Below are 72,089 nucleotides of genomic sequence, written 5' to 3' on the forward strand. Positions count from 1 at the left end.
AGAGGGCAAATGCAACTTAAATACATGTCAATTAGGGTTAATTAAAACTGATTTTCGTCATAGGTTGACATCGGGGAAGTTTTCTCGCTCATTGTACAACCTACAATGCATGCTTAGGAAAGGTCCTGCCCCAAAATAAGGCAGGGACAGGGGCACCATGCCCCTGTCCTGCCCCTTTCTCCAGGATAGAGTGCAGAGGCCAAGGGAGAAGCTGATTCTGAGGGTTGAGTAGTCTTTGGTCTCCGATCAGGCTAGGGGATTTGATTTCATGTGCGTGAGGACCCTAATGCGGTAAAACATTGCTAGGGTCACAAATTTATGACACTACAATGTGAATGCATTATTTATTTTTGTATGCACTATTTAGCTTTGTATTTGCATTGTTTCAGTTAGTGAAAGCGCTGAACAACTTAACAAAAGCGCTGCAGGAAATAGTATATGCATTATTCTATGCCACAAAAGCGTTGTTTTGCCTGTTTTGATGTTTTGAATAATTTTGCTCATTCTGTCTTTATTTTTCTGATTTGATCTTTGTACTAGAGGCTTGATTTTGGTCTGTTTATGATTTCCTGATTCATATCTGATTTGATTTGATGTATTTTGTAACTTGTTGGTTTTATGCATATTTATCTTCCTTGTTGTTGTGGATGATTTGGTGAGCCATGGTTGATGAGATGATTATGTTGTTGTTTTTGGACCAGCAAGTGAGTTGGCCTTGTTGTGGTTCCACTTTCATATTTGATCGCATATTTGATGGCTTTTCTATGCCTTGTATTTATTGTCCAAGATGTTCATTTTGTTATACTTGCTGTTGTAGCCATGCGTATATTGTAAGGTGAATGTATGGATGTATTTGGCTGCATATGGATATTGTATGCGGGAAAAGCGGGTCGATAGAATTCAATATGTGAAAAAAATGTTCCAAAATACCTATCCACACACACACATAGGACTTCTTGGTGCAAGCTATGGAGTAATGAAGTATCACTCAGCTTCCCAAGGTGGGTCCCATGGTTCTCTATCCTACAATGTCCCTCAAACCAATGTTTTTGCTCTCAGATCACTAAGCAAAATGGTTTAGGGATGGCAAATGCAAGAACGAGGGATGCTTTGATAGATTTTAGAATGAAATGCATCCTAAGCTATGCATGATTCTAGAAATGCAATAAACTAACTATAAGATGACAAGGTTAGTATGAATACTATCCTAACATGATATATTAGTCTATGATTGAGCTAAATGATAAAGAAAGTATTCTAAACATGCATATTTAGACTAATTCCTATTGAAAAGAGAGGCTAAATGATGAGCATAAAATGAGATATGAAAGCTTGAATGTATTTGAGCATAAGTGTGATACTACAAATTTGGAGGATGTTTAAAATGGAGGAATGAGAGCTCTATTTATAGCAAAAACAGGGCAATGGATGGCCATGATTGAAAGGTTTAATCAAGGGCCAAGCTTGAAAGTTGGGAATCCATGTTTGCAACTTGTACCAATGAAATGGTGACAAGTGTCAACATAGGGTTGGGTTGAGAGAAGGGGTTGGAGGCATTAAATGCCTGAGAAGACCTTATGGTTATCTAGAAGGTAAGGGTCAAGCCTAAATTAAGATTACCCAATGGATTAAGAGTTAATCCAAGGATAAACCCTTGTGCAAATGATTAAGAGATAATCATGGTCAAAGCATTAAATGCTTGATGAGACCCTTGGGTTGGATGAAGGTTGAGTTAAAAGAAATTCTTTAACCATGTAAGAGGGTTTGAGTTAACCATTAATGGTTATGAAGACTTTGGGGAATTAAGTGGTTGAAGGCTTGAAGCCTTTAATGGTTATCAAAGACTTTGAGGAATTAAGTGGTTGAAGGCTTGAAGCCTTTAATGGTTATCAAAGACTTTGAGGATTTGAGAAGTGACCTCCCCTTGCTTAGGGATGTGACAAAGTTTAGAAGATGGGTTAGGCTAATTAGAATCAATTAGAAGAGTCTAGAAGGGATTAGAAAGGGGTTTAGGAAGGCAAGGGGGAGATGTAGGATTTTGCAAGTGGATGGAGAGATAATAGGATTTAATTGAATTTAATGAATTTCATTCAATTTGGTTGTAATTAAATAAATTAGATTTATTTAATTTAGGATAACTATTTAATTAAATTTGAATTTAATTAAAAGTGGATAGGGGGAATTTAATTGAATAAAATGATCTTTTCATTAAATGGGTATAGTGAATTTAATTTAAATAAATTGAGTAATTTACTTAATTAAATAGAGGAATGTGGATAATTTAATTAAATTGGATTTAATTAAATAGAGAAATGAACATAAAATATTCATTTAGGAATATGGTCATTTTTATGCGTCTACAGATATTATGTTTTAGATTTTCATGTTGGATTAGAGCCTCTTGTGATTTATTTTGTTGGGCCATGTTAGGGGGAGTGGGCTTCCTTGTGATGACCAGGGTCACGAGAGATAGGCTTGCATGAGGTTCCTTGTAAGGATACATGAAGTCTAGACTGCCAGGGCACAATGGAAGTTTACCATGATGTAAACAAGTGATAACATAATAATAAATTAATGGGATGGGTAAATAATTCACTAATCAAGATAATGAATAGTTGTGAGCCCCATGACTTGATCCTAGGGAGGATGTTTTAGGATAGGCATGGGAAGGCCATTGCGATGGCAATTCAATCTCCCTTGATCTCTCATAGGTTGAGATGGATCCACATGTCCATCAGGCTTGTGCCTTATGTTATAGTATTTGTTATGTTGAGGATAGCATGTGATGACACTCCACTCCTACATGTGTCCCCTTGTTGATTTGTAATTAAGCCATGTTGGATTACATGTATATCTTGTTGATTTGTAAGCCTATGGGAGTTTCTTGCTTTTGATCGGTTCATGCTTGAGGGTCCTTGTATGTGCATTGTCTCTTTGGTTGTTGAGTGTCAGCCTAGATGTAGGGTATGTGTTGGGACCTTGTATCATCTCCTAGCATGGGGGGTGGTCCCTATGGTTCCACATGGTTAGGTGGTTGGTTCTTTTCAACCACTGGGATGTTCTCTTGGATTCTTCATGCGTGGATGTGGATTCTACTTATTGTAGCAGCTTTTGGATGATTTTGTAGCAGATTTATGTAATGGATATCTTGGAATCATGTAATGTATTACCTTGTTAAAGTAGATGAAATCATTATTAGGAATAAGTTGTACTCATGATGTAATATTCATATGTTTGTAATTGTAATGTAGATAGTAGTTAGATTTATGACTTAAAATATAATATTGGAACCATGGGATGCATGGTGATGTTCTTTCATAATGAATGTAAATGAATTTCATGTACTCAATTGTTTTAATGGATTTACATTGTAATAGAATGGATTCATGTTATAGTTGTGTTAGTTTGGATTCCATGATTATTTTATAGAAGAAGATCCATATGTGATAGAACCTTGAATTAATGAAATGATTTGGATGTAGGAAATTGTGATTGATAAATGAATATCATGTAGTTAAGATGTCATTCATGTGATTGTATTAGAACTCATGTTAAAGACATAAGATAATTGCATTGATGCATCTAGAATTTAAGATTAAGGAAATGATCATATTAGGAATTTAGATGCATGTGTAGCATGGTTAAATAGATAAGGAAAGGATTGGGAATGTTATGCATTAGTAGAGATCATCATGAAAATGGAAAAGAGCATTTATATAGGAAATGATGGGATAAAACACATTTGGATTTGGTGTATAAAATGAATGTAGGATTAAGGGGTTGCCTTGCATTTAAAAGGAAACACTTATGATGCATTAGGTTAAAGATTAATTGTGATAAGTAAGTGAGTAGGATGTCATTATGGTGGTAGAATAAGTAATGACGTTAAAGTACCCTAGGGAAAGGATAATGATGATTAGTTATTTTCGCTTGTGTAATTAATGAAATGAGAATGTGTTTAATGTTCCTTATGTTTAAATATTAATGAATGAAATTAGATAGTAGTATTATATGTTTCATTAGTTAATTATAGATGTTAAATAATTTTTTTTTTATCTCCATTAGCGTGTCAGTAGCTTAATTTTCTCTAGGGTATTTTGGTGGGCATTACAAAATCAATGCATACTTCCAATAGAAGTAACTTTGTTGGTTAATAAAGATCATTGTTTTATAGAAGTTGTAGAAAGTATAACTTGTTGGTTATCCGAGTTTCCATATGAAGTGTTTGCACAAGATGTATAGAATAATATTGATTTGCTACTATAGATGCATGTAGATCCTAATGAAGAAATGTTTGGAACAACTATTGAATTGAGAAACAAGATAATTAAGAAGAAAGTTGTGTAGAACACAAGATGCCATTGGGAGGGGGGTGAATTGATGGTTTTCAATATTTTCAACCTTTTATACCTGACTATGTGTACCGGTTAGCAGGTCAAACACTAAGTGAATATATCAATGAGATAAGGGAAGAGATCAATATGCAAACTCACAAAGATACATCATATAACAACGGATATACGAGGAAAACCCAATGTGGAAAAAACCTTGGTGAAAAAAGTTGCTGGAGTCTACTGCTCCAATCCAGCCTCACAATAAATAACTATATTACGTTTAGGGCACCGACCCAAGGAGCACCAACTCAATGATTACAATGATTGTAAATAATACAATAGTAATACCCCGGTTACAAATGAGTTATGTAACCTCTGCAATTAATTCTCTCTTCGGTTCAACTCTTCTCTTTCGGTTCAACCCTGCTCTATTCTCTGTCGGTTCTTTGCTCACCCTCTCTTTTTAATTCTCCTCATGCTCTTCTTCTGCCTTGCCAGATCTTCTCTTACTCGTACTTTGTCTTACCGGTTGAATCCTCTTTCTCTCACTATTCCTCTATTCTACCGGTTCTCTGATCACCACTCTGCACTCACTCACTTTTTGTTGCCTTCTTATTGGTTCAACCATTGCCAGTTCACTTGACTATCAGCTATGAGATAGTTCACTAGTTACTTTATTCCTTACCTGTTAAACCCCTCTTACCGGTTCACCTTCCAACACTCAGTCACTATGATCTTTTGCAGATTACACTTTGATTGATTTGTCATGCCCAAAATTTTGGGCACAAACAGGATAATTTTTTTTTTTTTTAAATTTCACATTTTAAAACATTAAATTAGCAAATATAAAATGCACTAACAAGTTTTGTCTTAACTACGTGGGAGTTAACTTTAACCACTAACACAAGTAGACAACAATAAATTTAATTAATGCGGAATATTAATTCTCCAAAGAAATTATTATTGTCTCAATGATTTTAATTACTAAATTAACTTAATTAAAAATCTCTAAAACATTTGGTGAAGGTATTATTAATCTTCAATAATCAATAAATGTTTTTAGGAACTAATGAAATTAGTCCTAGCAGTTGGATTCATTAATGTCTATTTTCATTTTTAATCATTTATTAAAAAACGTGCTTAAATTAAATCGACTAAGGGATCTTTTAAATTTTCATACTAATTTTTTTTTTTCCTATAAAGTTTCATCTCGTAAACCTATATCTAGGTGGCTAAAATTAACCCCTCTAGTTAAATGAATTACAACAGAAAATAAATTTCCTAAGAGATTAACTTCATGAGTATTTTAATTTAAAACATCCTTTTTAATTATACTCATAAGTTTATTAAAACATTATAATCACCTAATTAAATATCTTTACTCCAATTTGACCTATCCTTTCATAATTTAAATCCATGTATAAAAATATACATATATTATATGTTTACACACACACACACACACACACACACACACACACACACACACACACACACACACACACACACACACACACACACACACACATATAAACATAAATATGCTATCACATATTGAAAACCCTAAATTTATTAATATAAAACGAAACCCTTTTATATTAACTTTTTTCATTCTTTATTACTTGTACATGTTACCCTAGCCCTAGCTGGCTACGGTTTTTTTTTTTTTTGACTTTGGATTTTGCAGAGCCGAAGGACTTTTTGGGCGGTGGCCATGGCAGGGCACACGAAGGAGGGGAGGGAGAGGCGGCGGCACTAGGCGGTGTTTCCGGGGGAGCTTCCACAGTGGTGGCGACCATTGTGGTCGCCCACAGTGGCGGCCCTCGAGCCGTCCACTGTGGACGCCCATAGTGGCGCCAGCCAACGCCGAGCCACTGTGCTAATCCACAGTGTTCGGCCCTACTGACCACTATGTTTAGCACAGTGGTTCGGCCCGAACCCTAGCAAAAAGTTTTAATTAATATTTTTTTTTTTTTAATTTTTTTTTTATAAAATATAATATATATATATATATAAGTATTTATATATATGTATTTATATAAGTATTTATATATATAAATATATATATATATATATTATATATAAGTATATATATATATATTCATATATATTCTTATATATAAATATATTGAATAAACAAATGTATTTTAAATATAAGCATATATTTATATACATCTGATGCATAAGGAAAAAAATAACATTACTATGCATTTAATTTTTTTTTTTTTTTGAACTTTTAAAACAGACTGTTAACAAAATTCTGATTTAAACCCATGTATATATATATTTTTTTAAACCAAAATACCTTGTTGCTAAATCATAGATGGACTATGTTAACCTTAGATTTATTTTTTGTATAAGGTAAATAACAGAATTAAATAATTCTATACTACAACTATAAAAATATATTTTTATTTAAACTAGTTAGACTATCTAACTTAGATTTAATTTCTGCAAATAAATGAAAGGAACAATGTCAGAGTTTTAATATACTATATTTGCATTTCCATAAACAGGACTAAATAATTTATTTCCAGCTTTCTATCATTCATGCCTTTCTAATACTTTCTTTTCCAATGTTTCAAATGCACAAGGAAATAAATGAACCCTTTATTTACAAAACAACATGCATGCAACAAATAGTATTTTAGTAACTATAGGAACTTAATCCAAGATAATCCTTTCATTTTGTAACACAATAGTAGTTAATAACAAAACAATATATCTCCTCAAAGTATATTTAAAGTACATTGCAAGCAACCTTACAAATGGATCTCTTATTTCTAATAAAGAGGACTTTAAATAACAATGGATACATTTTCTTTTCAAAGAAATTACAATATATAGTTTCCCTTTTTCATTGCTGCAACTTAAAAATAAACTATTCCATTTCCCAATTTTTTTCTACAAACACACAAATCTTGCAACTTCTACTGGTTCTTTTCTTTTCTTCCAACAACCTGCAAATAAATCAAAAGCTATGACCATGGAGTGCTCACCTCCCAGCCTACGCTAACTAGTAGCCACCCTCGAGCTTGGAGAACCAAGCCCTAGACAGGATTACACACATACAAACATAGTAAAACTAAGGAAAACAATCACAAACATATTCCCATCCCAGGGCTACACTGCACCACAAAATGTGATGTCCATATATGGGTGGTAGTGGACCAAATGCCCTGAGGAGACTGCAAGTATGGTAACACTCAAGGCCACCTCATGGCAATCAATGATAAATCATAAGTATAACAACCCCACAACCTTATGCCCCCCAAGGCATTCATGCCTTATTTCCCTCCTTATGACCCCCAAATGCATAAAAAAGCCATGCAGCAAGGGTTACATAGGAATCCCTTGAGATCACTCTCTTCACAAGAGCCTCTCACTCGAGGGCTATCAAACTTCTACCACCCACAAGACAATCCTCTCTCCCAAGAGTAGGAGGCTTGGTTACTCCCAAACACAGAAAATACACAAGAGTAAAATGTAGAATAGAAAATAAATTTTCATAAAGGAAAAATACAAGCAACAAGCCTTCTCACACATGCAAGTCTTTTCAACATAACATGAAATATAAAAACATAACAAGAGAATTTAACCAACCTTCAACTGCCCAAAGGTATGCTAGTTTTGTTGAGGATGAGCAGCCCAATTCCACAATTCCTTTGTTCTCTATCCTTTGCCAAATTCCTAAAAACCAAATCTATCTATTCTTTCAAAATTTATTGTCTCCAAAGATGGAGAGTGGGTGATTACCCGCAAAATCTCTCATTCTTGCCTAAAAAGGCCTCAGTGAGAGTTCTCATAGGTTTCTAAAATTGAAAAAGGAAAAGTCAGAAAAAGATCCAAAAGGATCTCTCATCAAAAAGGAAAGTTAACAACTTAGGTGAAGCCTTCTAATTTTCAATTTTCGCTCAACTTAGGAAATCCACTTTTTAGGGTGTCTAAATGGTCACATGGGAGTTGAAACATGCCTAAAATTACTCCTAACCCTTAGGTATACCTTATGGGCTTTAGGAAACACTCTTAAACTACCCCTAGGTGTCCATTTAACCCCTTTTAAACCCCTCTGAAGTTAATTTTCGGGTCAAACTTAAGTTGACCACCCCAAAGATTCTCTTCCCAAGGCAATTATGGAATCACATAAAATTAATTGAAAAAACTATGGTTAAACAACTCCCTCCAAGAGATAATTTAAAAAAAAACCAAAACATAAATCAACACGTGTCAAGTGACACAATAAAAATACTTTTACAAAATTATACATAAAATCTTGTCTCTTGTTGGATTTACACAAATAAATAAATTCAATCTAACACACATGCAACATCCACTTTTACAAATAAAATACTATACAAACGGGGTGTTGTCTCTCCAAATAGACAAACCCTGGTTTTACGAACGTACATAGGTCTAGGTTTGGTTCTCCATAATATTTCCATGGTCACATGGATAATTTTCCTGCGCATCTCAATTACACATCAAACACTCTACAAACAATATACATTTAAACAAATCAATACACCTTATATCCAAACAAATCCACATAAGCAATTATCATAATTCTCATAATTTTGATCCACACATAAAACATGCATCCTATTTGTATCATCATAGTAAAGTCTTGCAAATCCAATAATAACATATATCATGTCAAATTCAACCTATTCTAAAATCATGTAGAGTTCTATATCATACAACATATAAATGAAGCATCAACATATAGCAATGTTATCCAAATCATGGAATCATATAAGTTCTAAATCCATAATGCATAAAAATAAAACATCCATAATAGTCTCAACATAAAAATCACTAAAATGTTAGACTGAGTCGGGGTAGGGCCTCACATGATTCTTCTTGCACACTAATAATCTGTCCTCCTACATCCAACATCATCAATCTTGATCTTTGAACTACATATATACTTGTGCTTTCCTGCCAAAATAGTCAATCAAACCTTGGTGTGCTAGGGTTTCCTTCACCAACTCCATCTGTATCAGATCTGATCTAATTTTTCTTAAGGGATGGACAACTTTCCACAAATCATGCAACAAATCAGATAACAAGACTATCTTTTCTTCTAATACACGTATACTAAACATGGCAACTTGCAAACTGATCACCGAATCGCATCTATCAATCACATTAAATGATCTCATCATTTCCTACTCCAAATCAAATCTGCAATTGGACTTCCTTCATCGATCATTGCATCACTTAGATCTTTAGTCTGCATCGAGCCACAAACCTCTTCAATCGACCTGTGATATCCCTAGATTGCATTAAACACAGACTTAGTCAGCAACTACTTCACTGACGTACCCTTCATCTACCACTATAGATTTGCCACCTGGAGACAACATGTCAACTCTGTCGATATCCACCTCAGTTGACTGAGTCAGTTTAGGATGAGTCACCGACCAAAAAAACTCTACTGGTATTCACCCTATACTACCGATTCATTTTGCCCTACTGGTTACATTAACCGGTTAACCTTCATTCCATGCACTTCACCATTTTGTTAGTTAGGTCATGATGACCTAGACTGCTTCTGGTTTAGAGTTTATCACTTCACTTTGTCTCTTTTTTAGCTTACCTGTTGCCTTACCTACTTGCATGCTGGACTGATATTCATTCTTCTTCATAGAGCACATATCAGTCCATTATAAATCTTCTCTCTCGTTCACCAAGATTGATGCGGTTTAATCACAAACACATGCCAATGTTATGAGCATATATTCTGAATCGCAACATCTGAGTCCTCTCCAGTCAGCCATACTGGTTACTTGATCATGAATTTGTTCCTGTTACTGGTTGACAATACTCATGCCTGTATATTGGTAATAGCCTTGATGACTCCATGCCATCCATCTCCAACTATTACCAAATATGGTAACACCAATCTCCATATATATCCTGGTATAACTCCATGTCTGCAAGGCTAAACCTTTCCTTTTTTTCTTCATTATCCCAGACATCATCTCAACTGGTTTGCGAAAGTGGCAAACACATCAATTCTTATCCTTCCTTTTCTATCCCAGTAGCTTATCGTGCCTTCTCTTGTTGATCTGGTGGATATCTCTCTTATCATATACTTTGAGGCATCCTTATGTTTCACTTTGGTCATCTAGTATGAGCCTTCAATCACCTGCCTTCAACTCCTTTGACTATCATATCTCAGAGGGTTATGATGCATTCCATGCATGTTGTGAGTTAAGATAAGCATTACCACTAACCGGTGGGAGTAGATGGACTGATGCATTTAACCTGCCAATACCCGGTGGGAATGGATCTTTGTTGCACATTCTGCTTCCTGTATTGCACTAATATGTATTTTCTAAAATTGAGTAGATACATCATCAACTAGACATATGACCTTGTAGACATCCCATATGTCTTCCTTGCTATCTTGAGGCAGTATAATTTCTGTCAGTTTTCTCTTCAATCGATGACAACATCTTCATCCGGTGGGAGTCCTACTAAATGTCATTAATCAAACTGCATACTGATTTCCTGCACATTCTTTATTAGTTCAGCCATGTCTTCTTACTGGTTACATGCTTATGGTTGGCAAAAACACATTGCCAAACCATCACTCACTAGTTGACATTGCCATAATGCCAACTATCTCCAATGCCAACACACCGGTTAACACTCCATACCGATCTCCAAACTTACTCACCAATTAACGCCAACTTATGACATATCTGTTAAAATCAATGACAACAATACTAGTTGACATCAATGACAACACAATGCCAACAAGTTGAAGTAGGACATGCAAAAAGGGTGGACAAATTATTTAAAAATATTAATCTTTCCCATGTGACAGAAGCCTTTGGTGATGTTCCATAATCTGTTCACTCATCTAAAGGTATTGCAAGGTGTGCCCCTTATCTCCTTGTGTTGTGCAGTGCAACACTCAAGTTTGCGACATGGCTTAACCGCCTCCCATGATTCATTGTCTTGTATTTGTATTAGGAATTAATAAGTTGATCTTTTGGTGTAATGACAACTGTGTTTTGAACAAGTGAGTGGTATTAGAAATTGGGTCACAAGTTCAAAATCCTTACTTTCATTGGGGGGGATTATTGCAAGGTGTGCACCCTTGGTCTCCTTGTGTTGTGTAGTGCCATGCTCGGGTTTGCAACATAGATTAAACACCTCCCGTGGATTCATTGAGTCTTGCGGTTGTATCGGGCATTGATAGGTCGATATTTTGGTGAACCGACAACTGTGTTTCCAACATAAGGGACCTAGAGAATACCTAGTAAATCTACTTCTTCTGCCCCTATTGTGCCTTTAAAGATGTCTGTATCCCCTGACACAATCAAGAGATCTTCTAGAACCTCTACCAAAATTAAAATTATTAAAAATAAGGCTTTTAGGCATAAGTAGAAGGCCAAAAGAATGAAACCTATTCCAATAAATATTGAGGATAATGATGAGAAGAAGAAGAAAAGGAAAAAGAAAAATATATTTTTAGAAGAAGAACAAAAATATCTAGGGAAGCTAAGGAGAAAAAAGAAAAATGAAATGACAACAAAGAAAAGGAGAAGAAAGTTAAGAAGGATACTTTGCATGAAAAAAAATGCGAGCCTTTAGACTTAGAGTCCATTGCAAACACAATGATTCATGGCAGTGCATTGAAGTAAATTGCAAAGCTATATGATAAATTACGTGATGTTGATAAGAGGAAAATTGTTAAGAAAATTATTATTTATAAGAGTCTGAATGAAATTCTTGATGAACTTCCAAAGAGCCTTGCAAATACCTTGAGCATAGAAAGACATGAAGCTATCTTGTAAGAGGCTAGAATGAGGCAACATGCTTTGAAACAATATGGTAGATCTTTAACTCATAAAGAGAGAGCAAGGGAATCAAAGGTGATATCTACTAGTATGAGGACTGAATGAAGAATTAATATTATTATGGGAAAAGATAGAGAATAAATAAAGAGAATGGTTAAGAAAACTGAGGATATGATTGTTGATATTTTGAGTGGCATTTTGATAGGAGAGGCAACTTTGGCTTAAAAGAATGATGAAATGAATGCATATATGAAATATATTGATAATTATGAAGGTGAGCCAAAGGATACATCCTTTCCAAAGATACATGAACATAAACAAGTTGATACCAATCATCCTTTAGAAAATATACAAAAAGATGAAGCTAAAGAAGAAATGAAGGTAGAAGAGACTATTCAGGAGCACACTGTAGCTAAGAAATATGATCTTTCTCTTTCGATAAATATTTCAGGTGTCTATAAAGAGACTAGTGACATTAATCTAGATGTATCTATAGGTGCAAAGTTGGATAAGGGAAATAATCATGTTAAGAGCAACTCAAAGATTGGTAAGGGACCACCATCTTCATCTAGAGATTCCTTTTAATATTTTCAAGTACAATTTGAATCTATCTTGACTCCATGATGATTAATATACCTACTCATGAGGGACAGATTGATTCGTCTACCATTTCCCCTTCAAAATTTTAATTAAGTGATATATTGAGTACATCCACCATAAGGGAATATATGAAAGAACAAGTAAAGAAATCCAGCCTTGTTGAAGATGCAGTCAAAGCCTTGTAGGAAGGTCTTCTAGATGTAAATGTTGACTCAAATCTACCAAGTACATAGCAAATAAAGTTGTTCATATATTCTTTTAAAGAGTATATATCTGATATGAGGATGAATACAAAGAAACATGTGAAGAGGAGGTTGACTGATGTTGGCAAGAGACACTACATTATTGTTTAGAATTTGTCATTGATGACAACTAGAGTTAGATATTCAATTCACATTTCATGATTTGTTCATACCAAAAGAGAGATTTAGGTCAGATGAGGTCCAGTGAGATAGAACAAAACATCCGGTAACGTACAATAATTTGGTTTGTGGTTCAGTTGTGTTGGGTATTTTATGTTGCAAATCTTGGAGAAGCATTGTGGACATGTAACTATTAGGTCCCGAAGACAACTGAGAGGGGGGAGGGGGGGTGAATTAGTTGTCCAATAAATTCAAACCACAATTAAATTAACCAAAACTTAATGCTTAATGCCGGTAAACCAAACTTTATGCTGGTAGATAGTTTTATCAGTTAATTGTAGTATCAGTAAAGATTAATGCATGAAACAGAAAGACAATAACATCCACAACACATAACACATATATTTGTACGTGGAAACCCTATAAGGGGAAAACCATGGTGGGAAGCCTTACCCACAATCAAATGATACTACTGCAGATAGTATGCGTATACAATATGGAGTCTGCACATGCAGAAAGGCCAGCTACCTAGAGCTCACTGCTCTATCACAAAATGGGAGTCACACTGACTACAATTGGATGGTTAAATCCAATGATAATGTACTACACAAAATAACATCTTCATATGCTGGATTCAGTACCGGTTAAGCTCTGATTATCTTCTCAAAACCTTCCTTCAATCTTCAAATGATGTTTGCATGTATAGCTCTACTTATTTTTGCATATACCTTATTACAATCCTTTTTCCTTTTTTCACATTCCAATCTCACAAATGAGATCTTACATATATACCAAAACTTAAGACCAAATGTGTAGGTTGGCTTACAAATAATATTACAATAAAATCAATTACAAATAAATTGATATCCGATGCATCATGTCGGCTCAATGCATTTACAATAATAATAAATCATCTCCATAACACATTGTGCTGATCTAGAATAGATATGTTTGCTAGTGCATAACATGGACCTATTTTCCGATAACAACAAATATGGAAACCCGAATAAACTAATAATTGTAGACACCTAAAAATGGTCAACACTTGCGGAGTCATACTTTAACATTTGTGCATTGCCTCATTTTAGGTTGTGCATCGCATTAACATTTCTCCTATGATTCGTACTTGGTTTTTATCATTTGCGAACAGCGAGTCATTCTTCTACATTCTTCATTTATCTCGCTCTCGAATTTGGTCTTGTCGACAGCACTATCCAGTCATGATTTTAATCGATCTTATCCTATTGCATCAATGTGCATGCTTATTTGTCATCATTTTGGACATCGTAAATCCTAATTAGGGTTTTGTCCTCCTGTCAATCTTGCGATCAATTTGTCATCGATCGTTGTCCTCTTATCAATCTTGTCATCTGGCGATCAATTTATCATCAATCCTTCAATCTTGTCATTTAACGATCGATTTGTCATCGGTTGTTGTCATGTTCGATCTTGTCATTTTGCGATCGATTCGTCATTGATCGTGGTCATTTTCAATATTGTCATTTTGCAATCTATTTTGTCATCGATTCTTGTCCTCTTGTCAATCTTGTCATTTGGTGATCGATTTGTCAATGATCGTTGTTTGTCTCAAATATGTCAATTTGGATCAATTAGTCATTGTTCCTTGTCAATTGGCGCCTTTTTCTCAATCAAATCATTTATCACATTGGTCATTTATCAATCCAAAATCAAATCATGATCGAGTCAATTATCTTTCATCAAGACCTAATTGTCATTCTTGCATTGCTAATTCATCTTCTAGGGTTTTATGATTTAATCATTTAACCTGTTTTGTCATTTCTCCCTTTCGGATTAATAAATTATTTATTTATCCTAAGTCTTCTCATTGCAATTAAATGTTCATTTAATTGGCTAATTATTCCTCTTTGTGAATTAATTAATAAATGACAAATTATTAATTAATTTACCTAATTCCTAATTTCCTCATTCTCTAATTTCCTAATTTTCTAATTTCCTAATTTCAATTCTCTCCTATTTCTCTCCTAAATTCATGGAAATGACATGTCAATTTGTCATAAATTTGTCATAATTGACAATCAATCAATTTTGACATAGAAGTTGTCATAATTTATCATAAATTATCAATCAACAAATTTTGCATAGAAAGTGCATAATTTGTCATAATTTGTCATAATTGACATAATTGATTTGCAATTTCCATTTGAATTGAATCATGCTAATCTTGTCATCTCTCCAATTCTTCTATAAATTGGATGATCTTCATCAATCAAAGGTAATTGGTAATCAGACTATCAAATTTACGCTTCTAGTACTCTTGATCAAAAATCTCGTCTACTTGCTTTCAGTTGTGTGTGTGCACTTGTAGGTGAGGTCCACAACCAAACCATTTGAAGAGGAAAGAAGAACAATGGAGCCACGTGAAGGAGCATTCAAATCACATCTTTGGTTTGCATAATCTTTGCTTTTGAATGTTTCTGTTTCATGTCTCTATTGAGTGTTGTTTAGGATAGATCATTGCAATGAATGCTTTTGTGATTGAATGATTAGTATATTTATATTGCTTGTGATGATTTCCTATTTCCTAACATACATTAATTGGTGAAACCGACATGAACACTAACCTTCTAACCTCTTTATGGTGTTTTGAGTGCTTTCAAGTTGATTTGCAGGCCAAAAAACCCAAAAACAGGGTTGTGCAGGGTTTTCTGGAGACTTCTGCGCCTGTGTCCTGCATCCTGCGCCTGTGTTGAGCATTCTGTACCTATGTAGAAGACATTCTGTGCTTGTGTCCTGCATTCTGCACCTGTGTCCTGAGTTCTGCGCCTGTGTAAAGTCCAGAATAGGGGTAAAAATGCAGTGTTTTATTTGAAATTTGTTTAGTTTTTGCATTCTGTTTTCTGTGCTTTGGATTTTTGTACTAATTATCTGTGCAGAATCTTGGCATACGCATGGCAAAGACAATAAATCAAACTACTAACATGTGTTATGTAGAATCGATAGTCAAAGACAACAAATCAAACTCCTAACTTGGGTTTTGCAGGTTGCCTTGGAGAAACAACTAAACTTGGTGTTTGTCTTTAAATGTTTTTAGGCACCTAGTGATTTTTAAGTAGGATGGAATGAATCTTTTCTTGATTTGATTGTTGAGTGTGACATTGGAGTAGGAGAGTATGCTCTCATCCTTTTAGGGTGATCAGAAATCTAGATCTTTGATACCATGCTTTTGTCTTTGATTGTGTGTCTCCTTTAGAGGGCCTGCCTTCCCGACCACTTTGCTTTTGCAAGCAAGTGATAATCATGAGAAGGGAATGACCTAAAGTGAGTACGGATAGAATTCCTTGGCATTCTAACTCACTATAAAAAATACCCGATGAGCGAAAGCTTTGAAGGAAGTGTTACGTGGGAATTACAGTTACTTGGGAAGTGATGACCCTTGAACTCTTTCTCATATCAACATCTAAGTAGGGCCTCTTGGTCTAAATCATGCTTGCATGACTACATTTGTTTGATATCTTGATGGGCTTAATGTCTCAATCATGCTTGTGTGACATCAAGGAGTAACGCTTAACAGAAATCCTTACTACACACCTTGTTTTTAGAGGCCAAAAACCCTTCTAGTTGCTTGAGAAGGACAAGTTCGGATACTTGGAAGAGATACTAAGTTCGCCATGGGGAGATTTCCATGGGGACTGATGCTTGGCTTCCCTGAGAAGTGAGTGCTGTGGAGGGGAGCCCATGGGGTCAAGCATCTATGTATTCTCCTTGAATCCCATAATGAGTCTACCTCTCAAGTACCTAATGTCTTTGCCTACCATAAGAAATGTGGAAATGAGCATGATTGTCTTGAGTCTAAGTTGTAATATCTTGTATTCTTTGCTTGTCAAAAGTTGAATTGCATCCCATTTCAAAAAGCAAAACAAATTGATCCAACATAAGTTTAAACACAAGAGACATTCATCCAACAAAAGTTTATCAAGATTCAAAATTCATCTTCAAACATGGTTGTCAAATATTGTTCAAAATCTTGTTTCAACATTCATGTCACTTACATTTAAGTTCATCCTAGGTTGCATTTTGCAAAAGTCATTGTCAAGTATCAAGGTTAGGTTTCACCTAAGTCATATTCCTTTGCATATCAATAAGAGTCATCCATTTGCATATGTCCTCTTGCATCAAAGTCATATCATTGTTATTCATTCATATTTGCATACCCTAGGTCTCTTCATTAAGCTTAGGTCATTATCATATCATATTAAGGTCACTTGCATAGTAATGTCCCTTTGCATATAGTGCCAAAATTAGGTTTTGTCATACTTGAGTAATCCTAATATTTGATGCAACCCTAAGTCATTGTTAAGAAGTCTAGACCTTATCAAATCTTTTGTCCTTTTGTCATCAATATCATTTGGTCAAACCTAGCTTAGTATCCAAGCATATAGGGGAGACTTTGTCATTTGTCCTTTTGTCACTTACGTCCTTTTGTCCTTTAAGGTCTAGATATCATTCCAATTTCCTAAGGGTCCCTCTCTTAGACTTGCATGTCAAAAGTTTGTCAAAATCTTCAAAAACAACCAAAAACATAGATTGCATGCTCGTCTATATAGTTTGCATTTAGTTGCATATCATACATTATCTTTGAAAATTCCAAAAACATTGCATTTGCACAAGTGACATGCCTGTTGAGACAAGATCAAAATCTAAAAAGATGGGCGAACCAATGTATCAACCCATGGACAACATAGCAAATTCGCAGTTTCAAACCAGTCAAACAGTACAAATTGAAGGTTCATCAAACACATCTCTACCACCATATGGAACGGTTCAACTTGGGCCACCTCCATTATATGAACCAGTGTTTGTACCTATGAAACCAGGACATGGGAGTGTTCCACCAACTCCAAGAGGAAGTGCACCTTTCAATTTGAATCAACCACACCTGCAACATGACATTCAAAATCAAACACTATATGAAGAACAAACCCTCTCACAAGGATTTGGTTTAGATCAAGGCTTTCACGAAGAAACGAATCCAAATGTCCAACTAGATTCTTCATCCGATTCGGATACTTCTGACGATGTTGACATGTTCCTTCAAGATCTGAAGATAACAAAAAAGATGGATAAGTTCTTGAACAAAGTCTTTAAGATGTTTCCACAAAAGTATCTTAACATGATGAGTAATGTGACATCTTCAAGTGACCAAATCAATGTGCAAGAACAACAAGGTGGTGAGTTGTTAAGTTTTTCCCTGCATCCAAATGAAGAAAATGCACAACAAGCAACTCAACCTACCTTGATGAGTAAACGTGCTTCAAAGGAATTGACAGTGACTATTCCTCAAAAGTCACCATTTGAAACGATAAATAATCCACTATTCAACACAACACCTATAACGCAAGATCAAATGAAGAACACACAAGTATTCACAGCTGTCCCTCAATAAGAAGTGGTTCCTTACACGCATAAAGTGGGATCAAAATCTAAGATGCAGGAAAGCTTCACAACTGGAATGCCTAATGTCACCAATGTCCAAAATAATTCCACGATGCAACAAAGTTCTTATGTCCCGTTAAGTTCAATATCTTTGCCGAATACTATTGTGACAAATCCTTCAATAATGACAACACAAAGAGCTACAGATAGTGGTTTGCACCAACAACAATTGTTGCAACAATTGAGTAATATACAAAAGGTACAATCAAATGTGCAAACAAGTAATGTGCAACAACAACAATTTCACATTCGACAACAAATTGCAGCGCCTTCGGCACCATTACAAGTTAATGCAAACTTGCAACCATCACAATGGATTGGACAAACAACACAGCAAGTTAATGCAAGTGCTATACCCCATCCTAAGGAGAAGCAACGCAAAGTGCCTAAACAAAGTTTTTTACAAATGATGGGATATACACCACGACGACAATTGGCACAAAGTCAACAAGTTCTGATCCGTCAGCCTCAACACCAACATGTGCCACAATATGTGCCAAGGCAAGCAAGCTATCCTACTTTACAACCGCAATTGGCGCCTGTGCAATATCAACAACCTACTCAATTGCAATATCAACCTAGGCTCCAAGAAGCACAACAACAAGGTCAATATCAAGGCATAGCACAACCGCAACAACAAGCAATGTACCAAGAACTTTATATGCCAGGAACACCAAAAACGGCCATTTCAGAGTATCAACAACCGATCGGAAATGCGATGTATCCACAAAGGATACCAACTGGGATTATTGATGGACCTCTAAATTCTGATACAATTGCGCAACAACTTGAGAAGTTGCAATGAAAAGTTGACGCATTAGAAACTAAAGGAACAAAGAAGTTGTATACAGATCAAGATTTATGTCCTAATCCATTTGACAAGAGTGTACACATGCCTCCATTCCCTAAGCATTTTGAGGCACCTAATTTTGAGAAATATAAAGGGAATGGCAATCCAAAAGATCACATTCGAGCATTTTTCATGGCATGTACTGAGGTAAGCTACGAAGAGACGTATTTAATGCGCTTATTTGCACAAAGTCTCATGGGACAAGCTATGGATTGGTATTCACATTTGCAAGGAAATATAAAGACTTGGTCTGAATTGGCCCAAAAGTTTTTATCTCATTTTGCGTTCAACATCGATAGTGATGTGACCATGTCAGATTTATGCAACACCAAGCAAAAGCAAGGTGAATCATTAGTGACTTTCTTGCAACGATGGCGAAGCTTGTATAGTCGTTCTTCTCTTGATATACCCGAAGAACAACAAGTGAATCTGTTTATCTAGAATTTGGTCCTAGAAATGATGTATGAGCTAAAGTTGAAAAGTCCCAGTACTATAGAGAAACTCATTAAGAAGGGAATGAGCATTGAAACAGCTCTGGTAGCTAAAGGAATTATCAAGCTCAATAAAGACAATGACAACACCAATTATTCGGGGGATAGAAACAGATTTTGGTATAAGAACAAGAATGTCACTAATGATGGTTGATGCAAGAGTGGTGAATGCAAATCAACCCCCATTCACAATCAAGAAATTGAGTGTTCCTAATATGTCAACTATGGAACAAAATCAAGCACCAATGAGCAATGTTACTCAACAACCGCAATATCAACAACATGCTCAACAACAGCATACTCAACAACAAGGCCAACAACAAAACCAACAGCGCAAACCCTTCCGATCTTGGGATGGGCCTCCTCGACAATTTACGCCATTGGGAGAGCCTATTGAATCAGTAATGAGACAATTGATACAAGAAAAATTTATTAAGCTACCAGATATCAAGGTAGAACCAGCGGTAAAACCGCATTGGTGGAATGATAATGCATACTGTGAATATCATTGGTCTAAAGGACACAAAACTGCATCCTGTTTCCAATTGAAACACATGATTCAAGATTTATTAGAGCAAGGAGTAATTGAGGTAGATCCACCCCATCCGACCTCTAACACTGATCATACTATTTTCAAAACTCCTTTGCTTGATCATGACAAGGGTAAAGCGTCTTCTTCCAACTCTGCCCAAACAGCCAATTATGCAAGTTTTGGTTATAATAATGTCATTAATTATTTTCGCGCATCAACTGAGTATGTTTCTACCCTGAGAATAAAGGGACAAGATCCTTCTTGTGCAGTCACCACTCGTCGATCCAAGATAGTCCTGAAAGGAGCTCCTGCAGCTCCTCCCAAGCCAACTCCTTCAAGTCAGTATAATCTTTTGGATCACCTAGGAAAGACACCTGCACAAATATCAATCCTTGAGTTATTGAAAATATCTCCCATGCATCGTGCAGTCCTGGATAAAGCTTTAATTGAGTCCACTATTCTGACAGATATTGATGTTGACCAGTTTCAAGCCCGGATTGGACATTTAGCCATTTCCCAAAATGTCGCATTTTCTGACAATGATATCTCACCTGCTAAGCTCCCTCACAATGATCCTTTACACCTTGAAGTCTTTGTTCATAACTGCAAAATCCGACGAGTCTTGATAGATGGCGGAGCAGGTCTTAATATTTGTACTTTGAGAGTGGTTATTGGCCTTGGATATACAGAAAATGACATTGATGCTTCTAAAAGAATAACAATCAAAGCATATGATGATGCTGAGCGCCCATCCAAAGGGATAATTACATTGCCTATCAGAGTTGGTCCAGTGACAGAAAACACTTTCCTGCAAGTCCTCGACCTTGATCTCCCTTATAATATGATCCTTGGCCATCCATGGATTCATGCAATGAAAGCAGTTCCATCCACCTATCATCAATGTTTGAAATATCCTTACAATGGAACTGAGATAACAATTCCTGGAGATCCTAATCCATTTCAATTTTGTGCTACTCTAAAGGATACCCCTCAGCAGCAAGTCCCAGTCAACAGAGAGGCCAAATCACATAGCTATGTGGATCCTAATCAATTATTAGATTCTGTCAAAGGAAAATTGAAGATACAAGACCAAGGATGTGGAGAATATTCAATGGATTAGACATTCCTCATCGGGAATTTGCCAATATCTCCAAAATCATATGGCAAACCGCATTTATTGCAAAAGGAACCTAAGGTCGTTAATCAATATCAACCTCCTACTACATTTACAAGATGTGGTGACCTTGACAAAGAAACTGTAGATGATGATGTCATAGATTGGCTTTATAAAGATCCAACTGAGACCCCACCTGTCAGGTTGCCAGTGGAATGATATGGCAAAGGATTTACTATGCTGCAAAAGAAAGGATATGATGGTTCCAGTGGCTTAGGCCTGAACAACAATGGAAGGCTAGAACCTGTCATACCCAAGAGATGACCTCCAACTTTAGGGTTAGGTTTTGTACCGTTGCGAATCGGATCCACATCTACCAAAATGCCCACGTGTAGAAAAGGGCGTGATTCTGACGATGAAATAACACCTGAGGATACTCGACCCGAAACTGATTCTAATGATTGGGAGTGGAGTTCTTTTTCTTCTAGTTCCTATGCCCTCGATAATATTTTCATTGACCCTGATAATTTGCCTATGGAAGACAAACATGAAATAACTCCTCTTCCTAAAACCTGTCCTCATGCTTGGATAGAGACATTTTGGGATCCAAGCTCTGAATCCGATACAAGCAGTTCAGATAGTGACACTACAGATGTTCATATCTTTACCATATCAGCCCTTTCTCTCCTTACAACTGATGATGACATGCCCCTCATCTATCCCCAGCTTATCCAACATGACCAACAAGAACCGCTCACATTGGACTATTTTCAAAATGACGAAGCAATTGTAGAATTCCTTGGACTACGGGAAGGCATACCACAAGGTGATCACAAGGCAAGATTTGCTATTGACCTGGATTCCACGACATATTTTGGGGAGTCAACTCCCTCTTCCAGTCATCAAAATGAAAAAAGAAAAGAAATAGTAAAAAATCAAAAGAATAGATCTTTGGGTGAAAACCATAAGGCACTCTCTGATCATACAAAAGTAAAAAGAAAAGACGTACCTGCAGGTGAAAACCTCTCTGAGGTGCCCAAAGGTGGAAGAGTGGACATACCCCTATCAAGTCAGGACAAATCAACATTACTTGTGGAAATGACCGAGGAAATCAATTTGGGTACACCTGACAACCCTAAGATCATTCATTTTGCTGCTTCCTTATCACAACAGGAAAAAATAGATTTTGTCAATTTCTTTCTTGAGAAGAAAATCAGCTTTGCATGGTCCTATGCAGATATGCGTGGCCTTGATCCAGAATTGGTTCTTCATCATTTGCCACTAAAAGGTGATGCCAAGCCTGTCAAACAAAAACTTAGAAAGATGCATCCTCAGGTGGCTCTTTTGGTCAAAGTGGAACTAAAAAAATTGCTAGATGTGGGCTTCATCAGACCCATTGATTATGCAGACTGGATTTCAAATTTACTACGAGTTAGCAAAGTAACTGGGGGCATCATAATCTACATAGATTTTAGGGATCTCAATAAAGCATGCCCTAAAGATGATTTTCCATTGCCAAACATAGACATCATAGTGGACATGACGACTGGATATGAGATGCTTTCATTAATGGATGGTTTCTCCGGCTATAACCAAATTCGCATTGCTCCTGAAGATCAGCATAAGACAGCATTCACCTGTGCTTGGGGTACCTACTGTTGGAATGTGATGCCCTTCGGTCTTAAAAATGTAGGCGCAACATATCAAAGAGCAATGACGACCATTTTTCATGATTTCATGCACACTTTGATGGAGGACTATGTTGATGACTTGTTATGCAAATCTGTCACCCACGATAGTCATCTAGCCATCCTGGGCCCAATCTTTGACCGAATGGAGACCTACAAACTCAGGCTCAATCCAAAGAAGTGTGTATTTGGTGTCACAGCTGGAAAGTTACTAGGATACATTGTTTCTCACTGAGGCATTGAGGTCGACCCTGCCAAAGTCAAAGCAATAATGGATATGCCTCCACCTTCAAATCTCTGGCAATTAAGAAGTCTGCAAGGAAAGCTCCAGTCAATCCACCGCTTCATAGCTCAGTTGGCCGACAAATGTCATCCATTCTAGCATCTATTGCATAAAGGTGTCACTTTCAAATGGACTGAGCAATGTCAATCAGCCTTTCAAGCTCTTAAAGAATATTTGCTGTCGCCACCTATTCTAATGCCTCCAATAGATGGAAAGCCATTTTTATTGTATATTTCTGCAACTGAAACGACATTAGGAGTTCTCTTGGCCCAACAAGATGAGAACGGCAAAGAGCGAGCTATTTACTATATCAGTCGGACACTGGTAGGCTATGAGCTAAATTATTCAACTATTGAAAGGGCATGCTTAGCAATGGTATTTGCAACGCAGAAACTCTGACATTATATGCTGAGCCACCAAACATTGTTGGTTGCAAAAATTGACCCCTTAAAATATTTGCTTAGCCGAGCAGCTTTGACGGGTCGCCTAGCAAAATGGGTCATGATTCTCAATGAATTTGACATTGAGTATATGGAGTGAAAGGCGATAAAAGGACAAGTCATAGCAGATCAACTTGCAGAGGCTCCTATTTTTGATGATCATCCCATGTTGACTGATTTTCCAGATGAATCAGTCTTTGCTTTCACATCCTCTAATGAATGGAAGTTATACTTTGATGGGTCCCATACCAAGTTCGGGTCCGGAGCCGACATCTTGTTTGTCACCCCTCAAGGTGACGCTATTCCAAAGTCCTACAGAATAACTTTCCATTGTACCAATAACATTGCAAAGTATGAAGCACTGGTTACAGGACTCTAAGTAGCAGTCCACTAGAACATCAAGCATTTGCAAGTCTATGGAGATTCTCAATTAGTCATCTGACAACTAAATGATGACTACGAAACAAAAGATGAAAAGCTTATTCCTTATAAGCATATGGTAGATTTCTTCAAGACCAAATTCACGGCTATCCATTTCAGTCAAGTTCCAAGAATGCAAAATAAGTCGGCAGATGCGATGGCTACGATTGCTTCCATGTTGAATATGCCAAGCAATATGGACAAATGTGAATTTTTAGTTGAACAATTGCTGGTTCCTTCTTTTGACATTCTGACAGCGGATGTGATGTGCGTTCTTGTTGGTCCCAACTCCCCATGGTACAATGACATCTATCAATATTTAAAATCCCAAACCTTACCACCCAACCTTTCTGCTAACCAATGCCGAGCCTTTATCCGCCAGACAGCCAAATATGTCATCATCACCGACACCCTTTACCACCGTTCCTTTGACCATACCCTCCTTAGGTGTTTGGATTCTGACGAAGCACAAATGACTTTACACGAGGTTCATGATGGTATATGTGGGGGCCATTTCAATGGTCTAAGCTTAGCTAAAAAGTTGATTCGTGCTGGGTATTATTGGCCCACTCTAGAAAAATATGTTCATGATTTTGTTAAGAAGTGCTACAAATGCCAGATTCATGGAAACTACATTCATGCACCAGCCCAAGAGCTTCATTCTGTCATATCTCCGTGGCCTTTTTCTCAATGGGGATTGGATCTTATTGGCAAGATTCACCCGACCTCTGCAAATGGACACAAGTTCATCATTACAACCACAGAGTATTTTACAAAATGGATTGAGGCTATCCCCATGACCTATATCACGGGTGTCCAAATTTCAAAATTCTTGCTGAATTATATCATATGCCGATATGGGGTTCCCCTTGCCATAGTCACAGATAATGGTCGTCCTTTCAAGAATAAAGATGTTAAAGAGATTTGTGCAAAGTTTCATATCCAACACCATTTCTCCCGTCCATACTATCCACAGGGGAATGGTCAAGCTGAAGCATCAAATAAAACCATTATCAAGATCCTAAAAAAGGTTGTCAATGATGCTGGTCGAGATTGGCATGTACAGCTGAATCCAGCACTATGGGCTTATCGCACTTCTATCCGCACACCTACTGGCGCAACACCTTATTCCTTGGTGTATGGTGCGGAAGCTATTTTACGTTTGGAGGTGGAGATTCCTTCCTTGCGTGTTTCCTTGCAACATCTGATTGATGACGAGACACACAGAGTCTCTCGGCTACATCAGCTTGAGATGTTGGATGAGAAACGTCAGACAGCTCTGACACATTTGCAAGCATATCAAAACTGTCTCCGTTGCTCTTATAATAAGAAGGTCAAAGGGTGACACTTCAAAGTGGGAGACTTGGTTTTAAAGGCAAACCCTAAGAATGCATAGTCTACTGACATCATCAAAGGTAAATTTGAACCTAATTGGGTTGGTCCTTTCATAGTAACTGCAACATATGGCTCGGGGGCATATCAGCTTGCTACCCCAGAAGGTGAACCTCTGTCTAATCCTATAAACAACATGCATCTTCGCAAGTACTGGGCATAATTTCCTATCAGTACTTCTTCAAATATGATCCTGAAAAAATACAAAAAAATTGAAAAAAAGAGAAAAATACAAAAAAATTGAAAAAAAGAAAAAAAAGCAAAAAAAGTAAAGAAAAATGATTCGCCCTCTAGTAAAAACCTGGCAAACAGGTGCTTGGGGCAAGTACCTTGGTGAAAACCTGGCAAACAGGCGCCATGTGTAAGATGAGATCGTTGCTCCATCATCTATCATGACCTCTAAGCTATGCTTTTTCTCAGCCGGTTTCTCATGTCTATCTTTGTCTTGACCTGATGTCCTATTCCAGGCTCGTTATTGGTCAATATCATTGTCTTACATACCCCGGTTCTTTGTCCATGTTTTGGTCCTGGTCTATGTATGTCTTTCCGATGCACATTGGGTGCGTTCCCTTGTCATGATCGATCACTGGAACTTTTGCATTTAAAAATGTTCTGAAAAAAAAATCTCATAAAAATTGTAAAATGTCCTGATGAAAATCTCATAAAAATTTTAAAATGTCCTGAAAAAATCTCTAAAAAATTGAAAAATGTCCTGAACAAATCTAAAAAAAAAACATTTTAAAAAGTCCTGAAAAAATCTTCAAGCAAAAAAAATTGAATAATGTCCTGAAAAAAAAAAGATCATAAAAATTGAAAAATGTCCTGAAATAATTCAAAAAAAATTGAAAAATGTCCTGAAAAAAAATCTCATAAAAATTGCAAACTGTCCTGAAAAAATTCCTAAAAATTGTAAAATGTCCTGAAAAAAAAAAAATCTTCAAAAAAATCGAATAATGTCCTGAAAAAATCTTCAAAAAAATCGAATAATGTCTTGAAAAAATCTCAAAAAAATCGAATAAAGTCCTGAAAAAAGTATCTAAAAACTGAAAAAATGAAAATCCCTAAAAATCATAAAAAGTCCTGAAAAAATGAACACAAAAACATTTCAAAAACATTAAAATCCAAAAACACGCATTTTGCAATAAAGGATCTCTTTTTGTGCATAGACAGATCACTGAGCATACATCCAACGACACGCAATCGCACATTGTGCTTTAATGAAATCACGCATTAACAGATGAACTTTTTACTCAAACCAAACATTCAAACTGATCGCACTTGTCATATCAATCAACCTCCAAATCAATTCATCCTTGGCACATTATCATGGGTCTTATACAGGGTGTGGTATACTCGAAACCAGACCGTGTCCTGTCTTAGATGGGGTACCGCATTCCCTGAAACTAGACAGCATGATCATCCTATCAGCACTTTCAACTTTTGACAACGAAGATCAAGGTGTTTGTTTGATTTGTTGGAATTTGTGAATCTTATCTTTTTATTGATTTATCTTTAGCTTCGGTCATGTTCCTATGTTGCTCGATGATGTCACTGAGTGATTTAGAGTGACCGGGATGGATCATGGTCCTTTTCTTGATTGTGATTGTTGTTTGTCTGTGATGTGTCTGTCTTTTGCAAAAAGGGTTGCATTTCAGCTCTGGCCTTCAATGCCATGATGCTACGCATCCATTTTGCTACATAAAAATAAAGGTTCTCACCTACAAAGTGCATTACTAAAAGCAAGTTTTCTTCATCTTTAACTGTCTTCTATCTCATTTTCTTCTTACTAACATTTCTTCCATCAGTTTGGATAGTCAGTTAGTTTTAGTGCTCCGATTTCCCCGCACACATATGCTGCATCCTGCATCCATTTGGTTAGTACATTTGCATCACATCGAGCATCACATCAAGCATCTTATCCATTTCATATTATAAATGCATCAAAAATGCATAAGCAAAAAAATATACATCCATACATATTCCACAATGGTACATAAATAGTGCATAAGTCATCCATACAGGGAAAATCACATAAGTCATTTGCATCTCATCATATCAATGCATATCATATCATATGTCACAATAATATCGGAGTACGAAATCGGACTGTCTATCCTAAGTATGGCCCGCAGGCTGACTACAAAATGTCAAAATACATAATGTCCACTGTCTGTCTAAGGAGCACGTACCTCTGTCACTGGGTGCTCCCTCGGTCCTCCTCATCCTTGCAAGGTCTTGCGGATGATGTCCCTCCTAGTCCTGGCTGTGGTGGTCTCATCGGTCCACTCACCCCCATGCTGCTCATTGACCTCCGAGAGCGTGCCCTGCTCTCTGTCCTCGATCGTGCCCGATATGAAGGTGCTCTCTGCTCTGGTGGAACTTCACTCTCATATAGTGACCTCCAATGGCGTATCTCCTCTCCGGTCTCTACCAAAATTTGTCCTAGCTCCCGTACACTAGCATCCCGAATCAACCCAATATACTCAGTGACTCTCTGTTCCTCTCGCTGTGCCTGAGCAATCGCTGCGAGTCTAGCTATCTCCGCTCTGAACTGATCATGCTCTCTCTCTAAAGTCTCAATGTGATCCTACTGACTCGCTATGGTAGCCCTGCACATCTCCATCTCCTTTGTCCTAGCTGTCTTTAGCTCTATGGATATATCCTGCAATGCCTCATGCTCACTTGAATCTGACTCATCCTCGTCATCCCCACCATCCTCGTCTCTGTCCTCGTTATCCCCATCTCCATCATCCTCATCCTCATCCTCGTCCTCCTCATCCTCATCATCTCCCTCCTCCTCTCCTATGAGTGGGAAGTCCTCCTGTCTCCTCGGCACTGGAATATCCGGATCTGTCAATGGCACTGGCCGCCGTCGTGCAAACCATCTCTCATACTCATCTGTCGTCCCGGCATCTGCCACATCTAATCTCCAATCCCACTGTCTCTGCTGTAGTTGTGAGAAGTCTGCATATGCTATGTGTGGCCGAATCATACTCCCCCACTGACTCGTCTCTCTGTGAGATCGGGCAAAGTGTGCAGTCCTCCTGGGTACATCCTGCCTCTCTCCAAACTGTCGTCTGACTCTCTCTGGCAAGTACAACTCAATCACTCTTTGGTGATTCACTGGTTGCCCAATCAGGTACCTCTCCTATCTACAATATGGTAACTCCTCACTATCATTTGACCATCCTGGACAATCACGATATGGCCTCCATATGAACTCTCTCAGTCAATCTAGCTCATGTCGCCAATATAATATGTATCCAAAAGGACCCTGTCTCAGTGCTCCCCCATAGCAGTACACATATGGTCGGTGTGGTACTACCTGTCTATCTGTAATCGGTCGACATATGGCTATGTGCTCAAATGCCCATACCTGTAGCAATGTAACTCCACAACTCAAAGTCTGAACTCCCTGATATGCTATCTGATGTAGCTGAAAATAGAGCATAGCCAGTACACATGGTCCCCATGCGTACACTGTCCCCTTTGTCACCATCTGCTCCAGCACTCTTCCCCATCCAATAGGGAATCCATGTCCTTGTCTGTCTCCTGCTAGTAGACATGCTATCACCACATATCGTCGATCATACTCTGATGCCATAGTCTCCCAGCCAATCTCCCTCTCGACAATATCCAGATCATCTGCGTCGCACTCAAACAATTTGCACAATGCATCTCTCCCTGTCACTGGGTCATACTCTACCATCTCCCCATGAATCGAAATGCGAAGGATATGCCATACATCCTCCAGTGTCACCGTCGCCTCTCCCGTCACCAGATGGAAGGAGGAAGTCTCTGAATGCCATCGCTCTGCCAATGCGGTAAGCAATCCTATTTTTGCCCTAATCTCGGGCATGAATGTGACATAGTATATCCCAAGTCCTGCTAAGGTATCTCTCTTTGTGCTCCTGAGTCTATGTTGTAGCATAAAGCAATCTGGTCGGTTTTCTCGTGTGATCAACAGATACTGTCGACTCTGCATCACAATTGGGGCAAATTTTGTCAGTTTTAGGGTTTGCTCCTACGGGTTGCATTTCCTCTTTTTCATGTCTAATCAAGGTGTTTTTCATCTAATTTGACCTATCCTACCCTTGTCCCCTTTTTTCGGATCATTGGCATGTCATTTTGACCAAAATTAGGGTTTGCATTGCACAATTGCGCCTGTGTAAGGTAACCTACGCCTGTGTCAGGTGACCTGCACCTGTGTCTCCCTAAACAAGTGCAGAAGACCCCACACAAGCGCAAGATTCGCCCTACACAAGCGCAAAAGTCAGTTTCTGCATTTTTTGTGGGCCCCGCAATGCCCCGCAAGCAATCAAAATTCATCAAATTGAAAACATGGGTATTTGAGATCCATACCGCTGCTCCTGCGTTGTTCGGTTGTCTAAATGTGCGTAAATGTTCCCCGAGGTGATCTGCCATTGGAATGTTCACCATCTCTCTGCAAGTGTTCTTGTCCAGAGCAACAAATTCTCCTCCTTGGCTAGTGCAAATGAGCAACTTTTCTTCTCTTGGCCTCATTTATAGATCTTTGTTAGTGCATAGATGGACGTGCACTCTCTTCATCTTATGTTGGTCACGGTCTTTTGCATCTTCAATTGCTTGTCCTTCATGCATCCGGTATCCGATTGTCAGTCCGTTCGATCCTATCCTTTTTATCGATCAATTGGCCTATTTTCTGCATGTTTCCGGCCAATTCCTCGAGGGGGCATGCATATGTCATTGTCATTGTCTGGGGCATTTTCATTATTGTTCTTTGAAACAACGCTTAAAATCGCATTGTCTCAAAGAGGGGCAAAATGTAGACACCTAAAAATGGTCAACGCTTGCGGAGTCATACTTTAACATTTGTGCATTGCCTCATTTTAGGTTGTGCATCGCATTAACATTTCTCCTATGATTCGTACTTGGTTTTTATCATTCGCGAACATCGAGTCATTCTTCTACATTCTTCATTTATCTTGCTCTCGAATTTGGTCTTGTCAACAACACTATCCAGTCATGATTTTAATCGATCTTATCCTATTGCATCAATGTGCATGCTTATTTGTCATCATTTTGGACATCATCAATCCTAATTAGGGTTTTTTCCTCCTGTCAATCTTGCAATCAATTTGTCATCGATCGTTGTCCTCTTATCAATCTTGTCATCTGGTGATCGATTTATCATCAATCCTTCAATCTTGTCGTTTAACGATCGATTTGTCATCGGTCGTTGTCATGTTCGATCTTGTCATTTTGCGATCGATTCGTCATTGATCGTGGTCATTTTCAATATTGTCATTTTACAATCTATTTTGTCATCGATTCTTGTCCTCTTGTCAATCTTGTCATTTGGCGATCGATTTGTCATCGATCGTTGTCTATCTCAAATATGTCAATTTGGATCAATTAGTCATTGTTCCTCGTCAATTGGCGCCTTTTTCTCAATCAAATCATTTATCACATTGGTCATTTATCAATCCAAAATCAAATCATGATCGAGTCAATTATCTTTCATCAAGACCTAATTGTCATTCTTGCATTGCTAATTCATCTTCTAGGGTTTTATGATTTAATCATTTAACCTGGTTTGTCATTTCTCCCTTTCGGATTAATAAATTATTTATTTATCCTAAGTCTTCTCATTGCAATTAAATGTTCATTTAATTGGCTAATTATTCCTCTTTGTGAATTAATTAATAAATGACAAACTATTAATTAATTTACCTAATTCCTAATTTCCTCATTCTCTAATTTCCTAATTTTCTAATTTCCTAATTTCAATTCTCTCCTATTTCTCTCCTAAATTCATGGAAATGACATGTCAATTTGTCATAAATTTGTCATAATTGACAATCAATCAATTTTGACATAGAAGTTGTCATAATTTGTCATAAATTATCAATCAACAAATTTTGCATAGAAAGTGCATAATTTGTCATAATTTGTCATAATTGACATAATTGATTTGCAATTTCCATTTGAATTGAATCATGCTAATCTTGTCATCTCTCCAATTCTTCTATAAATTGGATGATCTTCATCAATCAAAGCTAATTGGTAATCAGACTATCGAATTTATAAATCCAGTCTGCATAATCAATGGGTCTGATGAAGCCCACATCTAGCAATTTTTTTAGTTCCACTTTGACCAAAAGAGCCACCTGAGGATGCATCTTTCTAAGTTTCTGTTTGATAGGCTTGGCATCAGCTTTTAGTGGCAACTGATGAAGAACCAATTCTGGATGAAGGCCAGGCATATCTGCATAGGACCATGCAAAGATGATTTTCTTCTCAAGAAAGAAATTGACAAAATCTATTTTTTCCTGTTGTGATAAGGAAGCAGCAAAATGAATGACCTTAGGGTTGTCAGGTGTACCCAAATTGATTTCCTCAGTCATTTCCACAAGTAATGTTGATTTGTCCTGACTTGATAGGGGTATGTCCACTCTTCCACCTTTGGGCGCCTCAGAGAGGTTTTCACCCGCAGGTACATCTTTTCTTTTTACTTTTGTATGATGAGAGAGTGCCTTACGGTTTTCACCCAAAGATCTATTCTTTTGATTTTTTACTATTTCTTTTCTTTTTTCATTTTGATGACTGGAAGAGGGAGTTGACTCCCCAAAATATGTCGTGGAATCCAGGTCAATAGCAAATCCTGCCTTGTGATCACCTTGTGGTATGCCTTCCCGTAGTCCAAGGAATTCTGCAATTGCTTCGTCATTTTGAAAACAGTCCAATGTGAGCGGTTCTTGTTGGTCATGTTGGATAAGCTAGGGATAGATGAGGGGCATGTCATCATCAGTTTTAAGGAGAGAGAGGGCTGATATGGTAAAGATATGAATCATGCTAATCTTGTCATCTCTCCAATTCTTCTATAAATTGGATGATCTTCATCAATCAAAGCTAATTGGTAATCAGACTATCGAATTTATAAATCCAGTCTGCATAATCAATGGGTCTGATGAAGCCCACATCTAGCAATTTTTTTAGTTCCACTTTGACCAAAAGAGCCACCTGAGGATGCATCTTTTCTAAGTTTCTATTTGACAGGCTTGGCATCAGCTTTTAGTGGCAAATGATGAAGAACCAATTCTGGATGAAGGCCAGGCATATCTGCATAGGACCATGCAAAGCTGATTTTCTTCTCAAGAAAGAAACTGACAAAATCTATTTTTTCCTGTTGTGATAAGGAAACAGAAAAATCTATTTACCTAATTCCTAATTTCCTCATTCTCTAATTTCCTAATTTTCTAATTTCCTAATTTTCGATTCTCTCCTATTTCTCTCCTAAATTCATGGAAATGACATGTCAATTTGTCATAAATTTGTCATAATTGACAATCAATCAATTTTGACATAGAAGTTGTCATAATTTGTCATAAATTATCAATCAACAAATTTTGCATAGGAAGTGCATAATTTATCATAATTTGTCATAATTGAGATAATTGATTTGCAATTTCCATTTGAATTGAATCATGCTAATCTTGTCATCTCTCCAATTCTTCTATAAATTGGATGATCTTCATCAATCAAAGCTAATTGGTAATCAGACTATCAAATTTACGCTTCTAGTACTCTTGATCAAAAATCTCGTCTACTTGCTTTCAATTGTGTGTGTGCACTTGTAGGTGAGGTCCACAACCAAACCATTTGAAGAGGAAAGAAGAACAATGGAGCTGCATGAAGGAGCATTCAAATCACATCTTTGGTTTGCATAATCTTTGCTTTTGAATGTTTTTGTTTCATGTCTCTATTGAGTGTTGTTTAGGATAGATCATTGCAATGAATGCTTTTGTGATTGAATGATTAGTATATTTATATTGCTTGTGATGATTTCCTATTTCCTAATGTACAATAACTAAATCACCAAAACCAAGTGATTAAAGAATGTCTTCGACATAACCAAGTAGTCTCCAAGTCATTCCAAGTGCCGGTGAACAATATAACCTGCCATTGAACCAAATGCTGGTGACTGTGCATAAGTCTCTGACTTGCCGGTGAACAAAACAAAGATCTCCAAGTGCTGATAAGTGTTGACAAGTGATGACAGGTGTTGACATCAATGATAAAACCATATCAACATATCCAAAATACCAACAATCTCCCCCTTTGACATTGATAGCAACAGAAGATGGAAAAACCATCAAAGTGCCAAAACAAAAATGCCAAAAACCAAAAACCAACAATCTCCCAAAGAGATCATTAACCAGAAATCAAAATACATAAAGTCTCTTTCCCAGGTATAATCTCTCCCAAATTTTTTTTCCATAATATCTCTCCCCCTTTGACATCAAATGCCAAAGCAATACAAGAACCAGATTCAAATACAAAATACCAACTCATTACAAAATACCAATTTATCCAACTACTCCCCCTGAGAAGTAGCTCTCCTCATCAAAGCTGGAATAAAAGATTTCTTTGTTAATTCTGCTGGTTGATGACAAACATCAACTGTCTAAGTCTCTATTGATGGAGGTAGAACTCCAAGTTTCTCTATGAGATATTCAAAAGTCTCCTTAGGCAAAGGCTTCATAAAAATATCTACAATTTGCTCTTTAGTATTCACATAAACCAATTTCACTTCTTTTGCTTCAACATTCTCTTTCAGAAAATTGAATTTGATAGAAACATGTTTAGTTTTAGAGTGAAATACTGGATTCTTAGATATATCAATTGCTGCCATATTATCACAGTAAATAGTTATAGGTTCCTTGCATTTTATCTTTATCTCCTTCAACATTTGTTTAATCCATAATACCTATGTACAATTAGTTGTTGCTGCAACATATTCTGATTCTACTGTTGATAGACTTGTTCAACTCTATTTCTTGCTCAACCATGAAATTAGTCTGCTACCAAGAAAAAATGCTCCACCGATGGTTCTTTTTCTGTCATCTACATCTCCTACCCAATTAGCATTTGTGTATGCACATAAATCAAAATCTTCATCTCTAGGATACCATAAACCAAGATTTGTAGTGCCTTGTAAGTAGCGGAAAATCTTTTTTACTGCTGATTCATGATTTTCTTTAGGATTACTCTGAAATCTTGAAACAATACATATTTCATTCATAATATCAAGTCTTGTTTGTGTCAAATATAGTAAACCTCCTATCATAGATTTATATCCAGTCAGATTAACAGGTGTTGATTCATCCTTCAAAGATAATTTATCAGTTGTAGTCATAGGCATGCTTACCAGTTTACAGTTTCCATGCCAAATTTATTGAGAAACTCTTTCAAGTACTTAGATTGACATAAGAATATACCTTTATCAGTCTATGAAGTCTGCAACCCTAAATTTTTTTTATTTCTCCAATTATAGACATTTCAAATTCTTGCTGCATTTTATTAGAAAGGTCTTTACACAATCCATCTTCTCCTCCAAAGATTATATCATCAACAAAAACTTCAATAGCCAAGATGTCATCATTAGTCACTTTGTAGTATAGATTGTTGTTAGCATTACCTTTAGTGTAACCAAGCTTCAAAAGATATTTGTCCAATCTAGCATACCAAGCTCTAGGAGCTTTCTTTAGTCCATATAAAGCTTTCCTTAACCTGCAAACCATATCTTTGTCATCTTACTAGTTTCATTCTCTACCATCACTTTGAATAGTTTGAACTTTCCAAATGCTTCAGATTTCTCCTTGAGGAAAGTAACCCAACACATTCTAGAAAAGTCATCAATGGTTAGCACAAAATAGCTATCTCCTTGTATACTTCTAGTTCTTGCTGGACCACATAAATCAGTATGAATTTGATGTAGAGGGTAGGAGGATCTTACCCAAACACCTAAGGAATCTTACCCACACTCGCACAACTTATTCCTCAATACCTCTCATTGGTTAAACACATCACCTCCGATCCCTTACTCTCCACATACTAGAATAACACCCAACACACTGTCTCAAGACACTCACACATCTCCTTAGGCTCTATCCATTTCCATACATACTCTACTGAACCATTAAACACAACTTTGAAACTAAATAAACAAAATATACCTTCTCGTTGTCCTTCTTGATAGACCCATACTTAGAGATCTATATCTTTTGAACCAAACATTATTCACTCAATCTCTTTAGTGAGATTCTTCCAAACTTAACCCTTAACAACATATCCAAAATTTAAGAAGATCCAACGGTTCAATGATGAGATATTTCCCTTGCATCAGGACTTTTGTAGTCACACCCCAAATCTGACTGTTTTTCAGTCTGAAACCTTCATGAAGCACATGCCAAATCCATCATGGAACCCGTCACACACCTTGGATAGTTAATATACATCCTTGGCCTCATCACTACCCAAAATGAGGTTTGGTCATGCACAAAAACAAAAGATATTACATTTATAAGGCCACTGGTTACCCTAAGCCAGGATTTTGGTAGATTTTATGAAAATGCAAATAACTTTGGTAAAACACAATGAAAATTAATACCACCACCTCCAAATTAGAGTTAATTCATTCCTATATCAGCTCTAATCAATAATCTCTCAGAATACAAACATGAAATGCATCAAAACCAATGAGAGATCTGACTGTCACATTAAAACTCAGAAAATGCACATAAGAATATGGTTTTTATTGCTCCAAATGATTGCCTTCAACCAAACACTCACCCTATCTCCAAATATCATTGTTTTACAACCTTTTATAGCACTTTTTTCCTTCAAGACCGAACCATAACCACCCAACTACCTCTAACCACCTATTTTTGTCATTTTTTTTGCATTTTTGACAATAAAAGTTGCTCAAAAGTTGTCAAGATTGACAATTTCATTTGTCAACTTGACAATTTGAAATCTAATCACCCCAACCCACTCAAATAGTCATTAAATGACCTTTTAAACATTATTACATCATTTATTCATCATATTTATCTATTCTACCCTCAAAACCCAATTTTAGCCTTTTTAGGCCTATTTTGCCAATTTTGACAATTTTTCATCTTTTCATCTTTTCATTACATTTCATTACATTGATTGGCACTAATGGCCCATTTACATTTAAAAATGACCTCATAGGTCTCATTATCTTCCTCCAATTCCTTGGATCATCATATGACCCCTTGAACTCACTGTGCTTAGGGCGCTCTTGCACCAGAATTAAGTCAAGAACATTGTTAGATTTCTCTGGAATACTCTTGAAAGTTGCTCTAACTTGCTTTCCAAATTGACATTCCTTACATACTGGATTGCAAGGTTTAAAAATCTTAGGTAAATCTCTTACTTCCTTAGTTGTACTGATTTTCACAATGCAATCAAAATTTACATGACAAAGTCTCTTATGCCATAACCAACTTTCATCAATATGAGCAATCAAACATGCTTTCTCATTGTTATTCAAATGAAAGATATTACCTCTAGTCTGATTACCAGTTGCAATTTCCAAACCAGTTCTATTTAAGATTTTGCATTTACCATTCTTGAATTGTAACTGAAATCCCTTTTCAACTAATTGACCAACACTCAAAAGGTTATGCTTCAATCCTTCAACATAGTAAACATTATCAGTATTGTGCTTACCATCAAAAGATATAGTTCCTTTTCCTTTGATCATACAAGCTTTATCATCTCCAAATCTTACTAGACCTCCATTGTAATCTTGAAAAGTTAATAATTTACTCTTATCACCAGTGATGTGATGTGAACATCCAGAATCAATGATCCATTCATCCTTATCTTTAATTTGAGCTGCTAGGGCCTGCTCTACCGGTTGAATAGTAGGTGTCAGTTGATCTTTTGTTATAGAAACAAAATCCCATCCATTGTCTATCAGATCCTCATTAGAATCATAAGTAACTCCTTCATCAATATAATAACATGATTTGTCTCTATTCTTCATAAACTTGTATCTCTGATAATCAGGGTTAGGCTTATATATTCTTTTAGCTTATTCTCTTAACCTTGCATGTCTATCAAGACATCTAGAAGCCATATGACCAATTTTACTGCAGTTAAAACATTTAAAGGGTGCTTTACCTTCATACTTACTTCCAACTGGACCTTTAGGCATTTTCCTTGCAAATAGTGCTTCAAGATCTTCCAGTTCTTCATTCTCCTTCCCGATTTCTTCAAGTTCTCTTGCATAAAAGGCTTTCCAATCAGATTTCTCAGATGATGATGATGATGCTACAGATGATGATGATGCCTTAAAAGCTAGATCTGTCTTAATAGTAGCAACAAGACCAAATTCCTCAAGTTCAAAAGCTGAAAGTTTTCCAACCAAAGTGTCTCTAGATACTGATGTATTAGACATTGTTCTCAATTCATTTATAGAAGTAACTTTCATTTTATATGCCAGTGGAAAATCTCTTAAAACTTTAGAAACAATCTCATCTTCACTTAAGGTTCCTCCACAACATTGTATACCCAAAACAATTTCATTTACTCTTTCCATAAAAGCAAAAATCCTTTCATCTTCTTCCATTTTCAGATTTTCATACCTGACCGGGAAGCATTCAAGTTTTGCAATTTTGACTATGGTATCACCTTCATTCAATGTTTCCAATTTATCCCAAATAGCTTTAGTAGTAGATCTGTCTGATAATCCCATGATTTGCTGATCTGACAATGCGCTCAAAAGTGCTTCTCTTGCTTTGCAATCATTTTCCTCATCTTTAGCCAAGGTTGGTGGATTAGGTTGACCTTGAGTAGGAGCAGTATAACTATTACTTGTAACATCCCATATATCATTTCCAATGCAATTAAAATGTGTCTCCATCCTGATCTTCCATATGCCATAGTTGGTTTCATCAAGTTTCAGACTGTCCTTCCTGAAATAGTTAGTAGACATTGGATCTCCTCAAGCTGTTAAACTTCTACAAAAAGAGGACTAAGCTCTGATACCAATTGTTAGGTCCTGGAGACAACTGAGAGGGGGAGGGGGTGAATCAGTTGTCCAATAAATTCAAACCAAAATTAACTTAACCAAAACTTAATGCTTAATGCCGGTAAACCAAACTTTATGCTGGTAGACAATTTTATCAATTAATTGCAGTACCGGTAAAGATTAATGCATGAAACAAAAAGACAATAACATCCACAACACATAACACATATATTTGTACGTAGAAACCCTGTAAGGGGAAAAACCATGGTGGGAAGCCTTACCCACAATCAAATGATACCACTACAGATAGTATGTGTATAGAATATGGAGTCTGCATATGCAGATAGGCCAGCTGCCTAGAGCTCATTGCTCTATCACAAAATGGGAGTCACACTCACTACAATTGGATGGTTAAATCCAATTATAATGTACTGCACAAAATAGCATCTTCATATGCTGGATTCAGTACCGGTTAAGCTCTGATTATCTTCTTGAAACCTTCCTTCAATCTTCAAATGATGTCTGCATGTATAGCTTTGCTTATTTTTGCATATACCTTATTACAATCCTTTTTCCTTTTTTCACATTCCAATCTCACAAATGAGATCTTACATATATACCAAAACCTAAGACCAAATGTGTAGGTCAGCTTACAAAGAATATTACAATAAAATCAATTACAAATTGTAAAGCGGAAAAATCGAACCCTTGTCGTTCTCCCCTACCCAACTCCGAGGAGGGAGAAGGGAGAGTCACTAGGGTTGATGGTTTTCACTTAGGAGGGACTTTACATTCAAAAGAGGGGTTGAAACCCACAAGATCCAATCCCACGCAATGCAAGATTGGATTCTATATGAGTTTCAAGGGTTGTGATAGCAAGGATACCCTCTTTTGTAAAGAATGTAGATGGAAAGATTGAACTAGGAATGCATAGAAAGTGAGAAAGATTTGCTTATAAACTGAGTTAGGGATATAGGATGAAGCTACGGACCTGGAATTAGCAGTAAAATGTCAAGACGGCGCTGTCCTGCAAATTTGAGCAAAAGTTGACGGGACGATGGCGCCCGGCGTGCACACGGTCCTCCAAACAATCCGCGAAACGAAGGGGGATCTGTTCGTCTCTGCACAAGGATTCCAGATCTTCAATTTCAGCCGCGTACCTGCAACCTACACACAGAAAAGTGAAGATGATTGGGGGGTTAGGGATTAGGGGTTTGCCCTTAGGTCAAACCCCGGTTTTGGAATTAACCAAGAAATGAGAAATGTTGTAAATGTAATGTAAAACAAGTACTAATACCTTGTTGTAAGGATGTTTTTATCCTTATATGCGAAGGTATAGATGTTGTTGTTTGTTGTATATTGTATGTTGTAGCATGTAATGTGTTGTAAGTGATCTCCTCTTCAATGGTTGAATCCTTGTCTTGAATGCAACACTTAGCCTTGAATGGAAACTTAGAATGATTAATTGCTTGAAGGAATGCTTGAATGCTTGAATGCTTGAATGTTTGAATATCGTTTTCACCTTTTTTCCTCCCCTTCTTCCTCTCCAAATGAGAGAGGAAAAGTAGTTTATATACTTGCCAATTAGGGTTAAAAGACTGATTTTCCCGACCTTAGGCTGACCAGGAAATGTTATTTTCCAATTTGCAAACAAAAAGGCCCGTAGTCCCATAGGAGACCGGGCCCAAAATAGGGCCAGGGACCAGGGCGCTGGGCGCTCTGGTCCCACCTCCCAGGACAGCAAGGTGCAAGGAGGATCAGGCCAGGGTGCTGGAAAAATGCAGTTTTGGGTGTCATGAGCAAATTTCGGGGTCTCCATTCAGGTTTAGTGTTGCGTCGCCATCGTGAAGACCCAAATGCGGTTGAAATTGCAAGTGTTGCAATTTTAGGACGCTACACAAATAAATCGATATCCGATGCATCATGTTGGCTCATGCATTTACAATAATAATAAATCATCTCCATAACGTGTCGTGCTGATCTAGAATAGATATGCTTGCCGGTGCATAACATGGACCTATTTGCTGGTAACAACAAATATGCAAACCCGCATAAAACAATAACCAAATTGCTAAAACCAAGTGATCAAATAATGTCTTTGACATAACCAAGTAGTCTCCAAGTCATTCCAAGTGCCGATGAACAATATAACCTGCCGGTGAACCAAATACCGGTGACTGTGCAATAGTCTCCGACTTGCCGGTGAACAAAACAAAGATCTCCAAGTGCTAATAAGTGTTGACAAATGATGACAGGTGTTGACATCAAAGAAAAAACCATATTAACATATCCAAAATACCAATAGTAACATATCTTATTCCAGGTTTATGGCCTCCGGTGTTGAGTTTTGAGTGAGTTGGAAGGACTAGTAAACAGGTTTTTAGGTAGAACAGTGTTCATTAGTAGTAACATGTGGATATTCATTATGTGGATTGTGTAGAGTAAATTTGGTGATTGTTTGTATGTTAGAAGATGTTAAGATGACAAGTGGGAAGTGTGTGGACAATTTTTTTTGGTCCACATGGTTGTTTTGGATTGGATTGAGCCGACTTGGGTAACATGTTTCATTTGCATGTTATGCATTTTTGGGTTGACATGTAAAAAAATTAATTTGATGTTGCAGGTATATAAGTGTAAAGTGGAAAATTGGAGGCTTAGCCAATTTGCCACTTGAAGGAAGAGGGAATTTGCTAAGCTCAATTTTTACTTGGGGAAACTTTACATTCAAAAGAGGGGAATGAATCTACTAGATCCAATCCTAAAATGATAGGAGGATTGAATAATAAGTAGATTGATTGTGTTTGACCTTCTTTTGTAAGTTGAATAGGCAAAGTGCTACAATTGAAGATGAAATAGGTAAAATAGTGAGCTATAGATTTGGGATTCAACCGTGCACCTGGATCTGAGAAGTTTGAGATGATTCAGAGCTGCTCTGTGAAATCTGACAAAAGTTGCAGGGACCGTGTGTCCAGATAGGGGCTCCCTCCTATCGGTCGTCCAAAGTTTCTGCGCGTCGAAAAGGGTTTTTCCGTCTATGTGAATAAAGCTTAATTTTAGAAGTACAACTACACACATGTTTCCTGCAAATAGAAAGAAGAAGAAAGGGTTTCAGAATAGGGGTTTGCCTAAGTCAAACCCTATTTTGGAATCAACCTTGAATGAAATACTACAAATGCTTGAAATAAATGATGGAAAGGTATACCTCCAGATCTGCAATAGATGATGATGACACTTTTCTTCTTGTATGTAATCACATATGTTGTATGAAATGGCATGGACATGCCAAAACCCTAACACACACACATGCTTGAAAATGAATGATGTAATGTTTCTCCAATGGATAGATGAAGAGTATGCAGTCTTGAGGAATGCTAGATGATGAATGCTTGAAGGCTTGATATTCAATTCTGGCTTCATAATGTATATCATCTGTTCTTATGTTCTGCCAAATGAGAGGGGAAAACCTCCTTATATACCTGCCTATTGTCAAATATTTTTAATTTTTTGACATAGGCCGACATGGGGGATAATTTCTCACTCATATTTGAGATAGGTCCAAGGGAGAGATGCCAAGATAGGTCCCCTTTAGGGGATATTAGGGAGCCATTTCTTGGTCCTAGTTGGGACCAGGGAACCACACCCTGGTCCTGCCCTATTTTGGGGCAGGATCAAGGTGGCCATGTAAGATGCAAAGTGAAAAATAAAGCTTAGTTTCATAAAAGAGGCAAACACAGGTCCTGATCAAGCATGGGGATAAGATCGTCAAGGTGAGGGCCCAAAATATGGTCAAAATTGCAAGGGGTGCAATTTTAGGATGCTACATTTAGCCCCCACTTTAGTGGGAGTATGAGCTTATGCAAATACTCATGGTAAAGTAGAAGAAAGGGAGAAGAAGATGAGTAATGAAAAGCAAAATCACAAGGAGTATAAGATATCACTAATTTTGAGGAACTAAGCCCCCAATCTTAAGATATTAACTCACTCAAACATATACAAGGGCACACAAAATAAGACAAAAAAAAAAAAAGACAAACAAAGGCAAAGACACAAAGGCACACAAGACCCCAAAACTAAAGACCAAAAACAAGACCTCAAGTCAACTAGCCGAAGAGACCTTGATATCAAAATGTCTCAAAAACTAATAACATTCTTTTTAATGCCATCTCATGAACACAAGTGATCACATAAAAGAGAAAAGAAAGAATCATACATGAACTATCAATAGCAAAACTATGAGTTCATGAGAGGAAGAAGAGAGAGCATGAATACACTTTGGATGTGTTTATCTAGGTGATCCATGAGAAGAATGATGAGAGGGAGCATGGACTGCATGCCCCTAGATGTTTTTATATAGGTGATCCATGGTGAGAAAAGGACATGGAAAGCTCACCCCTAGATGTTTTTATCTAGGTGATCCATGTGGGGAGGAGAGTAAGAATAGTCTAGCTATTTTTAGCTAGTTCCACCCATCCTCGTGCGTGTGTGTAAGTGATGCTTGATTTCAAGTGTATAGCACCCCGTGTAAGAGTCTTTGCTCTATTTTTGAGTGTGATTCAACCCGTTTAAGACATGCAATGTAAATGCAAATTCCAAAGGGCCATTATGTGTGTGCAAATGTGTAAATACCAAGTGGCAAAGATACATGCTTGGTTTCGAGGCCATCCCATTTAAAACTTTGCTGGTTTGTCGGTGATGTGTTAACCCCGTCTAAGACATATATCAAATGTTGCATTTGGTTTTGAGTGTGAATCATCTCTCTCTAATATTTTTTACTCTAGTTCCAAGAATGAACACCTCGTTTAAGACATGAAAACATGATATACGTGATCATAATATAATATGGTACAAAGGGAGTGATGTGGGTGCCCCCCCTTAAGATGTCAACATAGTTTTATGTTGATGTCTTAAGGAAGCTAGAAACAAGGATACTTTACCTTCAACACCAAGGAGATATCCTTTAGGCAACAATGTTTCAAATCCAAGCTAGAGAAGGTATACTCTTCAAGCAAGGATAAGATAGTTGAAAACGAGATATATTGCAACAAGTGTAAAGGAGATCCTTGGAGGAGAAGAGATCTTTTCTCAAAGGACATCTACCTCCAAGAGGAGCTATCTTGAACAAACATAACATCTTCTACCAAAATAAAGGAAGGAGAACAAGAATTCATACCTTCCTCCTATTTCTAGGTTAAAGGGATTCTTGATGAAGGATGACACACTTTTGAGCCAATGTGAGGGGCAAGTTTATAATAGATCTACATTGCCAAGTGAAGAAGATGTTGTAGCCAAGTACTTACACCTCTTGTATAAGAGAGAATCCTTGAGAAAACAATAACTTCATACAAGGAATGACACCCAGATCATGAACAAACACCACTCCACAAAGTAAAAGTAGATCCTTAGAGAGGAGAGAGAGAGAGGAGGAGAAATCAATCATTTCCCCCCAAGTGCAAGGACAATGAGATGAATTACACAATCTTCTAAGTTGAGATTAGGCATAAGGAAATTCACAATAAACTCACATGAATGAATATCCAATGCAAGAAAAGACACCAGTTTATGTAAAATGCATCTCAAAAGAAGTGGTAATCTTGAAAGAGAGAGAGATAGAGAGAAAAAGAAAGATCACATTTTCCCCTAAGGAGGGATTATTCATAAGAGACATACCATTGAAAGAAATGATATGAACACATGAAAAATGCAACCTTAAAGGGAATAGTGATACATTAGATAGAAAGAGAGAGGTAGAAAAAGCTATCCTTGGACCCCCAAGCAAGAGGACAAAGAGGAAAATTACACATCTTCCAAAGAGAGGTTATTCATAAGAGACAAACTGTTTTAAACAAAGAATAGGTCCTAATCAAGGAACAAACCTATGCTCGCATGAAGGATAACTCTATGCAAGAAAAGGACATCAAGTTAAGAATAACACAATACAAAAGAAGGGGTAATTTTCAATGAGAAAGGAAAGGGAAGAAGAAGGTTCACAAAATTTCTCTAAGGAGAGATTATTCATAATAGATGAACCATTCCAAGTAAGGAATAAGTCCTATCCAAGGAACAAACATGTGCTCGCATTAACGATAATTCCATGTAACAAAGGACATCAATTCATGAATAATACAATCTCAAAGAAAATAGTTAAACCTTTAGGAAGAGGAGAAACATGGAGGAGATCATGTTGCTACCCCAAGATATTTGAAATAAAAAAAGCACCACCTCTGATGAAAAAGAGCCCCCAATTAAGTTAAATAATTGTGTCATAAGGTGAGGAGCAACATGAGGGTGAAAGGAGTGCTAAGGCACTACCTTTTCACCTAGAAAGAGAGCAAGATTTGTTGAAAGACATATATGAGCACGATCATATTGTTCTTGAACAAATTCATTAAATTCTTTACACTTTCCAAGAGAATGAAAACCACCATGATGAAAATGAAAATATCCATTTCCTTCTTTATGTTTATTGCTAAACTTAACAAAAGGAAAGACAACATTCTTATCATACTTCAATTTCTGAAAGATTCTAGTTGCTAAGCTTTCTTTGGAGATTGATGATAATAGTTGTTATTAGAAGAAGGATTGTCATCCATGATTTTATCTTTACCACTATATATAAGTTGTTTAATTGAATTTTGAAAATCGGGACAATCATTGGCATGGTGATAATGAGTTTGGTGAAATGAACAAAAATAATTTATTGAAGAAGAATCTCTTTTGTGAGTACTAATGGCTTGTTGTCTTGCAAGATGATTTTTGAAGTCTTGAATCCTAAGGAGTTCATCCATAGGAGATTTATTATACTTTCCTAGGCCTTCTATGGTTATTTGTGCAGGAGGGTTTATAATGACTCAAATTCCTTGTTCAAATTTTCCAAGTTCTTGTCCTTTAAAACCTTGTTTTGATATTATGTTGAAGCCACTCCTATAAGAATCCTTTAATTGAGAAGGTGGGGGAACATTTATTTTTTGAAGTTTGTAGTGTAAGGATGTTTAGAAGGAATGAAAGGATTAGTAGATGAAGAAGGAATATCTTGTGGAAGAGGACTTTCCTTTCTTTCATCATGCATATCCTCTTTGGTAGATTAGGAAGGGAGATCCTTATCATCTAAGGCCTCATATTTTCTTAATGTTAAATGGGGAGAGAGATCATGAATGAAATGAATGATATAATCTTTCTACAAATGCTTTGATGTTTAAGAGAGGTTCTAGGAGAATAAGGAGGATCTAGAGAGATAGAAACACCAATATTTTGACCTTGCCCCCCTTGCACAAGGGTATGTGTATGAGAAGAAGATGGGGCCATGTTGCTCTTCAATGCTCACTCTCCATTAGAGAGATCATTGACAAGAGTATTATCTCTTTCTTCATTCACATTAGATACACTAGGGGAGGTACAAGTTTCTCATTGTCATCTCTAGAATTAAGATCTATAAAATCTTTTAGGTGATCTACGTAGGAAATGCATCTGTCCAAAAACATAACCATAATACAAAATATATGAAAAATGAAAGATTTTAGATCTAATTTTGTTTAAAACTAATAACACTGAGAGGGGGGGTGAATCAGTGTTATACCAGAATAAAATATTTTAGCCTTAACAAAACACACATACACCAACTTGTATACCAGTATAGACATAATTGAAAGAAGTAATGCAACCAATAAGCCACACATATAAATGAGAACCATAACATAGATTTATATGTGGAAAAACTCAATGAGGAAAAACCACAGTGAGATTTGTGACCCACAATATCAATTCACTGGCCATATGAAGATATATTACAATATATGTTGGGGCCTGCACTTGCAGAAAGGCTTATAGCCTAGAGCACATTGCTCATCAAAAAAGGAGTCTCACTGACTACATAATAATCTAGACTACAATTCAGAGAATAGTGAATTACTTAGTATAGCATCTCCTATGCCAGAGTACAGTTCTGATTTAAGCTCTGTCTGTTCTGGTTAAAACCTCAGTACCAGAATAACCCTTACAATGAATTCCTCACATACATAGTCTCTTTGATATATTTCACATTACATTACATCCATAACCTTATACATTCATTTTTTTCTATCTATGCATATCCTATATATACCCTATACAAATTTATGCCTTATGTCAACTTACAAGGATATATATAATTACATAATACATGTCGGCCTTATAATATAAATGAATAAGCATTAAATAAGTTGTCGATGCTAGATCCAAGACTTTTTGGCCTCCAATACCGATATCCTTTATAATACCATGTCGACCTACATTGTCGATGACCAAAGAAATCTTTTGTCCTGCCAGTGTCGGTGTCGGTGCCGACGAAGACTCTGTGAAGTGCCTACCGGTATACCATATGAAGTCTAAACCCAAATACATGTTTCCATCAATGAAAACATAATGAAACCTAACCAATAGAGTGTCAATTTCCAACAATCTCCCCCTTTGGCATTGATGGCAACACTCATGTGAAAAATGGTCATGTCCTGCCCTGCACCCCCTGAGTTGAATATGCAAAATGCTCCAATATTCCAAAATTCCAAAAACTCTGTAACTCCCTCTAATGTATGCAACCCTTCATTATTTTTCACAATGCAGCCTCTCATTCTTTTTCACATGTATACTACTCCCCCTTTGACATCAATGCCCAAAAATTGTAAAAACAAATGTCAAAGAATGATAACCGTACACTGAATATCTCCCCCAAAAAATGTCTTACCAGAGCTTGACCAATTTCAAGATTTCCTGGTAAGTTTTCTCTAATAACTCCACATAAGTATCCTAGCCGGTTTTGAGTGTGCCAGAGATAGATACTAGTCCACTCATTAAATATGCAAGTGATTCTTTCTCATTACCTTTTGCTGGTGTCGGCTTACCAAGTATACCCATGCATTCCCTCTTATGAACACCAAGTGAATCCAATCTTGGACTCACCAAACCTCTTAGACTTCTGGCTCTCCGAATGATCTTATCTCTTTCTTTTTCAAGAGCAGAAATTTGATTCTCCAAAGTTAGAATTTGTCCATCTATAGATGTGGTAAGTGAAATTAGTCCATCAAAAGAGTTAGCAATATTAGCAATTTTGTCCTGTACCTCTTTTATTTTTTCATCCACTTTTGCTGTAAGAATCTCTATATTGCGAGATACCCTGTATATATTAGTACTCTATTTTAAAAAAATTTCTATCAAAATTAACTTCTCCTCAATCTTTTTCTTTTCTCTATCAATGATCTGATCAAAAGTGACTTTCTTAGCCAAAGTGAATTTTTCAAGTGCAAGACAGTTAGAGATCTGCTGTAATGATTGAAAATCTTTAGAGATGTGTTATGTTATTATCTTAAGCTTTCCAGAAGGGCTCGCTTCATTCTCAATCTTACAATCCAAGACCAATCTGTCCAAAAAAGTTATGGATTGATCTATAATCCCTTTGTTTGTGGTTCCTTCCTTCATTAGTTTCTGAGCAGCCATCATCATCAGTTCTGTGGGACTCATCTCTGTGATGTTTTTCTTTTTCACTAGAGAAGTGTCAATTGTCAATAATGATGTGTAATCAACTGGTTCCCTACCGGATTCCCCTTTTTTCTCTGGTGATTTATCCTTTATTACCTCCTCACTTGCATTGGTGGCTTTGCTAGTTGGTGCAGTCTGTGCAACTATCGGTTCCTCTCTAGGAATAGTATCCTCAACCTATTCCTCTCTAGGAATAGGTTCCTCAATGTTAATATCATGTACAATGCTCTGTACATTAACCGGTGTCTTTGTATTTGTCTGTGTATTTGGCTCAATTTCCACTATCTTGATATTCTTCAAAACTGAGGGTGGTGTACCCATAATTCCTTTACCTTTCCCTTCAACCGATGTATCTACAATATTAGTCCTTGTCTCTGGTGAAGTGAAGAATCCTCTATGCTCTCCTAAAATTTTTATCCAATCCTTTTGTGTTTCCTTTATTATCTCATTCATCCTTCCTAACATCAGGCTAGTTATTCTATGTTTGTTGTTAAATACTTTCCTATCTGCAGCCTCAATTATCTTCTCCATCTCATCTAGAGTTATAGTAACACATATACCTAAGAGTTCTTGTATCTTAATGTGTTTGTCTTCTTGCATAGTAGATAACCTTCTAACATCTAATATATTGTATAGCTCTGTCGGTATTTTTCTCTATTTCAATTAACGCTTTCTTATAGATGTCTAAATATAGAAGAATTGCTTCCTCTACCTCTCTCTGTTCATTAACTATAAATGTATCCTAATAAGACTTAACATTATTCAACATCCCATCCTTAGTTATTTCATCTATAATTTCAGCACCAATCTTAGGCAGAATAATTGTTATATTACTAGTCTTTAGTGCCAATTCAATGTCACTCTCCTTCCTCCTTCTAGCAGTACTAGATGCAGTTGATGGTGTAGCCTTGGGTGCCTGCTTTTGTGTCGGTACTTTGATGGTGACTTTCCTAATTGGTTATCTCTTTGGTTCGACTTTAGATTCTTATGGTTTCTTCTTTACAACCCTTTTAAAAGCTAAAGGTGTCTCATCGTTAGTCTCAAAATCTGCAGCCACAGGTTCAATGTGAACTATTGGATCCTTCCTCTTTCTCTCTTTCTCTGGGACAACATCAATGAGTGCCTTAATGTCCTTAGAAACATTTTGTATAAACTTGCTTGCCTTACCTTCTTGTTTTTCCCTCTTCTTCCGGTTGAACCCAGTTTCAACCTCAAAAGTCTTTTGCTGTGCTATTCCACAATGTTTTTCTTCTTTCTATATTTTTGCATCTATTAGAATTTGTGCATATGCATCAAGGATTAATGCATCCACCTCATATCCCATTTCTTCTATCCAAATCTTCTGGGGCTTGACTGCCTCAATGAGAGTCACATCATTCTTAACCAGAAACAAATGTTGGTAGAGTAATTCTCTACTATTTGCTCAGGTATCCTTATTCTAGACCTCATAGATTTCTGAAAAGCCTTGTAGTAACCCCATACCTTGTCATCTCTTAGACTTCCCAATGCAGCAATTGATTGCTAAAGTTGTCTTCCTATTAGGATGTCAAAACCCCATTGCTTCTTTCCAGAACCAGGCGTATCATTTAGAAAGTATAATATTAAGCACACTAATAGATTTCCATACTGGAAGGTGCCCTTCTTCTCACCTTTAATCTTCCCTAAATTGATCAATAACTCAAGCATCCAATCAAAGAGATCTAACTCGATATTTTCTCTCATCATTCTATAAGCAGCCAAAATACATGAATTGGAAATTGAATTCAGTTGATTAGTTCGAGTTATCTTGTAACCTATGATCATGCTGCCAAATTTGATGTCGGTGTTGGTGGTAGTGCTCACTTTCATTGATCTCTTGTTTGATGTAGCGCCGATGATCTTCCTTACTAAGTCATTTGATACTTTCTTATTTGGATGTTTTCCTGTTGATGGTAAACCGGTATTTGCTCGAATGGCTTCCTTAGTGATTTTGTAGGGTCGGTCTAGCCATATGAATTCCCCTTGTACTCTGCTTAGTACATATCTATGAAAATGAATCAATTTGGGAATTCGAAGAATGCAATATGTCCAAGTGCTATGAATGAAAAGAAGTAATATGAAGTGAAAGAAGTCATTATACAACACATGATTATAATAAATGTATGTAAAAATAAATGAATCATATGTGAAATAGCAAATAGACCAGGTCCGTTAATTACCTTGACTAATATTGAAATTTAAGTTCAAGCAAATTATTTGAAAATAAATTAGGATTTTATAAATAAAACCACTTAATTTATTTAAATTGATGAGATTCAAATTTGATTTTTTTTTTGGTTTTAAATTTTGAAAAAAATGTGAAAGTGAGAATTTGAATGTTGAGATTTGGGAATTGGAATTTGAATAATTCAAAATTTTAGAAAAATGATTATTCAATATTTGAAAAATTATGCAACCTCCTAGGAAATTGAAATTTATATTTATGGTCTTGAAAATAACCTCTTGATTTAAATTTCAAATTACCCACTAGAAGATTTGAATTTAATTTTAAAATAAGGGCTTTGTTAAATAACCTCTTAATTTTAAAATTTGAAATGTTGAAAATTGAGAATTGAAAGAATTAATTTAATTTTAAAAATTAGGGCTCTTTTAATTAACCTCTTAATTTTTAAAAATTTAAATTTGAAATTGTCCATGAGAGAATTAAATCTAAAATTAGGGTCTTGTAGGAAGAACCACTTAATTTTAAAATTTAAATTTGAAAATAGATTTAAGATTAGAATTTGGAATTGGGAAAATTGGAAAATGCACAAGATTAATTTAAATTTAGAAATTAGGGTTTGTTTAATGAACCATTTAATTTTAAAATTTAAATTTGATCCAACGTTGAAATTTTGAATTTGAATTTTAAATTAGCAACCAAATTTGAAGAGGGAAATTCAAAATTTAAACAACCCACAAGCTCAATTTGAAAGATTTAAAAATCAGGGTTTTTTAAATTAACCACTTAATTTTAAAATTTAATTGTTAAATTTTACTTGTAGATGAAAAATTTGAATTTTCAAATTAAATGAATGCTCAGATCTAAAATGATTAACCCAAATTATGAAAATCACAAGCTTAATTTTGAATTCAAAAATTAAGGTTTTAGTGAAATTAACCTCTAAATTTTCAAATTTTGCAAGTTAATAAAACTTGTAAATGAAAATTTGAATTTTAAATTGCATACACTCAGATCTGAAAATAAAAATCAGAAATAATTGTGTAGGATGTCGGGTTCACCAAAATGTAAAGTGGAAAATTGGAGGCTTAGCTAATTCACCATTTGAAAGAAGAGGTAATTTACTAAGCTCAATTTTCACTTGGGGAAACTTTACATTCAAAGGAGGGGGATGAATCTACTAGATCCAATCCTAAAATGATACAAGAACTGAGTACTAAGTAGATTGATTGTGTTTGGAATGTGTTTGACCCTCTTTTGTAAGTTGAATAGGCAAAGTGCTGGAATTGAAGATGAAATAGGTAAAACAATGATCTACAGATTCAGGATTCAGTTGTGCACCTAGATCTGAAAAGTTTGAGATGATTTGGAGCTACTCTATAAAATCTGGCAAAAGTTGCAGGGAGCATGTGTCCAGATAGGGGCACCCTCCTATCGGTCCTCTGAGCTTTCTGTGCATCAAAAAGGGTTTTTATCGTCTCTGTGAATAAAGCTTAATTTCATAAGTACAAGTACACACTTGTTTCCTACACACAACACAGAAAAAAGAAGAAAGGGTTTGGGAATAGGGGTTTGCCTAAGTCAAACCCCTATTTGGAATGAAATACTCCAAATGCTTGAAATAAATGATGGAAAGTTATACCTTCATATCTGCAATAAATGATGATGATGCTTTGCTTCTTGGATGTAATCATATATATTGTATGAAATCGCATGGACATGAAAAAACCCTAACACACACATGCTTGCAAAGGAATGATGTAATGTTGCTCTAATGGATATACGAAGAGTATGCAGCCTTGAGGAATTCTAGATGATTAATGCTTGAAATCCAATTCCGCCTTCATGAATGTCGTGTGTCCTTATGTTCTGCCAAATGAGAGGGGAAGACCTCCTTATATACTTGCCTATTGTCAAATATTTTTTAATTTTTCAACATAGGCCAACATGGGGGATAATTTCCCATTCACATTTGAGATAGGTCCAAGGGAGAGGAGACAAGATAGGTCCCCTTTAGGGGATCCTAGGGTGCCACACCTTGGTCATGCCTTTTGCGCAGGATCAGGGTGGCCATGATAGGTGCAAAGTGAAAAATGAAGCTTAGTTGCATAAAAGAGGCAAAAAAAAGTCCTAATCAAGCATGCAAATAAGACCGGTAAGGTGAGGGCCCAAAATGTGGTCAAAATTGCAAGGGGTGCAATTTTAGGATGCTACAATAAGACTGATTGATTAGACCATTTTTGATATTGATGATTATGTGTGAAGTGTGTATGAGAAATTATGCGCAGTTTCAAGTGCGCTAGTGAATGATTTGAGCTCCAAAATACAACAGAATATCAGTACAGAGTAGTGTTGCAACGTAGAGTAAGGATATGTGATTTTTACTTAACCAAAATTGTTTTTGGCATTTGTAGATGTTGTTTATTAGTTCAGACATTCCAATTATTATATGTAATCATTTTTAAGGCAGTGATCCTTATCGGGTTGTATCCCTTATTGTAATTTGAGGAGTGAGCTTTAGGCAATGATCCTGAATGCATGCGCATTCCCCTCATGTAATATTATTATAATTCTAATAAGGTATATTAATATTGTGGGTCTCAATCCCATCATTTTTTTTCCCTTAACTGAGTTTCCATGTAAAAATCCATGTGTTATGGTGTTATTATTATTTGCTTTGTGTTTTTGTACTCTACTTTTATTCATTTGCATTAAGTGGTTGAAAGGAAAGATTAAGAATGTTAAAAATTGTAGAACACTGATTCACCTCAGTATTCCATGATTCCAACATTTGGTATCAGATCCTAGTTCCTCGGAAGAAGCCTAACAATTTGAGGAGGATCCAGGAAAGTGAATCAATGAATTTTGGTAGTCTTAGACAACAACTACTTATTGCACTTGAAGATCTTGATCAATCACAAGCCGAGGTCCGAAAAGTGAAAGCAAGCCTTAGAGATGCTAAGAAATTCATTGAATCATTGAAAGATTAGTTAAACAAGTCAAGGAAAAAGAGAAAGGAATTTGTTGATAAGCTGAAGGAGAAAGAAAGTCAAATCATTGATGAAGAAGCCTTGAAGGAAAAGACAAAAGAGTGTGAGGGACTTGCTAGAGCTAATACAGTTTAGAAGAATGAGATGAAATCTATTGTAATGAGATTGACAAAGGACATTGAGGGAAGGAAGAAGAATGAGGAGAAGCTTTCTCAGTCCCAGAAAGACAAATTTGAAGAATGTTGCACACTTGAGAATGAGAATGAACAATTGAAAATTGAATTGTAAGAATCCAGAGAACATGAGGAAGATCTTGCAAAGAAGGTACTTCTTCTTAGATATGATCTTGATGTTACAAATGAGTATAAGGAGAAGTTCCAAATTAGCTTAGCCAAGTTTAATGAAATGCTTGCAAGCCAGAAGAATCCAAATGATACTCAAGGTCTTGGATTTGAGAGAGGTGAAAGCTCTAAATCAGCCCAGCAGAAGAACAATTCAAGAAGGCCTCTGGTAAGGCAACCTAATGCTCATAAGTTCAATGGTAACTATTTTGTTTGCAATAATTTGGTCATATGGCTAGTCGATGCAGAAATAGGAAGATCAATAATGGTCCATCTTTTACCGGTCAATGTTTTAAATGCAACAAGTATGGTCATAAGTCAAATGAATGCAAAAGTATGGTGAACAACTTTCAAAATAGAAGAAATGTCAAATGTTATGCATGTGGTCTGTTTGGACATGTTGCTAATCAATGTAGATCAAGAAGAAATCAGATGAATTTCAGACCTATGCAAGGAAATGTTGTTTGCTATGCTTGGAATAAATCAGGTCACATTGCAAAGTACTACAGAAGAAAAAGTGTGAATAGGAGAGGTCCAGAATACAAGAGAAAGAATGTGAAGCTAGATGAGAAGGGAAAAGAAAAGGTTGACGAGATCAAAGATCAGATGAAGAAGACTTGGGTTAAAAAAGGCAATGATGATCCAGGAAGTGATAATATGATGAAACTATAAGGATCTAGTCAACTACTAAGAGGGGGGGTGAATCAATAGATAGAAAATAAACTAACATTTCACCAAACTTAATTCCAACTCATAAACAACTTGCTAAACTAACCAGTTTAGACACTATATCAAAATTTGCAACTGCACTATCAAACTTTACCGGTTGACCAAAACATCAATGATACAATGCAATAGATTTGAAACTCAAATACCATTTAACCAAAACATTAAACCACTTCACTAATATCAATAATAGCTCATTTCAAATTATTTCCGGTTATCCAAACATATCTAAGTGGATTTGCTAGTCATTCATATCAACCATATCAAAACACATCCACAAAATCATTCACCACTTGACACAATGTTTTTTCACATGGAAAACCAAATGGGAAAAACAATAGTGGGGATGAATACCCACAAGTATTTTGAACTCTTCTAAAGTTCACCCTATTAGGAGCCAACCCTTATTAGAAGCTTATACAATAATGTCCTGTTAAGAACAGATCTGGTTAACGACCACTTGGTTAAGGGATTGACTACAATACCTTGTTAAAGGCAATACCCTATTAGAGGTAACCTCGGTGGAGGATTTCAAATCCAAGCTAATGGATCACCTAGTTAGAGGATTTAAACAAGAAGACTGTTAAAGCTTACCCGATTAAGGGATTTAACTATTGTAATGGTTAGAGAACAACAAGTTCTTTGCTAATCTGGAAATAGCACTTCCTTGCTTAATTAGATCCTTTTCTGCTCCTATCTGCCTTCACAACATTCTGTAGACACTCCTTCTGGTTCGACAACAATCACTACCAAACTTAACCAAATTTGCCAACATAATTACAAAACAACTCATTGACCTTATAAGAAAAGGCAATAGGTTGGTAACACAACACAAAACCTACAAATCTCATAGAGAATACAAATATATCGATTGAATCATAACCATTGGATTACATAGCAATCAACTACACATTGTTCTAGACAACATCAACCGCTCCTGGATCACCACACATTGGATCCTGTATCTCATCATGCATTTTTTACTTCATGCTATTCATTTGATCATTCCCAAGATAAACAGTTATCTTCACATGCCAAATCCACTTTGAAACTCATCACGCACATCATGCTTACATGGCATCTTCTTCTTTGTTCATCATTATGTCTCGATCATCACAACCGATTATCCAAGTTCCATCAGTTAGGGTTTAGATTATCAACTGGTTAGGGTTATTGGTTGATCTTTCTTCAATAATAATACCACTACCAGTTGCCTTCACTGCTTTACCACCAATTTCTTAACTTCATCATTACCGGTTGCAATACATCTCCATTACTGGTTACTATTGACATCAATGACAATACTATACCTCATCAATGCAATCTTCATGCAATGCCAACAATCTCTCCCTTTGGCATTGATGGCAATACAAATATCAATACCCTTTGTGATGATTGAGAGTAAAGAATATACATAGGTATAGGAATCCTAGTTTACATTTTTCATATACTCTCCTTCAATTATATCTGTATGTCTTCAGCTGGTAACTGGCTATCAAGCATATACAGTTCTTCTCCCCCTTTGACAACAATGCCAAAGTGAAGGTTAACCATTCCATGCTTCACCGATCTGCAACTAGTTGCTCCCTCTGTGGAGTAGCTCCACTCTTCACCAATCCTTCTTTAATATTTTCAATAGGCTCTGGGATTGATGGATTCCCCATCTTCTTAATTGACTTCATGTAGGGGTACAACCCCTAACTTACCTCTATGATACTCAAATGTATCCTTAGGTAGAGGTCTAGTAAAGATATCTGGTAGTTGTTCTTTAGTAGTTACATGCTCCAGTGACACATCTTTACTTTGCACTTTCTCTCTCAAGAAATGATTCTTCATCTCAATATGCTTTGTCCTAGCATGCAACATCGGGTTCTTAGAAATGTTTATAGCACTTGTGTTATCACAAAAAATCCTTACCGGTTTTGATATCTTCAACTTAAAAACTTCCAAAATGTGTTTCATCCAAATTGCTTGGATACAATTCATGTAAGATGCAACATATTCAACTTCTATTGTAGATTGAGAGATACAACTCTGTTTCTTGCTGCTCCAAGACACTAGTCTGCCTCCAAGAAAAAATGCCCAATTTGTATCTGTATAGACTTTTAAATCAAAGTCTCATGCATATGGATACTATAATCCATAATCAATTGTTCCTTTCATATACCTAAAAATTCTTTTGGTTGCAACCATGTGTGACTCATTCATACTTTTCTGAAATCTGGCAACCAATGAGCAATGTTCAATCTGCTATGGACAACATAATGTAGTTTACCAATCATGAACCTATACTCCTTTTCACCAACTGATGCAGAATCATCTTCCTTAGACAATTTACAACCTATAACCATTGGTGTTCCAACTAGTTTATAATCTCCCATTCCAAAAGTCTTCAACACTTCTTTCACATATTTGGACTGTGTGATGAAAATACCTTCCTTCATCTATTGGATTTATAGACCTATAAATTTTTTTAACTCACCTGCCAGTGACATCTCAAACTCATTCTTTATTTCATTAGCAAAGTCATGACACATACCATGATTTCCTCTAAAAATGATATCATCCACAAATACCTCACTTACCAGTATCTTATCTCCTTCTATCTTGAGATATATGTTACTGTCTTCACTGGTCCTTTGAAAACCTATCTTCACCAAGTGAGAGTGAAATCTTTCATACCATTTTCTAGGGGCTTGCTTCAATCCATATAATGCCCTATGTAATTTGCACACCATGTCCTTTTCTACACTTAAAACATCACCATCCGGATGTTCAATGTAGACTTCCTCTTCCAATATTCCATTTAGGAATGTTGATATCACATCCATCTGATATACTTTGAATCCTCTGTATTCTGCAAATGCAAGTAGAGTCATTGATAACTCAAAGATGAACGAATAGTACCAAACCGGTACTGAGAGGGGGGGGGTGAATCAGTATAGACAAAAATACAGTCCAAAACCGGTTTGATAGCAAATACTCCAAATGACTAGCAAACAGTGATACTGGTTGAAACAGAGTGCAACTAGTAAGACCCAGAACAACTAAAACAATCATAAACTGGTTACTCACTAAGCTTTCCTATTAGCTCAATACCACAACACCATTACACCCTCATGCATGAATAGGTAAACTATCATCAGATCTTCACAATAGTTAGTTCAATATGTTTTATAGACAAGCATAAAAAACATACCCATCATATGCTCAACAGGTAGTAACAAAGCATCACAAGATAAAAGCATCTCACATGACACACATATTTTTCACATGGAAACCCAACTGGGAAAAACCACGGTGGGGATGAATACCCACAAGATGCTTTTTGAACTCTTTAGAAGTCCACTCTGTTAGGAGCCTTGTTTGGTTAAAGATATTACAATAGGTTCTGCTAGGAACCGATCCTGTTAGGGATCACCCGGTTAAGGGATGGCTATAATACCCAGTTAAGGGTTAAACCCGGTTAGGGTTACCTTGTTAGAGGATTTGAAGAACTCAATAGCTAAAGGATCTCTAGAGCTCTATAGCTTCTTATAACTCAATAAATTCAAGTTACCCTGTTAAGGGATTTGTATCAAGCCGGTTAAGGCTACCCTTTTAATGGATTTCACAACTGTTGAAGTGGTTAAAGATCAATAGGAATTACAATGATATGGTAACTGATGCTCTGTAAAAAGGATTAGAAAATCTGTTTGATGGCAACACACACAAGAGCACAAGAAACAAACGTTAGTGTTAGCAACAAAAGATTATCCTAAACAGGCATATCAAGAGAGATATTAAGCATGAAATAGAAAGCATATAAACATAAAATGAAATAGCTAATCAAGATGCTCATAGTTGCTCCTCCCTTGTTCCTCTCCTCTCCAAGTCCCAAATGAGTGTAGCTCTCAGCAACTTTTTGCACTATGGATGCTTATGGAGGATTGAGATTTAATACTAAGCTTCAAATATGAAATGAAAAGCTAAATACTATGCTAGAGTAGATAGTGATGCTATGAAAAAGCTCTATGCTAATGCCAGTATAACAACAATACTCTAAAATGCTTCTCCTTTTGCTTGAGGAGAAGGGTTCTATTTATAGAAGAAATAGGGAAATGAAGGGTTAAGATTGAGCAATCTTAACAAGGGTTAGGATTGAAAGTTGGGGATCCATGTGCACAATTGGCACCAATAAAATGGTGACAAGTTTCAACATAGGATTGGGTTGAGAGAAGAGGTTGGAGGCATTAAAGGCCTGAGAAGACCTCATGGTTATCTAGAAGGTAAGGGTCAAGTCTAAATTAAGATTACCCACTGGATTAAGAGTTAATCCAAGGATAAACCTTTGTGCAAATGTTTAAGAGATAATCATGGTCAAAGCATTAATGGCCTGATGAGACCTTTGGGTTGGGTAGAGGTTGAGTCAAAACAAATGTTTTAACCATGTGGGAGGGTTGAATTAACCATTAATGGTTATTGGAGACTTTGGGGATTAAGTGGTTGAAGGTTGGAAGCCTTCAATGGTTATCAAAGACTTTGAGCCATTTAGTGGTTGAAGGTTGAAAGCTTTCAATGGTTATCAAAGACTTTGAGGGTTAATTTGTTGAACACACAAAGCATTAATTGCTTTTCAAAGACTTTGGAGTCTTTGAGAAGTGACTCCAATTTGCTTAGGAATGTGACAATATTTAGGGGATGGATTAGGCTAATTAGGAAGGGTTTAGAAGAATCTAGAAGGGGTTTAGGCATACAAGTGGATTTTGTAGGAAAATGCAAGTGGGAGAAATTTTGGTATTTTCAATTAAAATAAAATCATTTATTTCAATTAAATGGTGTAATTTGCATTTGGATAAATATTCAAATAAATATTAATTTATTTAAATGAGAAAATGAAGATAAAGCATTAAAATGCTTGAAGACTTTGAGGGAAACCATTAAAGGCTTGAAGACTTTAAGGAAAACCATTAAAGTCTTAAGAAGACTATAGAAGGAAGCCATCAAGTTTGAAGACTTTAAAGCCATCAAGTTTGAATACTTTAAGGGAAACCATTAAAGGTTTCAAGTGGGTGAGGATAAATAGGATTTTAAATAAATAATTTATTTAAAATAGTTGTGCAACTTGCTTTTGTAGGAAAATACAAGTGGGTGGAGGATAAAGGTGATTTAAATAAATTATTTATTTAAAATAATTGTGCAACTTGCTTTTGTAGGAAAATACAAGTGGGTGGAGGATAAAGGTGATTTAAATAAATGATTTATTTATTTAAATGTGAGAGGTGGGATTTTGGGGGATTTAAATAAATATTAATTTATTTAAATGTGAGAGAAGATTTAATTAAATAAATATGATTTATTTATTTAATTAATGGTCTGAATTTGGTTAAGTGAATTAAATCAAATAAATTGAATAATTTATTTAATTAATAGGAGAAGAGGGTTAAGATGAATTAATTAAATATTAATTTAATTAATTATTAATTGATGGTTAAATAATCAAATAAATACTAAGTATTCATTTAATTAAGTGGACAGATTTATGTGACTACATTTGCCCCTCTTTGAGACGGTGCAGTTTATCGCGTCGTTTCAAAGAAAGAAAAAATAGGTGTGAAGAAATGCCCCATAAAATGTAAATTTAATGGGTGGTATGCCCCCTCGAGAGATGGGCCGAATTTTTTTGAAAAATCGGGCGATCTCTCGAAAAAGAATGAAAAGCGGAGGGGAGGTAGAATAGAAGAAATTAGAACTAATGATGAAAGAATGGGAGAAAATGGAGTGAATATGAAGAAACAACAAGCCAACGAATACCCTGAGGTCATGCAAGAAATACATAGCAGATGTAGTGTGGGGTTTGGATTGATGCTATACAATTGATCAAAATTGGTTGGACAATCTGGTGCAATCAGTTTAATTGCCCCGGTCAAGTCAAAGCGTGACAGTTGATGTCAGTTGGTCGCTTGGACATGATAAAGTCTGAGTAAGTGAATCAAAGTGACCTGATGTGACTTAGACAATTGATGTAATTGCCCGATGAAGTCAAGGTATATGAAGCAAAATACTCGTTGAGACGTAGACAATTGACGTAATTGTCTGTTGGATTGTGTTTGATTGGTTGATCAATTGATAGTATGTGCGTGTGATGGATGGTTGTGGGGAATCATGGCAACCCCGTTGAGACTAGGTCATTGTGATAAATGCCTGATGTAGTCTAGGATTACCATAATCGATTACCTGTTGAGACCCGAAGATACTTGATCAGAGTATCTGTTGATAGTCTAGGTGTGTGAGAGTCGATGTATCTGTGTAGATAGAGTAACTGGCTTAATTTTGTCGATGAGTGAGGATGGGAAGCGATGAAGGGATTAGGATGATGTTGATGATCGAGATGGGGAGGGTGGGGGGGGATTTGATGTTAGATAGAAGAAATGGAGGACTAGGACCGAGTCCTATGGAAGAAGATGAGTAAAATAGAGTATGCATTATTATGACTATGTATGCATGATATGCAGCTATTATGAATGTATGGATGGGTGGAATGCAACGAAATGCAATATATACAGATGAGATGAAATGATGATCCATGGTGCTTTATTTTTCATCATTGAGCTTTAAAATGTTGTAAGAAAATACAAGCAACTTGACATAAAGATTCAAGATGACCAGAGTATTTCTTACATGGATTTTGATATAGCAAGTTAATACAAGCAACTTGATATAATGGATCAAGTTGACCTGAGTATTGCTTGCGGAACAGACAAGGATTATCACCGTTCATGCATGACTTGGAACGTCCTCCTTGATCTTAGGCTGATCATATCCTGAGACAAGTGCATACCGTACTAAGAAATAAAAACCTTTATCCAAATTGGATGAGGAGGAACCAAAGAATGAGCATTGTACCTGCAAACAAACAGTATATACATAAAGAATAAAAGAATATGGATCCTTGGTAATGGTTCATGCTCATATGGTAGAGGTATACGCTGTAGTCAGCAAGCCGTAGTGATCTATGACTATATTTTTGCCTATGATCACATAGCTTAGTGAACTTCCCACGTAGACACCATTAGTACATGCCCCAGAACTTCATCGGAAATAATGCGCAAATGATACAAAACAATGCTGCAAGATCCTGATACAGATAAACAAATGATTGTACTCACAAATCAACCAAGTATTTGATAGCTTAACATAATTTTCTTGTCAAAGAAAACGTCATCTTGTCTTTGTTTTGGTAAGGAAGGATGCATCCTTGTTTAAAGACAGGTTTGGATTTGTTAATGTCGATTGTGTTGTCGATTGATAAATGGTCATTGTGTGAGTACTGTGTTAATGTTGGTTTTGCATCTGCTTGAATGAATATGTACAAGGTGTTGCCATGTTTTTGTGTGATTTTCGATGGTTTTATCGATGTTTTTGGATTTTGAATTGTTTTTGAATGTTTTTGGTATTTTTGCGAGATATTTTTGAATGTTTTTGGATTTTTGATGATTGTTTGAATGAAGAACTTAATGAATCATAAGACAATGTAGAATCCACTTCCATAAATAGGTTAAAGGCATTGCCCCCAGTTTTAGACATGACTATGAAAAAGCGGGATGCAAGATGTATGGAGTACTATCATAATTGCAGAGGAATAACAAGCCATGGTTGATGGATGGATGGATGTATGTATGAAGTAGATGTGATCGCCACAAGTCTGAAAGATAATGGAGCCATAGCCTTTACGAGTGGCGCCTGTTTGCCAGGTTTTCACCATCGTTCTTACCCAAGGTGCCACCGGAGTGGTTGTTGACCGTTTGGATGCATTATTTTTCTTTACTTTTTTGAATGTTTTTATATTTTCTTCAGGACATTTTTCTGAATGTTTTTTGGTATTTTCTGATAGGCAGGGGAGCCTGATGCTCTGTACAGCTTATGTGTAAAACCGTTTGAGGTGCATGCTGTTGATTGGATCTGCGAGCGGTTCTCCTTCTGATGTAGCCAACTGATATGCCCCGGACCCGAATACAGTAGTGACAACATATGGGCCCAACCAGTTTGATTCAAACTTGCCTTGATGTTCTCTGTTTGGTTGGTTGCGAGGATTTTCTCGAAGAACAAGATCACCTACCTCAAATGTACGAGATCTAACTCGGTGATTGTAGCTTCTACTCATGCGCTGCTGATAGGCTTTGAGGTGTTTGTATGCAGCTTGTCGCTTCTCATCTAGTAACTCTAAGTCCTGAAGACGAGATACTCTGTATGCTTCATCATCGATGAGATTGTGCAATGAAACTCGTAAGGATGGTATCTCAACCTCAATAGGTAATATAGCTTCAGCACCATAGACCAATGAATAAGGAGTTGCACCTGTAGGGGTCCGAATGCTAGTTCGATATGCCCATAGCGCTGGATTTAGTTGAACATGCCAATCACGACCGACATCATTGACTGTCTTCTTTAGGATTCTCAATATGTTTTTATTGGATGCTTCGGCCTGACCATTGCCTTGTGGGTAATAGGGAGTGGAAAAGCGGTGTTGGATATGAAATTTCTCACAAAGCTCACGGACATCCTGATTTTTGAAAGGAAGACCGTTATCTGTGACAATGGACATGGGCACACCATACCGGCAGATGATGTAATTGAGGATGAATGAGGCGATCTGCTTGCCGGTGACTTGGGTAAGTGGAACAGCTTCGATCCACTTGGTGAAATATTCGGTGGCGGTAATAATGAATTTATGGCCATTGGATGAAGATGGATGGATTTTACCCACAAGATCAAGACCCCATTGACAAAAAGGCCATGGTGTTGTGATTGGTTGTAGTTCATGTGCTGGTGCATGTATCAGGTCGCCATGAACTTGGCATTTCTTGCATTTCCTGACAAAGTAGTAGGAATCCTTTTCCATAGATGGCCAATAGTATCCAGCTCGCATGAGTTTCTTGGCTAGTGACGGACCACTTGAGTGAGTCCCGCAAATTCCTTCATGTACCTCTTCCAAAGCCTTTGTTATCTCATCTTGTTCCAGACATCAAAGGAGAGTACCATCAAGACTACGTCGGTATAGGGTTTCAGCAATAATGGTATATCGAGCAGTTTGGCGAATGAAGGTTTTACGTTGATTATTTGATTGGTTGGGAGGAAGGGTGTGATCGCGGAGATAGGTGTAGAACTCACCGTACCATGGGGATTCAGAACCAACAAGGCAACATATCATTTCAGATTCAGGGATATCATAAGCGGGAATCCAAAGTTGTTCTACCAAGAACTCGTAGCGTGTTGAATTCTGTGGAAGATCTAGTAGAGATGCGATGGTAGCCATGGCGTCAGCAGCTCGATTCTGATCTCTTGGTATCTGCTCAAAAGTGATAGTAGTAAATGATGTCTTTAGACTGTCCACCATTTGCTTGTATGGCATGAGTTTATCATCTTTGGTCTGATATTCATTAGTTGCTTGTCGAATGACCAGTTGTGAGTCGCCATATACTTGTAGTTCTTGTAATTTCCATTGTACGGCTAACCTGAGTCCTGTGATCAAGGCCTCATACTCTGCTATGTTGTTTGTGCATGGAAATGTGAGCCTGTAAGACTTCAGGATGCTATCACCTTGAGGTGTGATAAACAGAATGCCTGCCCACAAGCCGTGCCTAGTGTATGAACCATCAAAATATAGTTTCCAGGGTTGTGCTTCTGTGATCATGAATATCTCTTCATCTGGAAAATTTGAAATGAGAGGATGATCGCCTATGAGTGGTGCATCGACCAATTGATCTGCAATGACCTGACCTTTGATAGCTTTACGGTCCACATACTCAATGTCAAATTCACTTAGAATCATTACCCATTTGGCCAAGCGACCTGTCAATGCTGCTTTGCTGAGTAAATACTTGAGTGGATCAATCTTTGCAATGAGTTGTACCTTGTGTGTTAATAGATAGTGCCGCAATTTAGTGGCTGCCAGGATTACTGCTAGGCAAGCTCGCTCAATAGGTGTGTAATTGAGTTCATAGCCAACCAGTGTACGAGAGATGTAGTATACAGCACACTCTTTGCCTTCTGCATTATGTTGTGCCAGTAATACACCTAATGCTGTACTTGTTGCTGAGATATAGAGCAATAATGGTCTACTTGGATCTGGTGGCATCAGCAATGGTGGATTCATGAGATAGTCTTTAAGCGCCTGAAATGCTTGCTGGCATCTGTCATCCCACTGAAAGCGGATGTTCTTGTGTAGCAGGTGTGTGAATGGGTGACACTTATCAGCCAATTGTGCAATGAATCTTCGGATGGATTGAAGCCGTCCTTGTAGTGTCCTTAGCTGACTGATATTCCTTGGTGGTGGCATGTCCATGATAGCTTTTACCTTTGCTGGGTCAACCTCAATGCCTTTGCTTGAGACAATGTATCCTAGAAGCTTCCCGGAGGTCACTCCAAAGACACATTTCTTTGGGTTGAGTCGAACATGGTATTGTTCCAGTCTATCAAAGATTTTATCTAAGATGTGGAGATGCCCATCTCTAGTAAGTGATTTTGCTAGTAAATCATCCACATAATCTTCCATTATAGTATGCATCATGTCATGGAAGATGGTGGTCATTGCTCTTTGATAGGTCGCTCCTGCATTCTTTAGACCAAAAGGCATTACATTCCAGCAGTATGTGCCCCATGGACATGTGAAGGCTGTCTTATGTTGGTCCTCTGGTGCGATCTTTATTTGATTGTATCCTGAAAAGCCATCCATGAGTGAAAGCATGGCATGTCCTGCTGTCAAATCTACTATGATGTCAATATTTGGTAGAGGGAAGTCATCCTTAGGACATGCTTTATTTAGATCTCTGAAGTCTGTACAAATGCGGATGCCCCCTTTTGGTTTGCCAACTGGCACAATATTGGAGATCCATTCTGCATAATCAATTGGTCTAATGAAACCAACATCCAGGAGTTTCTTGAGTTCTGTTTTGACTAGCACGGCAATCTGAGGATGCATCTTACGAAGCTTCTGCTTGACAGGTTTGGCTCCTTTTGCTACTGTGAGATGATGCATGACTAAATCAGGATCAAGCCCAGGCATGTCTGCATATGACCATGCAAAGTTGATCTGACCCTGTTGGAAGAACTCTATAAATTGAGGTTGTTCCTCTGGAGTGAGAAGAGATGCCAGATGTATGATATGAGGGTTTTCAGGAGTCCCCACATTGTATTCTTTGGTCTCCTCAATGAGGATCGTTGATCGTTCCTGTTGTGTATTAGCAGGGAGAATGTCAAACCCTTCATCCTCAGGAGCCTCAGAGAGGTTTTCACCGTTGGATACGCTCTTTATTTTTACTTTTGTTGGATCAAACAGTGCCACAGTGTGGTTTTCACTAGAAGATCCATGTTTTAATGTTATATTTTTGCAGCTGAAGGGTTTGGCATCCGCCCCGAAGTATGCTGCGCTATTAAGTTCAATGGCGAATCCAGCTTTGTGATCCCCGCTTGGTAGATTATCCCTTAATTCCAAAAAGTCAATGATAGCCTCATCGTTTTGGAAGAGGTCAAGACATGGGGGATTTGGTTGGTTCCATTCGATGAGTTCAGGGTGGATAATGGGCATTACTTCATCGATTAAGTTAAGTGCGGGAGATGTATCAGTGAGGGTTAAGACAGTGTGGTGAAGGTCGTTGATGGTACTCTCCCTGTCAGAATCAGGCGTAGGATGAGACGTAGGGTCTGTGGAAGATGTTTCCAGCTCAGGTACCCAAGTGGTCTTTATCTGTGCTTCTCCGTAAACAGGGATGTCTTTGCGGGGTGGAGGTGGTGATGTGTCTTCCTCATCTGAAGTGTTAAGTTGCACTGAATCGAATTCCCACTCATGTGAGTCGGTCTCTGAATCACTCTCCAGCATCCGATTGCTATACCATACTGGGATGTCTTTGGAGTTAAACACGGCAGGTGTGATTGGTTTATGTATCCTTGTAGTGATCGGTGCTGCAGGAACCGTGATGGGGTTTAAAAGATCTGGTACAGGAAGTAGCGGCCGTGTTGCCTCAGTGGCTTCTGTTGGAATGGCTGGTGCCATAGATGTCGCAGCTGGTTCTGATACAGTTGTTGCTGCTATTGGTGTTATTGATGGGATTACTGGTTCATTTGGTGGGATGATTGGTATTGTAGATGGTTGTGGTGGGTTTGTGAGCCTCGATGGGGCAGTGGGGATAGTGTTTGATGGTGCTTTGATTATGAAAGGTGTCCTCTTTGCAGTAGGTGGGCAAAATGGTTTGCTGGGTTTTCCTTTGAATCTGAGTTTAGGAAGGATCTCTTTTTCAAAACCTAGGCCTGTATTACCTTTGGGCTTGAATTCTGGTAGCAGAGGTTCATGTCGTCCTTGTTTACAGGATCCCAAAGCACTTTGACCATCATACCCCATTCTTTGCATAATGAGGAGGCCTTTGCCATACTGTTCTGTAGGAAGTGTAACTTGCGGTTTGTCAGTGGTGATGGGATCTTTATAGATCCAGTCCGCTAGGTCCTCATCTTGTGTTTCTTCCTCTTGACTCTTTCCAAGGATGAAAGGCGTTAAGGCACATGCTGGCGTGATTAGTCGTTGCTGGAGTAACTGCTGTGGTTTACCATGTGTTCTAGGAGAAGTGGGCATTTGTCCCACACAAAAGAGTTGACTTAAGTTATATTCCCCGGGACCTTCCTCTGCGACTTTCATCTTAAGCTTTTCTTGCTTGGGTATAGGGGTGTTCGAACTGGCAAGAGAGGTGGGATTTACATATGATGTGGAGGAAATGGCTTCCCTATTATTAGGAACGGTAATCTCTGGTTGATGGCTGATATTATGGCAAAATGCAAAGGGATTTGCATCGCCCAGGATTGTGATCTCGACCCCGTTATGTGGGAACTTGATACATTGATGGTAGGTAGATGGAACAGCTTGCATGGCATGTATCCAAGGTCTCCCTAATAATAGATTATATGGCAGAGGAAGGTCCAGAACCTGACAAATTATGTGTTTTACCACAGGGCCCACTCGGATTGGTAGTACCACAGCTCCTTTGGATGAACGCTCTGCATCATCATAGGCCTTGATGGTGATCTTCTTGCGAGGATCCACTGATTCTACTGCATAGCCCAATGCTGTGACCAACTGTAGTGTACAAATGTTTAGGCCTGCTCCATTATCAATCAAGACTCGCTTGATCCTGTGTTGGTTGACAAAGCCTTCAATGTGTAGCGAAGCATTATGAGGTTGTTGGAAAGAAGAGTTGTCACTTTCAGAAAAAGTGAGACAAGGTGATGACTTTAGATTTCCAACCATGGCTTGAAACTAGTCCGTATTCAGGTTTGCAGGGACTGACGCCTCTTGGAGTGCTTGATCCAAGATTATTTTATGAGATGGTGATAAGCGTAATAGTTCTAAAATGGATATGAGCGCAGGGGTTTTGTCTAATTGTTCCACAAGGTTATATTGCTTTGGGACGGAGGTGGTGCCTTGTGGAGCTGCCTTGATGGTGACTTTGCCGCGACGCGTAACAACATTGCAATTTGAGGTGGGATTTTTGAAGGTTATAGTTGCAATTTGTTCACTGGCATCATACAGGTGATTTACAGTGTAGTTATACGCAGCCTGCGTATAGTCAGTGGTATCGGGACCTCGTCTGGACGTGGAAGGACCCCTTTGATCTTGTGATGGAAGTGGATTCTTGAACATCTGATGATCATTATTGGTTGTTTTTGGGTCATGCCCTTCAATTTCAATTTCTCGTTGCCTTGACCGTGATCGAGTTTGAGCCATTTTGTTTGCAAGTTTGTGTTGAAGTTGATTGAAGATGATGATGAGTTGTTTGATGAAGGATTGATGATTTTAGTGGATTGGTGGTATGTAGATCTCTAGCACTTTAAGGTAGATGCAACCGAAATTCCTTCTTTGAATTGCTTGTTTGTTTTGATAAGATTTGATGTGATAAGGTGTAGAGAAATCTGAGATGTGTTACAGATTTTGACTACCTAGCAATGAGAGGATTCACTCATGAACTAGTTTTAACCTGCGTAGATGTGTCTCTTAGGATGAGCTTATCCTAGATGTAGAAACAATCTAAAAAGTGATGTGATGTGTTTGATTTCAAGCAATATCTAAAAAGGAATCGTGGGACAAGAACCTCTTAATGTTTTGAGAGTTTTGGGATGGATTGATGATGAAGTGATGATGTATGAGTGAGATGATGGATGTTTTGGTTTTCAACTTCAATCTTTCAATAAAAACTTTGTGTCACAAATGGGACAAACTCTATCTCTTCCCTTTCAGGCGTTGGTGGCACTTCTCGAGCTGTGTTGTAGGTGATACAGATGTTTGGGAAGAAATTGGGATTAATCTTTCCTCCTTGATTTTTGTGATAACTCAGAGCTCTATATTGCATAAAAGCTCTACTGTTCAATGATTCTGAATCAAACTCGTTTGTTTTACCTTGAAGATATAGACGCATGCGATGTAGAAAGACTCTATGTGAGACAAAAATTTGTCTATTGAGATAGAAGAATTTCCTCCTTTTGATCAAAGCCTTTGAGCTTAATGGTCTCCTTTTCAAGGTGATACTCTGATGACACTTCTTCTTTCGCAAGATGTGAAGAATGGTCATAAAAGTTGTGACTTTGTGTTGTTTGCACTTTGTTTTTGGTATTTTTGGTTGTGTTGATAGATGTTGGATGAATACTTTGTTTTTGGGATTGATTTTCTGATTTTTCTTTGACAAGAAAACAAAGCAAGCACACAAACACAAGATTGTAGCCTCAAAGGCACAAATGAGTATGGGTCTAGATCAACCCAATCCTTGGACTTGTTTTTGACCCTTCCTTTAGATGTATTTTAAGGTGTATTTCCAAAGCCTGAAGTCGGCTCAATTTGCACTTGGTCTTTAAAACGAACACACTTCAAACACTTTTTATCCCTAAGGTCAAATGGCCAGTTGTGATAAATTTAGCCCACATCTTGATATTTCTTCGACTTTGGTACTACATACCTTATGAATCCCGCCTTGGCAGGTAAGGATGTGATATACTAAGTCTTGCACGAGGATAACAAATAGATGATCCCTATGATGGGGGAGTCACCACTTTTATCAAGTCACAAGTGACTTTTCAAAAAGCTATGTTTCTACTCAAGGAAATATGTATGGTGAGTATCTTGGGAGCAAAACCTTCTATGCTCTTGCACTAAATTGTATCTCAAATATCCTCAATCAATAGAACGGGTGAGCTACTACTTAAAGGTGTTTAGTCATGTTCGATGGCTTTGGACATAAGTTCATTCTACAGTGACTCACTTAAGAGCCTTGTAACTAGTGGTGGGGCCCATTTGTCCTTTCGGCCAGTTACACTGTAGGAACAGCTATACCCAAGGCTACAGCTTTCGTTCTCACCTGATTTCTATAGCGGCTCGAAGGATTTACCGCTCGAGGTCGTTCCCAAGAGTATCGATCCCTTGGCAGGCCTCTCTTAAAAAAATAAAATTTTGAGTGTTACTAACACTTTTCTCTTGCACCTAGGACCACGAGAGCCAAGGGAGAGGATAGTGTGTGTTAGAAGTAGGTCCACTCGACTGACTTTTGTGCACAAGCGTGCCAAACATGAAATTCACTTGTTCTTTTTAATCCATCATGGCAATATGATCTAACTATTTGGAGATGTTGCTCCAACAGTCATGGTGTTCTTTTTAACTTCAAAGGCAATGTGTTTTGTAATCTAGAATTTTGAAAATCCTGGTCAACTTAATGAAAAACACGTTTTGCTTTGAAGCAAAATTGCTTTGAAAATGAGACAAGTTGATTGTGAATTTTATTTGCACCAAAAATGGAAGTGTGGATTGTGAGTTTTATCTTGATGCAAGAAATAAAATTTGCCTTGTTGATTTTAAGCACCAAAACGAAGTTTGTTTCCTAACTTGCAAAAAAAATAAAGTTGTTTTTGTATAAGTTTGTGGTTCTTTTTACCTTTGAACAATGAAATTCTTTTTAAGAGCCCCAAACAAATGTGTGATTCTTTTTTAAAAGCCCAAATTTGAAATGTGAAGTTAATTTTAAACCAAAATAAAAAGTGAATTCATTTTTAAAACCAACTTCAAAAAACAAGTTAGTAAAAAATATAAATCTACTTTTTAATCTAATTTAAATCTGCACAAAAGAGAAAAATAGTTAGTAAAATCCGCCTATTTGGTGGGCTTCTACAAGCCTAATTTTTTTTTTTTTTTGGTTTTTTTTTTTTTTTGGTTTTTTTTTTTTTTTGGTTACAAGGTGATTTGTACAACGTTTTGTTACAATAGCGCTAGTCTGCGTTTGAACAGAGGCACTATTTAACACAAACGCACTAAAAGAAAGGGAAAGACAGAGAAGGGAAAAGCACTGAAACAGAGTGAATAGCGCCAAAATAATGTCAAACGCACCAAAACAGTGTCAAAAGCGCAACCTGTGTGACATTTTCAACATTCAAACATGTTATTGGTTAAAAAAAAAAGTTGCTCTTTTTGCGTGTTCGATTCACGTCGGGTTCACCAAATGATGCTCTGTAAAAAGGATTAGAAAATCTGTTTGATGGCAACACACACAAGAGCACAAGAAACAAACGTTAGTGTTAGCAACAAAAGATTATCCTAAACAGGCATATCAAGAGAGATATTAAGCATGAAATAGAAAGCATATAAACATAAAATGAAATAGCTAATCAAGATGCTCATAGTTGCTCCTCCCTTGTTCCTCTCCTCTCCAAGTCCCAAATGAGTGTAGCTCTCAGCAACTTTTTGCACTATGGATGCTTATGGAGGATTGAGATTTAATACTAAGCTTCAAATATGAAATGAAAAGCTAAATACTATGCTAGAGTAGATAGTGATGCTATGAAAAAGCTCTATGCTAATGCCAGTATAACAACAATACTCTAAAATGCTTCTCCTTTTGCTTGAGGAGAAGGGTTCTATTTATAGAAGAAATAGGGAAATGAAGGGTTAAGATTGAGCAATCTTAACAAGGGTTAGGATTGAAAGTTGGGGATCCATGTGCACAATTGGCACCAATAAAATGGTGACAAGTTTCAACATAGGATTGGGTTGAGAGAAGAGGTTGGAGGCATTAAAGGCCTGAGAAGACCTCATGGTTATCTAGAAGGTAAGGGTCAAGTCTAAATTAAGATTACCCACTGGATTAAGAGTTAATCCAAGGATAAACCTTTGTGCAAATGTTTAAGAGATAATCATGGTCAAAGCATTAATGGCCTGATGAGACCTTTGGGTTGGGTAGAGGTTGAGTCAAAACAAATGTTTTAACCATGTGGGAGGGTTGAATTAACCATTAATGGTTATTGGAGACTTTGGGGATTAAGTGGTTGAAGGTTGGAAGCCTTCAATGGTTATCAAAGACTTTGAGCCATTTAGTGGTTGAAGGTTGAAAGCTTTCAATGGTTATCAAAGACTTTGAGGGTTAATTTGTTGAACACACAAAGCATTAATTGCTTTTCAAAGACTTTGGAGTCTTTGAGAAGTGACTCCAATTTGCTTAGGAATGTGACAATATTTAGGGGATGGATTAGGCTAATTAGGAAGGGTTTAGAAGAATCTAGAAGGGGTTTAGGCATACAAGTGGATTTTGTAGGAAAATGCAAGTGGGAGAAATTTTGGTATTTTCAATTAAAATAAAATCATTTATTTCAATTAAATGGTGTAATTTGCATTTGGATAAATATTCAAATAAATATTAATTTATTT

The sequence above is a fragment of the Cryptomeria japonica genome, chromosome 3, assembly GCF_030272615.1.
Source record: "Cryptomeria japonica chromosome 3, Sugi_1.0, whole genome shotgun sequence".
Classification (NCBI taxonomy): Eukaryota; Viridiplantae; Streptophyta; class Pinopsida; order Cupressales; family Cupressaceae; genus Cryptomeria; species Cryptomeria japonica.